The sequence below is a fragment of the Hordeum vulgare genome, chromosome 4H (genome assembly GCF_904849725.1).
Source record: "Hordeum vulgare subsp. vulgare chromosome 4H, MorexV3_pseudomolecules_assembly, whole genome shotgun sequence".
Classification (NCBI taxonomy): Eukaryota; Viridiplantae; Streptophyta; class Magnoliopsida; order Poales; family Poaceae; genus Hordeum; species Hordeum vulgare.
In genome coordinates, this window is record NC_058521.1 from 316,291,166 (window position 1) to 316,363,254 (window position 72,089).

Sequence of the window (72,089 nt, forward strand, 5' to 3'; positions counted from 1 at the left end):
GTACTCAATAACAACTATTAAGGTTGAAAACTAATCCCGACGGTAGATGTAGAGGTAGCGTGCCGACGGCGATCACATCGACCTTGGAGCCATTCCCGACGCGCATCGTCATCTCGTCCTTGGCCAGTCTCCGCTTATTCCGTAGTTCCTGCTTTGAGTTGCAAATGTGAGCAACAACACTGGTATCAAATACCCAGGAGCTACTACAAGCGCTGGTAAGGTACACATCAATAACATGTATATCACATATACCTTTAACGTTGCCGGCCTTGTTGTCCGCTAAGTATTTGGGGCAATTCCGCTTCCATTGACCCTTTCCCTTGCAATAGAAGCACTCAATCTCAGGCTTGGGTTCATTCTTTTTCTTCTTCCCAGCGTCTGTCTTACCGGGCGCGACAACGGCTTTTCCGTCTTTCTTGAAGTTCTTCTTAACCTTGCCCTTCTTGAAACTAGTGGTCTTGTTGACCATCAACACTTGATTCTCTATCTTGATTTCTACTTCTGCATCCTTGAGCATCGAGTACAACTCGGGAATGGTCTTCTCCATCCTTTGCATATTGTAGTTCAGCACAAAACATTTGTAGCTTGGTGGGAGAGACTGGAGGATTCTGTCAATTATAGCATCATCCGGATGTTCGACTCCAAGTGAAGTCAGACGACCGTGTAACCCAGACATTTTGAGTATGTGCTTACTGACAGAACTGTTCACCTCCATCTTACAGCTAAAGAACTTGTCAGAGACTTCATATCTCTCGACACGGGCATGATCTTGAAAAACTAGCTTCAGCTCTTGGAACATCTCATATGCACCGTGTTTCTCAAAACGCCTTTGGAGCCTCGTTTCTAAACTATATAACATGCCCCACCTAACCAGAGAGTAGTCATCACTCCGCGTTTGCCAGACGTTCAGAATGTCCTGGGCTGCTACGGGATTAGGAGGATCACCTAGAGGCGCATCAAGGATGTAAGCCTTTTTACCTGTTTCAAGGATGAGCTTCAAGTTGCGAACCCAGTCCGCATAGTTGCTACCATCATCTTTCAGCTTGTTTTTCTCTAGGACTGCGTTGAAGTTGAGGTTGACGTTGGCCATCTACATATTTATAAAGACAACTTTTAGACTAAGTTCATGACAATTAAGTTCATTTAATCAAATTAAGTATGAACTCCCACTTAAATCGACATCCCTCTAGTCATCTAAGTTATACATGATCCATGTTGACTAACCCGTGTCCGATCATCACGTGAGACGGACTAGTCACCATGGTGAGCAACTTCATGCTGATCGTATTCAACCATATGACTCATGTTCGACCTTTCGGTCTCTTGTATTCGAGGTCATGTCTGTGCATGCTAAGCTCGTCTAGTCAACCTAGGTGTTTCGCGTGTGTAAATCTAGCTTACACCCGTTGTATGCGAAAGTTAGAATCTATCACACCCGATCATCACGTGGTGCTTCGAGACAACGATCCTTCGCAATGGTGCACACTTAGGGGAATATGTTCTCGAAATTTTAGGAGGGATCATCTTATTATGCTACCGTCGTTCTAAGCAATAAGATGAAAAACATGATAAACAACACAATGCAATCATATAGTGACATGATATGGCCATTATCATCTTTGCTCTTTCGATCTCCATCTTCAGGCATCGCATAATCATCATTGTCACCAACGTGACACCATGATCTCCATCATCATGATCTCCATCATCGTGTCTCCGTGAAGTCATCACGCCAGCTACTACTATCACTACTACTATAGCTAACCGTTAGCATTTAAGTAAAAGTAGTAAGCACATAGCGTTGCATATCATACAATAAATTAAGACAACTCCTATGGCTCCTGCCGGTTGTCATACTCATCGACATACAAGTCATGAAACCTATTACAATAACATGATCATCTCATACATCATTCATGCAACATCACAACTTTGGCCATATCACATCACATGTCAAACCCAGCAAAAACAAGTTAGACGTCCTCTAATTGTTGTTGCAAGTTTTACGTGGCTGATTTGGGTTTCTAGCAAGAACGCTTTCTTACCTACATGATAGCCACAACGATGATATGCGAAAGCTATTTACCCTTCATAAGGACCCTCTTAATAAAATCCAATCCGACTAGAGTGGGAGAGTCAGACACCCGCTAGCCACCTTTATGCACGGTGTGCATGTCTGTCGGTGGAACCTTTCTCGCGCAAGCGTACGTGTAATGTCGGTCCGGGTCGCTTCATCCCACAATACCACCGGAAAAGAATAAGACTAGTAGCGGCAAGCAATTGACAAATCATCGCCCACAACCTTTTGTGTTCTACTCGTGCATAGAATCTACGCATAGAAAACCTTGCTCGGATGCCACTGTTGGGAAACGTAGCATAAATTCAAAAAATTTCCTACGCATATTCAGATCTTCCTATGGAGAGACCAGCAACGAGAGAGAGGTGAGTGCATCTTCATACCTTTGAAGATAGCTAAGTGGAAGCGTTGCTAGAACGCGGTTCATGGAGTCGTACTCGCGGCGATTCAGATCGCGGTGTGATTCCGATCTAGTGCCGAACCACGGCACCTCCGCGTTCAACACTCGTGCAGCCCGGTGACGTCTCCTGCACCTTGATCCAGCAAGGAGGAGGGAGAGGTTGGGGAAGATCTTCGGTAGCACAAAGGCGTGGTGTGGATGGAGAGATGAGGTCTCCCGGCAGGGCTTCGCCAAGCACCGGTAGAGAGGAGGAGAAAGAAGAGCAGGGCTCCACCGAGGGAGAGGGAAAACTGTGTCCAAAACAGCCACGAAACCCCCACTATATATAGGAGGAAGGGAGGGGGGTTGCCACCCCTACGGTTCCCATCCTAGGTGGTGCAGAAGCCCCCCCCCCGAGATGGGAGGTGCGGCGGCCAGGGCAGGGGGAGTGGGTGGCGCACCCCTAGGTGGGCCTTAGGCCCACCAGCGCCTAGGGTTTCCCCCCTCTCCACCTCCTGCGCCTTGGGCCTCCTTGTGGGAGGCGCACCAGCCCACTTTGGGCTGATTGCCCTCCCTCTTTTGGCCCATGCTGCCTCTTGGGGCTGGTGGCCCCTCCCGGTGGACCCCCATGACCACTTCCGGTGGTCCCGGTGGTCCCGATACACTACCGGTGACGTCCGGAACATTTCCGGTGTCCAAAACCATCCATCCTTTATATCAATATTTACCTCCGGACCATTCTGGAGCTCCTCTTGACGTCCGGGATCTCATCCGGGACTCCGAAAAACTTTCGTTAACCTTGTATAACAATTCCCTATAACCCAAGCATCATCGAACCTTAAGTGTGTAGACCCTACGGGTTCGGGAGATAGGCACACATGACCGAGACACCTCTCCGGCCAATAATCATCAGCGGGATCCGGCCATGGTGGCTTTCACTTGCTCCACGATGATCTCATCGGATGAACCAAAATGTCAAGTATTCAATCAATCCCGTATACAATTCCCTTTGTCTGTCGGTATAGAACTTGCCCGAGATTCGATCGTCGGTATACATATACCTTGTTCAATCTCGTTACCGGTAAGTCACTTTACTCGTTCCGTAGCACGTCATCGTGTGACTAACTCCTTAGTCACATTGAGCTCATGATGATGTTCTACCGAGTGGGCCCAGAGATACCTCTCCGTCACGCGGAGTGACAAATCCCAATCTCGATTCGTACCAACCAACAGACACTTTCAAAGATACCCGTAGTGCACCTTTATAGTCACCCAGTTACCTTGTGACGTTTGATACACCCAAAACACTCATACAGTATCCGGGAGTTGCACAATCTCACGGTCGAAGGAAAGGACACTTGACATTAGAAAAGCTTTAGCATACGAACAATACGCTCTAGTGCTATGCTTAGGATCGGGGCTTGTCCATCACATCATTCTCCCAATGATGTGATCCCGTTATCAATGACATCTAATGCCCATGATCAGGAAACCATGATCATCCATTGACTAACGAGCTAGCCAACTAGAGGCTTGCTAGGGACATATTGTGATCTATTTATTCACACATGTATTACTATTTCCGGTTAATACAATTATAGCATGAACAATAGACGATTATCATGAACAAGGAAATATGATAATAACCATTTTATTATTGCCTCTAGGGCATATTTCCAACATATATAACATCCGCATAACTTGTAGTTTTAGAAACAATAGAGCCTCTCATCAAGGGAAACGATCCCCCAGAAGTGACGAAATCTTGAATCACACTTTTCCCAATAATATTACCACTAACTATGTGGAGTTGGCATAATATGTTCTCCTTTAGTTGGATCATCATCCGCAAGATTATCAAATTTTTCCTTAGCAACTTCATCAAAATTTGTCTTAGCATTCTCATCACAAGGTGAAGTTGGATATTCAAGGGCTACCGCAAAAGAGGGAGAAGCATCACTAATTTCAAACTAAGACATGATAACAACTTTCAAACAAGAAAAGAAGTAAACAAGGCACCAGCAAAGATAAATATTTTTGATTTTTGATTTTTATGGATAAGAAAAATATAAAAACGAATAAAAAGAAGAACAAGTGAATGATGACTTTTGTGAAGTAACTTAATAGTAGGTTGATTATACTCCCCAGCAATAGCGCTAGAAAACCTGCCTGATACTTTTGATCTATCTTGGCTTTTCCGAGAATAGGAATGGATGATGCAACACTATATATGTAAGTATTTACCTTTGTAGAGAACCAAGGTTTATCGAACCAATAATAGTAACAACCAACCCCCATCTTCAGCGACTGCACCCAACACGGGAGTGAGGGTTGTCAATTCTCTTGTCTCGTTATTTTCAAGAAAGTAAGTACTATGGTTGGAAGTTTCTAAAAAAGTAAATAAAACATAAATAAGGGCAGCAGGGAAATTGTTCCGTTTGTGAACTTATAAGTGAGTAGACCTGGGGGCCATAGATTTCCCTAGTGGCATCTCTCATGAAAGCAAGCATATGGTGGGTAGACAAATTATTGTTGGGAAATTTATAGAAAAGTGCATAGTTATGTGATATTCATGGCACTCATCATGTCTATAGAGGCATCATGTCCATAAGAAAACAGGCCGACTCTTGCATATACCTATTACTATTACTCCACCCATCGACCGCTATTCAGCATGCATCTAGAGTATTAAGTAAGACAGAGTAATGCTTGGAGAACATTTACATGATGTACACAAAGAGAATTCAATTAATAGTCCCTCCGTCCCAAATTTCTTGTCTTAAATTTGTCTAGATATGAATGTATCTAGTCATGTTTTAGTATTTAGATACATCCATTTCTAGACAAACCTACGACAAGAATTTTGGGACAGAGGGAGTATGTATTAACCCCAACGTTTTATCCTTACTGGCAACAGTACAAAGACGTACCTTGTCCCATACTATGTCACATGGGTACAGAAATCCGTCAGATTCAACCCATTACAACACACCCTTGTCACTGAAGAAAGATCAATCTACTTGCACAAAGCAAATCAATAGATCAAAGAGTGTTATGATGCTACGATGATCATGCACCTGTGCAGACATGGCCTCGGAACACATGAGACCGAAAGGTCGAGCATGAATCGTATAGTTGATATGATTAGCATAGAGATGCTTACCACTGAAACTATTTTCAACTCACGTGATGATCGAACTTGAGTTAGTGAATTTGGATCATGTACCACTCCAATGACTAGAGAGATGTACTTTTTGAGTGGGAGTTTATTACTAATTTGATTAATTAAACTCTAATTATCTTAAACATAGTCTCAGTCCACTTTGCAATATTTCTGTTGTAGATCAATGGCTCACGCAATAGTCACCCTGAATTTTAATACAGTCCTAGAGAAAGCTAAGTTGAAAGATGATGGAAGCAACTTTGTAGACTGGGCTCGTCATCTTAAATTGCTCCTGCAAGCTAGGAAGAAGGATTATGTCCTTAGTGTTGCGCTAGGAGATGAACCACCCGCTACGACTGACCAAGATGTCAAGAACGCTTGGTTAACATGTAAGGAGGACTACTCAGTAGTTCAATGCGCAGTCTTGTATGGCTTTGAGCCGGGACTTCAATGTCGCTCTAAGCGTCATGGATCATATCAGATGTCCCAGTAGTTGAAGTTTAGGTTTCAGATGAACGCCCGAATCAAGAGGTATGAGACCTCCGACAAATTCTATGCTTGCAACATGGAGGAGAATTCGTTTGTCACTGAACACGTGCTCAAAATGTCTGGGGTACTCAAACCGTCTAGCTGAGGTGGGGATTGAACTCCCGCAAGAGGCTATCACTGCCACAAAATTCTTCAATCACTGCCACAAAGCTACCAGAGCTTTGTGTTGAACTATAACATGCAAGGGATGAACAAGTCACCCGGCGAATTATTCGCGATGCTGAAAGTCGCAGAGTCAGAACTCCGGAAAGAGCATCAAGTGTTGATGGTCAATAAGACCACTAGTTTCAAGAGAAACGGCAAAGGCAAGAAGGGTAACTCGAAGAAGAGCGGAATGCCTGTTTCCAATCTGACGAAGAAACGGAAGGCTGGACCTAAGCCTGAAACAGAGTTTTATTATTTCGAGGGACCGGGTCACTGGAAGCGCAGGTGCCCCAAGTATTTGGCTGATAAGAAGGCGGCCAAGGAAAAATCAGGTATATTCGTTATACATGTTATTGATGTGTACTTAACCAACTCTCGTAGTAGTGCCTAGGTATTCGATACTGGTTATGTTGCTGATATTTGCAACTCATAACAGGAACTACGGAATAAACGAAGGCTGGCGAAGGATGAAGTGACGATGTGCGTGGGAAATGGTTCCAAGGTTGATGCAATCGCCGTCGGCACAGTTTCACTTCAGTTACGATAAGGATTAGTTATGAACTTAAATAATTGTTATTTAGTGTCTGTGTTAAGCATCAACATTATATCTGGATCTTGTTTATTGCGAGACGGTTACTCGTTTAACTCAGAGAAGAATGGTTGTTCTATTTCTATGAGTAATATCTTTTATGGTCATGCACCCAATATGATAGGATTGTTCATATTGAATCTTGGTAGCGATGATACACATATACATAACATTTGGACCAAAAGAATTAGAGTTAACAATGATAGCGCCATGTTTTTGTGGCACTGCCGCTTAGGTCATATTGGTGTAAAGAGCATTAAGAAACTCCATTCTGATGGACTTTTGGAGTCACTTGACTTTGATTCACTTAACACGTGCGAACCATGCCTCATGGGCAAGATGATTAAGACTCTGTTCTCCGAAACAATGGAGCTTGGAAGTGACTTGTTGGAAATCATACATACCGATGTGTGCGGTCCGATGAGTGTGGAGGCGCGCGGCGGATATCGTTATTTTCTGACCTTCACTAACGATTTGAGTAGGTATGGATATATCTAGATGAAGCACAAGTCTGAAACGTTTGAGAAGTTCAAGCAATTTTAGAGTGAGGTTGAAAATCATCATAACAAGAAGATCAAGTTCATACGGTCTGATCGTGGGGGTGAATATCTAAGTTTCGAGTTTGGTACTCACTTAAGACAATGTGGAATTGTTTCACAATTAACACCGCCTGGAACAGCACAACGTAATGGTGTGTCCCAATGTCGTAATCATACTTTATTAGAAATGGTGCGATCTATGATGTCTCTTACCGATTTGCCGCTATCGTTTTGGGGTTATGCATTAGAGGCACCTGCATTCACTTTAAATAGGGCATCATCAAAATCCGTTGAGACGACACCATACAAACTGTGGTATGGTAAAAGACCGAAGTTGTCGTTTCTTAAAGTGTGGGATGTGATGGTTATGTGAAAAAGCTTCAGCCTGAAAAGCTGGAACCCAAAGCGGAAAAGTGCGTCTTCATAAGTTACCCAAAGGAAATAGTTTGGTACACCTTCTATGTCAAATCCGAGGGCAAAGTGTTTGTTGCTAAAACGGAGCTTTTCTTGAGAAGGAGTTTCTCTCGAAAGAATTGAGTGGGAGGAAGATAGAACTTGATGAGGTTGTCGAACCTCTAGTCCCTCTAGATGGTGGCCTAGGGAAAGGGGAAACTCCTTTCATTGCGAAATCGGTTGAGTAGAAAGTTGATGATGATGATCATGAAACTTCGGATCAAGTTCCTATCGGACCTCGTAGGTCGACAAGATCACGTACTACTCCTGAGTGGTACCGTAATCCTGTCCTATCAATTATGTTGTTAGACAACAATGAACCTGCGAATTATGAAGAAGCAATGGTGGGCCGGATTCCAACAAATGGCTGGGGGCCATGAAGTTCGAGATAGGATCTATGTACAAGAACAAAGTGTGGACCTTGGAAGTACTACCTGAAGGCCGCAAGGCTATTCAGAACAAATGGATATTTAAGAAGAACACGGACACAGATGGTAATATGATCGTTTATAAAGCTCGACTTGTGGCAAAGGGTTTTTCACAAGTTCAAGGAGTTGACTACGATGAGATGTTCTCACCAGTAGCGATGCATAAGTCCGTCCGAATCATGTTAGCAATAGCTGCATTTTTCGATTATGAAATCTGGCAGATGGATGTCAAAACGGCGTTCCTTAATGGTTTTCTTAAGGAAGAGTTGTATATGATGCAACCTGAAGGTTTTGTCGATCCAAAGAATGCTAACAAAGTAAGCAAGCTCCAGCGATACATTTATGGACTGGTGCAAGCATCTCGGAGTTGGAATAAGCGCTTTGATGAGGTCATCAAAGCATGTGGGTTTATACAAGTGGTTGGAGAATCTTGTATTTACAAGGAAGTGAGTGGGAGCTCTATGACGTTTCTAATATTATATGTTTCTCATATTACAAGAAAGTGAGTGGGAGCTCTGTGAGTTTTTGGAGAGCGTAAAGGATTACTTGAATAAAAGCTTCTCTATGAAGGACCTAGGAGAAGCTGCTTACATTCTAGGCATTAAGATCTATAGGGATAGATCAAACGCCTAATAGGACTTCCACAAAGCAGATAGCTTGAAAAAGTTTTGAAGAAGTTCAAAATGGAACAGTCCAAGAAAGGGTTCTTTCTAGTGTTACAAGGTATAAAATTGAGTACGCCTTAGTACCCAACAACTCCGGAAGATAGAGAACAAATGAGTTCCGTCCCCTATACTTCAGCCATAGGTTCTATCATGTTTGCAATGATGTGCACTAGACCAAACATCAGCTTGGCCATAAGTATGGCGGGCAGGTTTCAGAATATCCAGGAGTGGATCACTGGACGACGGTCAAGAATATTGTAATGTACCTGAAAAGGACTAAGGAAATGTTTCTCGTTTATGGAGGTGACGAAGAGCTCGTCGTAGAGGTTTACGTCCACACAAGCTTAGAAACCGATCCGAATGACTCTAAGTCACAAACCGGATACGTATTTATTCTTAATGGGGGTGCGGTAAGCTGTTGCAGTTCCAAGCAAAGCATCGTAGCAGATTCTACATGTGAAGCGGAGTACATGGCTGCCTCGTAGGCAACAAAGGAGGGTGTCCGGATGAAGCAGTTCATGACGGATCTTGGAGTTGTGCCGAGCGCACTAAATCCAATAACTCTGTTATGTGAAAACACTGGTGCCATTGCTTTAGCAAAGAAACCAAGATTTCACAAGAAGACCAGGCACATCGAACGACGCTTCAACCTCATACGCGACTACGTCGAAGGAGAGGACGTGAATATTTGGAAAGTGCACAGGGATCTGAATGTAGCAGACCCGCTGACTAAACCACTTCCACGGGCAAAACATGATCAACACCAGAACTGTATGGGTGTTAGATTTATTACAATGTAAATCGCATGGCAATGTGAGGACTAGATTATTGACTCTAGTGCAAGTGGGAGACTGTTGGAAATATGCCCTAGAGGCAATGATAAATAGTTATTATTATATATCCTGTTACAAAGATAATCATTTATTATCAATGCTATAATTGTATTGAATGAAAACATAGATACATGTGTGGATACATAGACAAAACAATGTACCTAGCTAGCCTCTAGTTGGCTAGCCAGATGATCAAGGATAGTCAAGGTCTTCTGACTATGTGCAAGTGTTTTCCCTTGATAACTAGATCACATCATTAGGAAAATCATGTGATGGACTAGACCCAAACTATGAACGTAGCATATTGATCGTGTCATTTTATTGCTATTGTTTTCTGCGTGTCAAGTATTTATTCCTATGACCATGAGATCATATAACTCACTAGCACCGGAGGAATACCTTGTGTGCATCAAACGTCGCAACGTAACTGGGTCCCTATAAAGGTGCTCTACAGGTATCTCCGAAGGTTTCCTTGAGTTAGTATGGATCAAGATTGGGATTTGTCGCTCCGTGTGATGGAGAGGTATCTCGGGGCCCACTCGGTAATACAACATCACACACAAGCCTTACAAGCAATGTGACTAAGTGTAAGTCGTGTGATCTTGTATTACGGAACGAGTAAAGAGACTTGCCGGTAACGAGATTGAAATAGGTATGCGGATACCGACGATCGAATCTCGGGCAAGTAACATACCGAAGAACAAAGGGAATGACATACAGGATTATATGAATCCTTGATACTGAGGTTCAACCGATAAGATCTTCGGAGAATATGTAAGATCCAATATGGGCATCTAGGTCCCGCTATTAGATATTGACCGATGAGTTCCTCGAGTCATGTCTACATAGTTCTCGAACCTGCAGGGTCTGCACATTTATGGTTCGATGATGTTTTAATATAGTTGAGTTATATGTGTGGTTACCGAAGGTTGTTAGGAGTCCCGGATGAGATCACAGACGTCGCGAGGGTTTCCGGAATGGTCATGAAGCGAAGATTGATATATAGGATGGATTCATTTGGTCACCGGGAAGTTTCACGCAATTCGGGCAGTGTACCGGGAGTAACGAATGGGTTCCGTGTGTTTACCGGGAGGGGCCCACCCACCCGGGAGTGAGCCCAAGGCCCTTGGGTGGCACCACAAGTCCTTATTGGGCTGGTGGAGTCAGCCCAAGAGAGCTATGGCGCAACATAAGAAAATACCAAAAGAAAAGAAAAAGAAAAGGAAAGAGGGAGGTGGGAAGGAAGAGCAGGACTCCTCCTTCCCAAACCGAATTGGAGAAGGAGTCCTCCTCCTCCTGGCGGCCGGTGCACCTTGAGGGCCTTGTCTCTCAAGGCTAGCCCCTCCTCCTCCCTCCTATATATAGTGGTGGTTTAGGGCTTTTTGAAACACAACTTTGCCACATGCAACTCTAGCCTATTCCACATAGTTTTAACTCTAGATCGGATCTCTGTCGAGCTCGGGCGGAGCCCTGCAGGAGTAGATCATCACCACCATCGGAGCACCGTCACGCTGCCGGAGAACTCATCTACTTCTCCGTCTTTCTTGCTGGATCAAGAAGGCCGATATCGGAACGGGTCATGGGACGGATCATGGGACGGTTCATGGGACGTGAAGACGTTCCACTAAATCAACCGCGTTTCTTAACGCTTCCCGCTGCGATCTACAAGGGTACGTAGATCTAATATCCACTCATAGAAGGACATCACCATGATAGGTCTTCGTGTGCGTAGGAAATTTTTTCTTTCCCATGCAACGTTCCCCATGACGACCATGTTCACATGCCATTTGGCCTCGAGAACTCTGGTGCTACCTTCCAAATGTTGGTGTGGCTTGCAATGGCGGCTCCCGTGGCGTTGGAACCTCGCGAAACCACATCGCTGCGGGAAGAAGCCAACCCCTAAGGTGCCGGTCTTCGCGACGCGCTTCGTCAAGCAACCCGGAGCTCCCATGATAACACAATCGCCAGGTGAATTTTTGTTTTGTTCGAGATCGAGGGCACTCTTCGGGCTGCATTATCCTCAGACGATAGCGCCCTCCCTCATGGAATTCTCCCTTTTTGGCTATGTGGTAAACCGTGTAATTCCTTTGAAAGCTTATGTCGTTCACATGAAATTCATCACTGTTTCTTTGGCGCTTCGTTGCCTCGCGCGCCATGGAGTGGGTGATTTTAGCATGATCATTCCATGAAGGAACCTGACACGACGTCTCTGCTCGGATTCGTCCCTGAAGTGTCGCTAAACCCGGGTGGGTGAGCTCTGTATGAAGGTCTTATCCCCGTACATGTCACCTCCTGGGTTCCTCGGTGCCAAACCCCTTCGTGAAGTGGCCTCGCGGTGATCACCTAGCGCGTGTCGCACCTATGTCGCAGGTTCCGTAAGTGCGCTGATACGCAAAGAAGAAGGCGAAACCCGCCTGAAGACTGAGACCAGGAGCTAATGAGCCTTGTGCGTTGGGTTTCTGACACCTCTGTAATCGCCACCCATGACACTCTCACATAATATTGAGTTTGGGGTTGTACACGGCCCGGAGCCTCCTAAGTGGAAGACCATGACGAGTCGTGTCGTGGCCTCGATGGAGGGCTCCCACCCATGCCCAAGTGATAGTCCCCATGCTCCACGCTAGAGGAATTATAGTTGAACCGCAACTATGCCCACACCCAAGTGGAAGTCCCATGCGTCGCACTGGGAAGGATTGTTAGAGCTCCATGCTCACTAGCTTCCCCTTGTACCTCACACGAGCGGGGGCTAGACATGGTGCCTATGCTCAGGTTAGTCCCTGCAGCGCTGAAAACTCCAAGTGATTGAGCTTTGTCTTGCGGGCTTACCTCTGGGGTCCTTGGTGTCTAGTCTCCTCGCAAGACACCCAAGTGTAAGAAGGCATGTGTAGAGTGCTCCAACAAATTCATCCGTGTGAAAGCTCCTTGCACGTCAAGGGGGGGTTCTTAAGCATCACGTGTCATGAACCTTCACTAGTCCTGTAGCCCCCCACCCCTGGAGGGCTAGGCCCTGCCGACACAGAGTACAAAGGCTCTCATCACAGAATGCAAGCTGAGATATGCGTAGGGCTAGGTGTCGGATGTCGGGCTCCGCAAAACCCTAAGGATTCGAACTCAAGGGCATGTGTGAAGATCTCTCGCGGCCTAACCTCGCCCAGATCTCTACTCGATGGGAACAGTGACGAACTCACTCGATGGTGAGGGAAACATAGAACACAACAGTTCACCCAGGTTTGGGCCGCTGCGAATCGTAAAACCCTACTCCTGCTTTGGTGGATTGCCTATCGTGGAGGTTGGTGGATGAACTAGTACAGCGCTTGGGCGCCTCTAGAGGCTGGATGATCTTGCGGAGTGCTAGTGAGTGAATAGGTGGTTTGGGAATCCGTGGGCCTTTTACGAAGCAACCTATCCTCTATTTATAGTGGCGGCCCCGGTACTCTTCCCTTATCGCTTCGGTGGGAAGGGATCCCACAATGGACAATTTTGAAGGGGAATAAGGGAACACGCTCCCCTGTCCAAAGGTGGTCTTCGCCTGCAAACTAGCTACGAGTGTTGCTGGGGCTGGCCCAGGGATGACGACCGTCTTGCCAACGGGCGGCCAGGGTCTTGTTGCACCAGAATGGAAACCTTTAAGAGATGCTTTGGGAACCTGCGTTCGTCCTCGTCCCCTTTGCAAGAAAGGGGAAACTGCTCCGCTCTGCTATCTACTACTGACTTGTCCTTCCGTTGCGTCACCCTTGATTCCTGAGGCCGGGACTCGCCTCAAAATATCTGCCGCTCCGGAGGGGTCCTAAGGAGGTCCCTGCGGGTTTTGATGACGCTCCTCCTCGAGAGGCTTGGACCCTCGCGATGGCCTTGTCCTGAGAAATGCCGGGGCCATTGGCTTTAGGTCAATGAAGTGGGCCAGCCCAGGCCCGCAGGCGGGCAGGTCTAGGTACCCCCATTCCCAGAACGCCGACAGTAGCCCCGGTCTCAAGGTCCGCCGTAGTTGGCTTCTTGGAAAAGCCTGGAGTGCGGCTGGAAGAGTCGCGGACCATAGTTGTCTACGTGACAGGCGGCACACGCGCCCAGCAGCCATGTGACAACGCTCTCGCTCCTCAAGGTGTTTCGCGTGCGCCGGGCCACGACGGCACAATCTCCTATAACCGTGCAGGCCATCATTTCTCCCATTGAATGGCATAAGTGCGGCCTGACAACTCCCGACGGCCCTCGCGGGCGTGACCGCTCGGTGGACAGGTGAGGCATTGTGGGCGGCAGCGCTCCCGTTGGCCCACCTCGCGACCCTCGTGAGGCGCGTGACGCTCGAGCTTCCAAGACGTTTGCTGGCCTCGACTCGCTTATAAATCTGCACTGCCCCCACAAGGGTGGAGGCACTGCAATCTCGAGCTTCTTCTCTGCTTCCTCTGCTCTCCGCTAGAAAACCTCCTCTCCCCTTTGTTCCTTATCTACATGGCGTCCCCCGGTGACGGTCTTGGCCGGGGGAAGTGCGCGGCGCTTCCGATGCCTCCGTCTACTCCCGGAGGCAGTGGCGGTGGGCCCCCGGAGCCTCAGCGTGCGCGTCATCACTGGGCTCTGGCCGGCGAGTAAGCCCCTTGTTTGGATTTCCTTTACTTGTCGCCTCTTCTGCAACTTGGTGGCTGATTTCCTCTCTTCTCCAACACGCCCTCCTCCAAGAAGCCCAAGCTTGGCGAGCTTCAAGAGGAGGTCGAGGGGTTGCGGGCCCACCTCGACAGCGTCGAGGCCGCCCTCCATGTCGCCCGCCATGGCGAGGCAGAGCCCAAGACGGAGCTGGCATCAGTGCAGCAACAGGTCAAGGAGGAGCTCGACGTTGTTCAAGCCACCCAAGACGAGGCATTCTATGCCCGACTGATGGCATCACAGCGCGCCAAACAGTTCGCAGACATCGTCGGCTGAGCGGTTGCCACAACGCGTCTATTCGCGGTAGAGGCTCTTGCGCTGCCCAATGTGAGGAGCGACGGGGGTTACCTCACCTTCTTCGAGAAGATGGTGCACGCGCTGGAGGCCGGTGTCTCCCGAGTGGAGGAGGAGAGCGCGTGCGAGCTTCTAGGCCTTGCCTTGACGCTCGTCTTCCCCAATTTGCACCGCCTCGTCCCGCAGCTCGATCTGCAACGCGTGGCTGAACCCGTGCCCGCCGTGTCCCCGCGTCTTCTCTGGGACAAAGTCCGCCCACATGTGGATGCCTTGGTGGAGCGGTATGTCCAGGTGCCCGCATCGAGCGAGGAGGAGGGCCCCGACGCCGAGCCTGCTGTTGCCGTGGGTGATGTCGGTAGCGCCTCCCCTTAGGCGTCCTTAGCTTTCGTCTCCTTCCCCTGTAATAGTTGATCAAGAACCTTGCCCTGTCGGGCGTTTAAGGTTTTGTTCGTTACCTTCGTCGTTTTCCTTTGTCCTTTCACTCCTGAATTGATGACTTGCTCATCGGTGGTCGTCGCGGCTTGGCTTCAAGGTTTAGGGTCCGTCACTGCCCCAGCCACTTCTTGGGACTGATGGGGTCTAGGGCCCTGAGGAGGTCCAGTCCTCCCGAGGAACTGCTCGTGCCACCACACGCTCAGTCGATGGCCTCCTTCCTTGCCGCCGCTGGATTTTTAGGCTCTGCATTCCTTTGTTAGCACGCATGTTCCTAGTTCATTGTGAGTTTGATGTGGAACGAGAAGGTTCCAGCCCGGGCCTGCACGGTACTTAGCTTGTGGGTTTGTGTCGGTCCCTTGCGTAGTCCCTCTTGTGTAGCTCCCGTTCGTAGGTGGGACGGGGTGAAGACCCTTTCGGCACTCTATGTCTGCGGTTCCCGGTCCCGTGCATTTGCCTGCCTCCGTAGGGCGCAACCCGTTACCAAGGTTGTCCCCCACAGGGAAAGGCCCTGACCTGAAGGCCAGGTGGCCTTGTGACCGGTAAGGCTCGTGAGGCGTGCTTCTCAGGAGCCCCCCTTGACATGCAAGCCGCTCTGCGTCGTTAGGCCCTAGCCCCGCACATTTCCCCACTGTCGTTAGGCCCGTGCTTCATAGGGCGGGGCCCCGCCATTTCTGACATTGGCCGGAGCTCCCAGATGGTGCCAATAGTGGCGAGTAGCATTATGGATGGTAAGGCTCCTGAGGCGTGCCCAGGAGAACCCTTTCTGGCGCTCAAGCGATTCCACACTCCATTCTTTTGTTCATCGCCCCAGGGGGGCCTGAGGCCTCCTCAGAATTATTGTGGTGGTATCAAGTTTCGGTCCGGACCCTCGAGCGGGGCTTGACTACTGAAAATTGTTTGCCCCTGGGGTGCCAAGTCCTTGCTTTCATGCACCTTGACTCCTAGTGGCGGTGCGGAGCATTCATCTCCAAACACGTCCTCCAGACGGGAGGTTTTAAAGCATGTGGAATAAGAAAGCACAAGAGAATCTCACCCCCTTTTTTAGATTATCAAATGTCAGGAACTGAGAATCAGAAAACAACTTTTGGAACCGACAAGTTTAAGTTCAGTGAAAAATGGTTCGAAATCCAAGAAAAGCAATCAAACGCCGTTTCCGGCAATCTAGATGGCATAGTCATTGGTGGACTATATGGGTTTCCTTGCCAGCTGCGATTATAGTCATTAGTGGACTGTGTTGATTGTCTTCGTCTTCTCCCCAGCGCGGAGCGTAGGGCTGCCACTAGGCGTGGTATGGACCCCTCCGCGTCCTTGGGGGGGGGGCATGTCGGGGGCCCTGGGCATATATAGCCTCGGCTCCTTATTACGTGAGAGTGTCACGATGGGGTGTATATGGGACATCCGAGGATGCTTTGGCCTCGCGAGTGTCCCTACCCCCAAGGCATAGGCGCCTGATTCCGGAAGTCATTGGTTGATCGTGTTGATTTACTCAGTCTGTACCCCGCACGGAACATAGGTCTTCCACTAGGTTTGGGGTGGACCCCTTCCACGTCCTCGTTGGGGCCTGTGTGTATACATCCTCGGCTCGTTATTACGTGAGAGTGTCACGAGATGAAGTAGGTTCCGGAAGGATTGAAGGATGATGCAGAGGTGCGATGGTTTGATGCAGGTCTTCTGTGTTCCTTCCCCGGAGGCCAGTTAAGGGCTTTTCTATGGCTGTACGTCGATAGGTCCCAGTCGCACACATTTCCCAACCGCCGTCGCGTGTGATCGAGTGAACGGATGTATCTACGGGGTCCGGCCCTGCCACCCCGACAACGACGAGATAACCGAGAACGATGTCAAGGGTGACAGGTGGCCTTGTGACCAGTAAGGTCCCTAAGGCACGATGCTTAGGAGCCCCCTTTTGATGTTCGAATGACTTTACGTCGCTAGGATCCAGTCCCGCACATTTCCCAACCGCCGTCGCGTGTGACCGAGTGAACAAATGTAGCTACGGGGTCAGGCCCTGCCTCCCCTGATAACGATCGGATAACCGAGGACGTTGCGAAGGGCGGCAAGTGGCCTTGTCCCCAGTAAGGTCCCTGAGGTGCGATGCTCAAGAGCCCTCTTTTGACGTGCAAGCGACTCTGCGTCGCCAGAACCCGATCCAGCTGATTTTCCGACAGTCGTTGCTTGCGACCGAATGAACAATCTCAGCTATGGGGTCAAGCCCTGCCATCCCTGATTACGACCGGATAACCGAGGACGATATCAAGGGCGGCAGGTGGCCTTGTGACCGGTAAGGCCCCTGAGGCGTGATGCTCACGAGCCCCCCTTAAGACTCAAGTGACTCTCATTTTATCTTGTTGATTGTGGTCCTCGGGAGCCGTGGGGCTTCCCCAGTCCCCGCGTCGGGGCGACGCGCACCGGCTGGTTCCGCCGAGCGAGGTGGGTAGATCGCCCAAAGATGCAAGCACGGGAGTGTGCTAGGTCGCCAAATGGATGCAGAAGAAATTGTAAAAGATTGCGCAAATGATACGACAGGCAGAAGCGTGCTGTGAATATTTGAAGTCCCTGCGGTCAGTAGCCACTTCCTAAGGCAGTAAATCCAAAATATTACCTCGAATAGCTCCCTTGTGCCTGAGGAGCTCCTCGCGAGGGCTCGCCCTCGGCGGACACGCCTGCATCGTGGTTGTCGTGGGTGACCCGTGCCGCTTGCATCTCGTCGCTGCACTTGACTCGTCCTCCTGAGGCCCAAGGGTTTGGCCTTACGTAGATCCCCTTGGGGAAGGCGGTTGGCACCATGCCCCGCAGCGTGAGGGTTCCTCCCTGCCCACGCCTCTCGGGCCCGGCTCAAGGAAGGGCCCCAAAGCGTCCCTCACTTCTGAGGGGGATAGGCGCCCGGAGGGACGCCTGAAGCTCTTCCTCATCAGGGGAGTGAGTTGACGCCGCATACTCCGGCACGTACGGCTCCATGTAGGCGTTCGATCATCCCCCATGGCCGCACAGCAGTGCAACGGTGGCGGTCCCTCTCGGTGGTGGAGGAGGATCCTCCCGGCCGTACTGCTTAGAGCTCTTCCTGCGATAAGCCTCCACGTGAAGTTGCTTGTTCCTGTTGTCTGGTCTAGGTGCCACCAGTTCTGATTCCTCCTTGGTGCCCTGGCATGTTTACGTTGTCATAGTTCACCCGCGCCGATGCCTACACCCTTAGTTGGCTGCGCCGGAGGGAGTGCTCATGTCTGGCCGCCCAGGCTGTCGGAGGCCGACCTGGTCGTGGCGATGCACACCGGGGTGCGCATCGGTCGTACTGCCGTTCTCTTCGCAGCCCTAGTGGTTGTCAGCATGATGCACGTCAGGGTCGGCCGCTGGAACCTGGAGGAGGAAGAGGGCTGCAAGGGGCGCGTCTTTCTTGGCCCCGCGCATCATAGGAGGGGCCCCGTTGCTCGCAGCCCCGGGGGCCGTCATGAGGTGCGAGCCGCCGGTGCCCGACGTTGGCGGCCTTGAAGAAGAGCGGGGTTGGACGGCCTTCTGGGCGATGGCGATGAGCTCTATGATGTGGTCTGCACAGGCGTCAAATCACCCCTGCATCGGTCGTTGACTGAGCATCTCGCTCGACATCTACAACGCATCGTGTGCTCGGTCCCCCAACTTGATGCGACGCGTCATGGGTGTCGGGGCACCACCCAGCCGCCAGGTGCCTCGTTGGCGTGGGTAGTTGCAATGGTGGAGACGACATTGACGATCTGGTACGAGCCGCCTGATACCATAATGTCGGCGTGTGCGCTTCCAGCCGCCGTGACGTATTGGTTGGTGGCCAACTCGATGAGGCTCGAAGAAGCCGGTTGGGCACCGGCCATCGGAGCAGCGGGCCTGGGGGAAGTGAAGCTCGGTGGGAGCAATGGATCCCACAATCACCAAATTTGAACGTGAACAGGGGAACATGCTCCCCTGCCCAAAGGTGGTCTTTGCCTGCAAAGTAGCTTCGAGCATTGCACGGGCTAGCCCAGGGATGACGTTTGTCCTACCGGCGGGCGGCCAGGGTCTTTTTGCATGAGAATGGAAACCTTTAGGAGATGCTTTGGGAAACTGCGTTCGGCGGAAACTCCTCCGCTCTACTATCTGCTGATTGCCTGTCCTTCCCTTGCGTCACCCTTGACTCCTGGGGCTGGGCCTCGCCTCGGAATATCCGCTGCTCCGGACGTGTCCTGAGGAGGCCCTGCAGGTCTTGGTGGTGCTCCTCCTCGCGAGGCTTGGCCCCTCGCGAGGCCCTTGTCTTGAGTGATGTCGGGACCATTGGCTTTAGGTTGATGAAGTAGGCCAGCCGTGGGCCGTAGGTAGGCAGGTCTGGGTACCCCCATTCCCAGAACACCGACACTAGGCCCTGCCGACACAAAGTACAAAAGCTATCATCACAGAATGTGAGCTGCTTGTGCGTCAATGGGCGGGGGGGGGGGGGGTCTTGAGTATTGCATCTTAGGAACCCTTGACTATTCCTATAGCATCTCACCCCTTGGCGTTCCAGTGGTGGCTGAGATACGCGCAGGGCTGGGCCCTGCCGACACAGAGCGCAAAGCCTCCCAATGGTGAACGCAAAGGCCCTCAAGCGAGCCGCTTGAGCGTCAAAGGGAGGTTTTTGATCATTGCATTTGAGGAGCCTGCACTAGACCTGTAGCCCCTTACCCATTGGCATTCCACTCGCGGCTGAGGTATGCGCAGGACTGGGCCCTGTCAATGCGGAGCACAAAGGCAAGAAAGAGAGAAACCAAGCGTGGAAAAAAGATATTACGGATCAGAAATAGTTATTACAAAATTCAAATTGTACCATGCGATAAAATTTCCATGTGATGCCTCCTTGAGGAAAGAGCAATCTCTTTTAGAACAATGATAGGGGGATCCTCACTGGGCTCCTCGCCATTGCCACATAAAGACTTCCCCAGGAATGTGTTCACATGGCCCTCCACGGCTGCCGACAAGTCGCCGGGGGATTCCATAGGCACGCGGCCCACCACCTCATCAAAGTTGTAGCAGGGATCACGAGAAGGAGATGGCTGAAGACGTGGGTTGGTGCCACAAAGATGTAGCAACATTCCTCCTACTGGATGTTGCGCACCCTCTTAGTCACGCCCTCGAGCTTCTTCATGAGCTCAGAGAAAATGTTAGTGTAGCCGGCGCCCTCAGGAATGAGGGGAGACTCGAGCTCCAGCCTACATACAGAGCTCAGGGCCTGGCAGGCCCCGAGTTCCACATAGGAGAGTGCCACATGGTCCGCTGCCACCTTCGCATTGGCAGCAGTATGAATATCCTCCTCCCGACAACCAGCTTGACGTTGGCATCAGAGACTAGCCTGGCGTGTGCATCCTGGGCCTCGGCCACCTTGTGCCGTAGCACCTCCAAGCGCGTGATAACCCACAAGTATAGGGGATCAATTGTATCCTTTCGCGATAAGTAAGAGTGTCGAACCCAACGAGGAGCTAAAGGTAGGACAAATATTCCCTCAAGTTCTATCGACCACGGATACAACTCTACATACACTTTACGTTAGCTTTACCTAGAACAAGTATGAAACTAGAAGTACTTTGTAGGAGCGATAGGATAGGCTTGCAAGAAAGTAAAGAACACGTAAATAAAACTAGGGGCTGGTTAGAAAAAGAAACAAGTACGACTGTCTAATGAGTGTGGAAAAGTGGTGGTAGGAGTTGCGGAATTGTCCCTAAGCAATTGACTACGTTACTAGATCGATAGCAAGTATTATGTGGGAGAGGACTCTGCTAGCATGTCATCGCTTACTTGGAATTCTTTGCAGTTTTGATTGGAACTATTAGCAAGCGTCCGCAACTACTAACATTCATTAAGGTAAAACCCAACCATAGCAATAAGATATATTGGTCCGCCTTCAATCCCATATGCATCAATTTCTATGCTAGGTTTGAAGCTTCTGTCACTCTAGCCTGCCAATACATAGTCCTATCAACATACAACTAACCCTATGGTGGGATCCACGCATGCGATCATATGATGGACACCAAAGGACAGCAACATAACCACAAGTAAATTAAACCAATCATAGCAATTCATCAATAACCAATAGGACAACGATAATCTACTCATACATCATAGGATAGAAACACATCATTGGATAATAATATGTAGCATAAAGCACCATGTTCAAGTAGATTGTACAGCGGGTTGCGGGAGAGTGAACCGCTGAATATAGATGGGGGAAGATGATGGAGATGTTGGTGAAGATGACGGAGGTGTTGGTGTAGATCGCCGTCACACGATGATGTCACGGGCGGCGTTCCGGCGCCGCCGGGAAGGAGGGGGAGAGAGCCCCCCTCCTTCTTCTTCTTCCTTGACCTCCTCCCTAGATGGGAGAATGGTTTCCCCTCTGGTCCATGGTCTCCATGGCGGAGGAGGGGCGAGAGCCCCTCCGATATTGGATCTCTCTCTCTTTGTGTCCTTCTGTTTCTGCGCTCCCAGATTCTGCGTTTCACCGTTTCTTAAATTTCAGGACATCCGTAACTCCGATTGGCTGAAATTTTAACATGATTTTCTTCCGGATATTATCTTTCTTGCAGCGAAAGAAGGGCTCCAACCGCCTTAAGGAGTGGCCACAAGCCTGCCTGCCGCGGGCCCACCCTCTCGCCGCGGTGATAGGGCTTGTGGGCACTCCGTGCATCGCCTCGCGTTGATTCTTCTTCCCAAAAATCATAAATATTCCAAAAAAATCCCCGTAAGTTTTTGTTACGTTTGGACTTCGTTAGGTATGGATATTCTGCGAAACAAAAAACAAGCAACAAACAGGAACTGTCACTGGGCACTGGATCAATATGTTAGTCCCAAAAGTAGTATAAAAAGTTGCCAAAAGTATATGAAAGTTGTATAATATTGGCATGAAACAATCAAAAATTATAGATACGACAGAGACGTATCAGCATTCCCAAGCTTAATTCCTGCTCGTCCTCGACTAGGTAAATGATAAAAAAGATAATTTTTGATGTGGAATGCTACCTAGCATAATCTTGATCATATAATCTAATCATGGCATCAATACTAAAACACGAGTGATTCGAAGCAATAGTCTATCATTTGACATAAAGACAATAATATTTCAAGTATACTAATAAAGCAATCATATAGTCTAACTATGCTCCAAAGAAAGTTATCCCTACAAAATCATGGCCAAAGAAAGTTATCCCTACAAAATCATATAGTCTGACTATGCTCCATCTTCCCCACACAACGTATTCAAATCATGCACAATGCCGGTTTTAGCCAAGCAATTGTTTCATACTTTAGTGTTCTCAAACCTTTTCAACTTTCACGCAATACATGAGCGTGAGCCATGGACATAACACTATTAGTGGAACAGAATATGGTGGTCGTGGAGAAGACAAAAAAGGAGGAGATAGTCTGATATCAACTAGGCGTATCAACGGGCTATGGAGTTACCCATCAATAGATATCAATGTGAGTGAGTAGGGATTGCCACGCAACGAATATACTAGAGCTTATAAGTGTATGAAAGCTCAGAAAAGAAACTACTGGGTGTGCACCCAACTTGCTTTCTCACGAAGACCTAGGGCAATTTTGAGGAAGTCCATCATTGGAATATACAAGCCAAGTTATATAATGAAAATCTCCCACTAGTATATGGAAGTGACAACATAGGAGACTCTCTCTCATGAAGATCATAGTGCTATTTGAAGCACAAGTGTGGAAAGAGGATAGTAACAATTGTCCCTTCTCTCTTTTCTCTCATTTTTTTGTGGGCTCTTTGGCCTCTTTTTTTTGGGGGGCATCTTTGGCCTCTTTTTTGTAAATGAGCTTCGTTGGCCTCTTTTATTTCCTCACATGGGACAATGCTCTATTAATAATGAACATCACACTTGCAACTCAATACTTAGAGCAATGATGACTCTATATGAAATGCCTTCGGTAGTGTACCGTGACAATGATCTAGCATAGCAATGACATCAAAAAATGGACAAGCCATGGATACATCATGCTAGCTATCTTACGATCATGCAATGGCAATATGGAAGTGGTGGCACATATCATGAGACGGAACGGTGGTAGTTGCATGGCAATATATCTCGGAATGGCTATGAAAATGCCATAATAGGTTGGTATGGTGGCTGTTTTGAGGAAGGCTATATGGTGGGTGTAATGCACCGGCGAAAGTTGCGCCGTACTAGAGAGGCTAGCAATGGTGGAAGGGTGAGAGTGCGTATAATCCATGGACTCAACATTAGTCATAAACAACTCACATACTTATTGCAAATGTCTATTAGTCATCGAATCAAGGTACTACACGCATGCTGCTAGGGGAAAGGTTGGTAGGAGTTAATCATCGCGCGATCCCGACCTCCACACAAAGGATGACACTCAATAAATAAATCATGCTCCGACATCATCACATAACGGTTCACCATACGTACATGCTACGAGAATCACATTCCTTAACACAAGTATTTCTACGAATACACAATTACTCACTAGCATGACTCTAATATCACACATTCATGTCGCAAAACTATTGCAAGGAATCAAACATGTCATATTCAGTGATCTGCAAGTTTTATGTTGGATTTTATGACTAAGCATGTGAATGGCCAACTCCTGTTGACTCTCTAAATAGGTATAAGTGAAGCATGAGAGTTTAATTCTTTCTACAAAAGATATGCCCCGCTGTAACAAATATAAGTGAAGCAAAAGAGCATTCTACAAATGGCGGTTTTCTGTGTGTAGGGAAACAAGCAATCCAAACTTCAAAAGATATAAGTGAAGCACAAGAAGCATTCTATAAAGCCAACCAAGGACTATCTCGTACCAACATGGTGCATAAAAGAAAAAGGAAAAATAAACACAAAATATGCTCCAAGCATTTGCACATATCATGTGACGAATTAAAATATAGCTCCGAGTAAGATTAGCGATAGATTGTAGACGAAAGAGGGGATGCCTTCCGGGGCATCCCCAAGCTTAGACGATTGAGTCTTCCTTGAATATTACCTTGGGGTGCCTCGGGCATCCCCAAGCTTAGGCTCTTGCCTCTCCTTATTGCTTCATCCATCGTGCTCTCACCCAAAACATGAAAACTTCAATCACACAAAACTCAACAAATCTTCGTGAGATCCGTTAGTATAATAAAATAAATCACCACTTCAAGTACTGTTGTGAACTCATTCTAAATTAATATTAACATTATATCTACTGTAACCCAACTTCACCATGGTTCATACCCACCGATACTACCCATAGATTCATCAAAATAAGAGAATAATGCATAGAAAACAGAATCTGCCAAAACAGAACAGTCTGTAGAAATCAGTATATTCAGTATACTTGTGATATCTCAAAAAATCTGAAACATTACGAACATCTGGAAAATTTGCATATCAATCAGCAGCAAAAAGAAACAACTCAAAATCTCTTCCATAATAACAATGAAAATTAATTTCGTGAGAAGAAAGTTTCTGTCTTTTCTCAGCGTGATCAAACAACCATCACCCAAACTAATAGTAAAGGCTTTACTTGGCACATTATTTTTAAAAACACAAAGGAATTGTAAAAGGGGGTAATTATTTTTGTGAGAAACTTCCAAGAAAAATTCTACATTGATTCCATGAGCATGAACACAAGTGTTCAAGGTCGACCCTCACTTCCACAATGCATCACCTTTCAATCGCCGTCACACGATGATGGGGGAAGATGATGGAGATGTTGGTGAAGATGACAAAGGTGTTGGTGTAGATCGTCGTCACACGATGATGTCCCGGGCGGCGTTCCGGCGCCGCCGGGAGAGAGGGGGAGAGAGCCCCCCTCCTTCTTCTTCTTCCTTGACCTCCTCCCTAGATGGGAGAAGGGTTTTCCCTCTGGTCCATGGTCTCCCTAGATTGGATCTCTCTCTCTGTGTCCTTCTGTTTCTGCGCTCGCAGATCTGCGTTTCACCGTTTCTTAAATTTCCGGAGATCCGTAAATCCGATTGGGCTGAAATTTTAACACGATTTTATTCCGGATATTATCTTTCTTGCGGCGAAAGAAGGGCTTCAACCTCATTACGGAGTGGCCACAAGAATGCCTGCCGCGGGCCCACCCCATGGCCGCGGCAACAGGGCTTGTGGGCACTCCATGCATCGCCTCGCGTTGATTCTTCTTCCCAGAAATCATAAATATTCCAAAAAAAATCCTCTTAAGTTTTTATTACGTTTGGACTTCATTTATTATGGATATTTTGCGAAACAAAAACATGCAACAAACAGGAACTCGCACTGGGCACTGGATCAATATGTTAGTCCCAAAAATAGTATAAAAAGTTGCCAAAAGAATATGAAAGTTGTAGAATACTGGCATGAAACAATAAAAAATTATAGATACGACGGAGACATATCAGCGCCCGCGCTCTATAGCATCTTCAGTCGCCACTTTTGTCAGCTCGGAGCCGCGGTCTGCACGATTCGCCTCGCAGGCCCTAACGCCCTCCTCCCACAGCTGGAGCTGCTCCGTATCCTCAACCTGCTCCTGAAGCGCCTTCAAGCTTGCCTCTCTTTCTTCACAGTGCTTGGCGAGAGCCTCCTTCTCGGCAAGAGCACTTGCACGAGCGGCCCTCGCCTCATTGACCACCCTCTGGCCCTCCACACGGACAACCTTGGCCTTGCCATGGGCCTCTTTTGTGAAGGCGTCAAGTTGCCGCTACCCCATGGCTAACCTCGCGCGCTCTTGGGCCAAACACGCCTGATGTCCTAAAAATCCACCTCGAGCTGGGCGGGCATGTCTCGGGCGTCGGTCAGGACCCCACACGTGAGGAAGGCATCCTGTCCCACCAAGACAAGTACCTCTTGAGGCTACGTCGTCCCTGTGTTGCCCGTTGCTGTAACCAGAGCGGCCCTGATGCCCCCCGCTTGAGGCACTAGGGGCTTTGGGTTCTCCCCCATGTCTAGCATCCGCGGCGCACTTGCAGAGGCTGTCACACCAACCTTTCAGGCCCCGAGGGCGGTTGCGGCCTACAGAGATAGTCCGGGGGCTGGACCGTTGCGGCCTCCACACATGGCGATGGTGGCTGGACCGTCGTGGCCTCGACAGATGGCGCCGGGGGCTGGATTGTCCTGGCCTGGCAGGTGGCGCCAAGGCCTGGGCCGCCGCGACCTCGACGCTCATGTTCCCTCCCAGCAAAGAGGGGACACTTGGAGCTCCAGCAGTCCGTACGCCCAAGCACGGCTACCGGCGAGCGAAAGTCGCCCCCTCACCCGCCAAGACCCTGACCAAGGGATGAGGGCGCCCTCGAGACATGCATCACCTTTGCCCCAAAGGTGGCCCTCTTCTTCTCCTCCTCGCCGCCACCAGGGCGCATGCGCCGAAGAAGGGTTGGTCTGAGTAAACCAATCACGGATGAACAACATGATGATGGACTAAGGTACTTACTCATCCCCATTGGCCCACTTCCTCTTCTTCTCGACGGTGGGCGGCGCGCCCTAGCCGCCTTCACGCGCCGCCTCGCCCCCAACAGAGGGGCGCTCGATGTGGTCCACGACAAGTTCACCCTCACCTTCCTCTTCTCCTGGGGCCCTCTATCGCCACAGCAAGCACTTCACCATCGTTAAAGGCTCTCGCCGCCGATGCGTTGGCTACCATGGGGCCAGATCCTTCTCCTTCTCACGAGGCCATGTACCCAGGGGGAATCGCCTAGTGTTGCTCATCTGCGTAAACGTCGTCCCCTTCCATCGCCTTCGAGTCCTAGTCGCTGTCGTCCTCGCCTGAGGAGGAAACCGCGATGGAGGAACCACTGTTCAACCCGACGAGCCCCCACTCATCAAAGACGGGCATCTCTGCGACCAGTTCCTTCACGTCGTCATAGGAATACATCGGTCATGTGGCATGCGGAAGCTGGTTGGCGTCGGAGCCAAGCAGAGCCCCCAAGGCTCCATCTAGCTTGTTGCATGTCAGGCCGCCGATGTGTAGGCACATCGGGTCCCTTTCGCTGGCGAACTCCCACAGGGGTGTGAGTGCGCGTGAAGTAGCGCGATGCGATGCCCCTAGAACTCCTAGATGATCATCACCCCCATGAGCCGGGCCTCCGCAAGAGTTGCGATTCGTTCCAAGATTGGCCCCGCCCTCAGGTCGGTGATATTCTTGTGGCTCCACTCGGAGGTTTGCTCGAGCGGACCCGTGGGGGTTGACAGGAGCGGACTATCCCAGCGCGCATCCTTAAAGACAGAGTGGTGCCGGTAGACTTCCACCTTCTTCCCGGCCATGAGGTGAGTGCCCGTGCCCATGACATCAATGAAGGAGACCCAAAGCAGAGCACTGGCCCCAGGCGGTGAACTACAAGCTGAAGAAATGATGAAAGAGCACCACCGAGGGCCTCACACCGACGAAAGCCTCGTAGTAAAAGGCAAAGATAGCCAGGAGGAAGACAGAGTTGGGCTGAAGGTGCATGGCCTGAATCTGGTAATGGGAAAGGATGGCATAGAACAAATTGGAGAATGGCGGGACTAGTCTGGTGTAGATGCTGTGGAGGAACGAGGGGTAAGAGGTCTTCACCAGGCTACTCAGCGCTGCCGGTCTCGGCCAGATATTAGTTGCTCGCCCCTTGTTTGTGACGCATGCCACCAGCGGGAGCACGACCCCAAGTCCTCTTCCTCAGAGGAATGGGAGGGCATGAGAGTAGGCCCGACGGCGGCAGAGCTCGTGACATCGGCCGTGTCCTTCCCTTTCTTGCTGGCGGGCACCATCCCTGGGCCGGAGCTGCAAGAGGAGCAAGGAGGTGAATTTCTCGGATATTGGATCTGGCGAAGCCTTGCACGGAGGAACAAGATACGGAAAGATGAGTGTGGAGAGAAGGTGAGCAATGACAGATCCACCCCGCGTGCCCACTTTATGTCAACCGGGGCAAATGCCAAAGTGCTATGGAAAGGCGGGGGCTTGCGCCCCGTCCCGCACCACGCATTCGGCCTGGTCCCATAGGTGGTGAGAGCCCACACTATTTTCCCTTTATGTGGTCGTGTCGTGCACGTCGTAGGCTCGAGGTCTACTATCAGGGTCCTCGTACAGGGGGTACCCAGGCCCACCTTCCAACGGCTCATGGCACGGTGCCCGTCGTGGGCCCGGGAGTGCTTCCCGTCAAGGCCGAAGAATCCGACCCTTGCGAGGCCCCCTCCTTGCGAGGTACATGTCATCGAAGGTTGCGAGGGACCGACAGAGTTCTCCTCGAGGCCATTCCCTACGAGGTACACATTGTGATGTCGCCTCCTGACGCCATCCCCGGGGCCTGTACGTTGCGGACTAACTAAGGACAACTCGTCGGGGTCGCACGGCCCCACCTCCTCACGTTGGTGATGTGAACCATGCATGACGGCGACAAGGTCGGTGCAAGCAAGCATGGAGTGGGAGGCTTTCCCCTTTGGTGTAAAGGAAGGAGAGCCAGCCCGCGGGTTCCCAAAGCAACCCCTAGAGGTTTCCTACTTGGTGCAAGAGCCCCACGGCTGGGGGCTCGATGGGATGAAGGTCACCCTCGAGCCCACCAGCGTGTCATGGTGAAGAGCTTTAGCAAGCGAAGACCACCTTTGTTAGGATAGACTGCAGTCCTGTCCCCTTTCAAAATAGCCGTTGTGGCAACCCTTCCTGCCAAGTGTGAGTTTTTTGGGGGGGGGGAAGAGGACCAAGGCCTGTATCAGATGGAGGTCTGGCCTCCGTAGCAGGGGATCTGCCAACTCCATCAGGGTAAGACCCTCCTTTGTACTCGTCTTCCACCTCAAGCAATCTAGACAAGCAGGAGTAGGATTTAACTCTGCAACGAGGCCCGAACCTGGGTAAACTGCATGTGTGTTCTTGTTCATCTTCCTTATAACAAGCCATCGGAGAGTCCCTGTGAGGTTGGGAGGCAAAACAGGGTAGGAGAACGAGCGCACCCCATTGTCTGAACCTTTCTAGGTCTGCAAAGCCCCGATTTTGACAATAGCGATCTAGGTACTAACTACGGACCTATATGTCTCTTGTGAACTACTCACACATCATAATGGTAGCATCAAGGATGATGTAGTGGCCCTCCATGATTGATGCCCTCTCCGGCAGGGCACCGGAACAAGGCTCCAGATGGGGAAATGGCATAATAGAGACTTGTGGCGGTGGAAAAGTGTTTCAGGAGGCTCTCTAGGATTTTTGGTATATATGTGAATTTATAGGACGAAGTGGTACGCCAAGAGGCAACCGAGGGGAGCACGATGCAACAGGGCGTGCCTTCCCCTGGTCATGCCCTCTTGTGTGGTGCTCCTGTTGTGAGGCTTCTGGCTTCCTCCGAAAGCGTCTAGGTCTTCTTTTGATCCCAAAAGAATCGCCAAAAAGTTTCTTTGCAATTGGTATTCATTTGGTACAATAAACCTGATAAGCCAAAACACACAGAAAACCAGATCTGGCAATGTCACTAGGTCAATAGGTTAGTGCTCAAAAGTAATAATAGTTGGTGTATAAACTTCCAAAAAGAATCCTAGAATGATAATATAATACCATGGACCAATAAAAAAATATACGTTGGAGACGTATCATGGACATGTTCATTTACTCCTATTTCTCAATCCTATTAAATCTCATGGCAAGGAGAATCATTTATCTAGCTCAAGTCATAACCAAACACCTTCTGTAAGGAAACCAAAGTTGCTATGTTCGCCACTTTTACTATTCTCCTTGACCCCAAATTTTTATGAAAGCTATAAGTAAGTTACTTGTGCCTCCATTACAACTCCCCTACCCATAGTTCTATTATCGAAGGGTTAAACCCCTAACTTACTCCCCTGCCCATTTCTTTTTACTACAAAGTTTTCCTTAGCTCTCAAGTTCCATAGAGCATCCCAGTACCACCTAGGAGCTAGAGGACATGCTTGGCCATGTGCAAGACAATAGTGGCATACCCTGGCATGCCAACTGGCCAATCTGGAGTGAGATATATTGCACTATAGCATTGTAGCTGAAAACAGTAAGTGGAGGTGGCCCTTTCTCTCTCTTATGTCTTTTTCATTTCTATATTGCAAAAAAAAATAGAGACTACAAGGCCGTCACAACATAAATAGTGGAGGTCTCGCTCTTGGGCCGTCACAACTCTCATCCACTTACAAGAGATGTCGAACGCAGATCTAGGAATGAGATGAAGAAGAGGAAAAGAGAAAGAGAAAAAGGTAAAACTTAGTTGCTTCTTTCACAAACGAGTGGAACCAAGGAATCTTGGAAGTTCCAAGGAGATGAAGAATGTCCTCTGGAAGAGATAAGAATTCGCAACCACTCCGATTAAATGGACAATCAAGGAAAGAACATGCTCTTGATAAAACGAGATTATGATTCAAAGAGAGCGACGTCACAATGTCTTTGGAAAAACAAATATAAGTTAGATCTTTGGAAATGAAAGATTGGAGAATAAAATGACAACTTCTACCACAATTGAATTTGAAAAGCATCCTTACGAATAAGGATTGGACGGAGTTGTTGAAAAATCAACAACGAAAACAATATGATTGGTGTGGGGTGATGGAAAACATCTCAAAATTACGAGGTGACTACTCGACGCTAACGAAAACAATGATTGCCTGGGAGTATCAAGAGATGCAAAACTCCTTTCACCAGGAGGATACATTGAGAACTTGGATCATTAATGGGAACCATGATAGCTACAATCTTTAGGAAATGATTTAGTTGAAATACAATCCAACATAACTCCAAGGGAAAAATGATGGGTTTAATTATGTCATTCTTGACAAATATCCTAAGAGATTCTCATATATTAAGAATCCTACTGCACCATCTCAAAGGACAGTGGAGAAAAAATTGCACGATGAAATGCAACACAAAGAATACTTGAGATCCTCCCACAATGATATTTAAGAACACTTCGAGAAAGAATTACATCCTTGACGAACCACCGTGAGGAACCATCATATACAAAAGAACGATCAAAAGAAATGAAGGTTGAAAAGAATAATATTATGAAATCTTACATATTTATATGGAACTTTCCAAAGATATACTTGAGAAAACTTGGAAGTCGGGAAAAGAAAAGTTGAAAAACTTAGAATGAAGAATTTCATATCATGAGCCACTACGGAAGAAAGATTGAAAACCCCTCAAGGAAATAAGAATAAGAATTATTTTATACTTATCCTTCATCAAGTTCAATTGATGACAAGCAATGGATTTGGCATACCATTTATTCCTCTTAAAAAGTTTGAAGAAAGATAACATGAACTTGAGAAGTCTTGGAAGAAACACCGGTAATAATTCATAAACGAAACGGTATACCACGAATGAATGGAATTCCTAAGAACAAAGAGACCATGGTCCAACAAGCTAGAAACTTTAACATGACACCAGAATAATTGAGATATGAACGAAGAGAAAATAATTGAGAAGAATTTAGAATGAAAGCTGACAGCTGAGAACGAAGAATTCTTCTGAAATGATGGCCTTCGAAGGATCAAGAAACAAAAACAATTTTGAAATTCTTTGGATAGACAAAAAAGAATGTGTGAGGGTTAGAAATAGTTTAACAGGATAAAAACAAGATGAGATGACGAATATTCAAGAAAGGAGAAATATATAAGAGAAACTCTCCTTTGGTCTTGTACGTAGAGAATGATCACAAGGGACAACATCAATAATTACTAGGACACTCCGAAACCAAGAATAGGAAGACTGACAAACGATGAAAACAAATTGAAAGCAATCTTGGAGGCGAACTATCACTGGTGAGATTCATTCTTACATCAGATTTGAAAAGAACTTGATGTCTCCGAAAAAGATTAGTAGAGCCATGTAAGATCCTGGGAAAGCGTGTGGGTTATGGGCCCACTCATAAGAAAACATCGTTGAAGCAATTACTTATAAAGAGAGATTGCACTGGTACAAAATTGAAAACTTGTTAAGGTGCGAACCCCAAAATAATTTAAGAGTCTATGAATGGAAACACAAATCTTTTAAGATAGATTCAATACTCGGGATAGAATAGAGATTGGTGAATAAACAAGAGAGCCTTGGATGATAATTTTCAACATGGAAAAGTATTTAGTGAATGGAAAGGATGTGATGAACACTGAGAGGTTGAAAAAAATCTATCGGGGAAGAAAACGAGAACAAAGAATGACGAACTTAACATGTGAGCATCTTCACAATGAGTCACATGATATATTATGGAGGAAAAGATAGCGGAAGAATTAATAAGAAGAAACTCACTTGGATGATAATTTAACCGTTGAAGGAAAAGGGTGGGGTGGTGGGGAAAACAAAGGAAACTTTAGATGGAGGAGACAAACTCCGAAAGGAAATATTAGGATTGATCTTGCAAATATTGGAGAGTCTTGAATTAGCATGATGAGACGCACTCTAGATGGAAAATAATTGATATGACAACTCCGGTTGATGAAAAGGATTAGCACTCTCATAGAAATAAGATAACACCTCTTAACAAATATATGAAATGAACACTTAACATCGAAGAACTCGAATTACCATACTCCATAAAAAACAAAGGATGAGGCTTGAAAATTAAACTAGAAACAAATACATAACCCATTATGCATTTGTTGGAAGGATAATCCTAGCTAACTACATGAATTCCCACCTAAGAACTCTAGAAATTTTTTGGTTATATAATCCGGTCCAATGGATACAAGGAGCAGAACCTCACACAACTCCCAACATGATAATACACTCAATGTATCACATCCGTCAACATATAACAAGAGGTCTCAGAAACTCATCTACCTCAGACCCTCGTAATCACAATGGTACTAATTATGGCAGTACATCAGGACGCTCTCCCCAGTACTGGGTGATGCCAAACTCCTCTCGCCACAAATAGTATTGAAGCATCCTCATCGTGAGATACTAAGGAAGCTGAATGATAGCGATGTGTCAAGAACCCCTTGGAGCTCTACTGCCCCAAAATAGGAGTCACCAAGTACATAATTACATCACATCGAGATCATAGAGGTTCCAAATTAGCCGCGTGATCCAAACAAAATTGAGTGAGAAGAGGGATAGATATAAAAGTCCTATGCTAGGATTCCTCACAAGAGCATAGAAGAGGACTAAAAAGAATCCAACTCTCCAATATATAACTAGACACAAAATAAGTTTTCACTAGACTGAATGCAGAAAATTTTGATCAATTAAGAGGTCTCCTAGGTCGATACTACTCTGATACCAAATTGTAACGCCCAAGATGTAGTCCTATCCTCATTCTGGCTCTCGGTCCTCGATAGGGATAGAAGCACATCTCGTTGTTTTGCAAGAATGGATATCATTACAAGTGCATGTAAAGAGGAGATGAGTATATGGAATTGGCTTACAATCTAAATCATGATCATCTCAATACAATCATCAATATCATACATAAAAGTAGGGTCCAACTACGAACTAAATCAAATGATAAAAGCGACATCCATCCTTGCTAATCCCAGGCTGCCATCATGGAACCCATCCTAGATCGATGATGATGAAGAAGAAGAACTCCAAATCAGACAAGCATCGCTCTAACGTCAAAGCATCACTTTACCGGTACCTGGCACTATTGTTGTAGTAATCTGTGAGCCAAAGGGACTCGGCAATATCATTTCCAAGGGTATAAATACTATCAAAGCTTAAAGTGTGAGGCATGGTTAAGCGGTGAGGCTGCGACAAGCACTAAGCATTTATTTGAGTGGCTAACTTACGAGTACAAAAATAAGAAGAGTATTCTATGCATAAACGGACATGAACTGGAAATGAGCAAGAAGTGATCCTGAACACCTACTTACGAGTCAAACATAACCCCACAGTGTTCTCTTCTTGGTTCAAACCTCACAAGAAGAGATGGTCACGGTTACACACATATTTGGTGTATTTTGTTTGAGCTTACTTTAAGTTTTCTATAACTGGGTGCAAATTTCCACGTTACCACATAACCGCGGGCATGGCTTTCAGAAATATTTAACCCTGCAAAGGTGCTCTAACTCATCCATCACAAACTAGCGACAAGTTGTGTTGGAAAAGCTCAACCTCGAGATAGCCCAAGGTATCCTCAAAATCCCAGTACACAAGATGTTTGAGATGGGTAAAACAAATATAACAAGACCGCCTGGCAGGACAGATCCCAATAGGAGTCGTGTGTACTTATTTCTCAGGGCAATACCACTTGAGCATGACGTACGATATCCTCATAGAAATCTCCTGAGCTGCCCTGGGGTGTCCCCGCAAGTCGCTCTGGTTAGACCAACACTCATGAGGAGCATTGGCCCGAGGGTTGATTAAGTTTCCACAGGGTGATCATGCCCTAAGCTAGTTTTAGTTGTTATTAAGAAAATAGTAAAAATGTTTGGCCTTGCCAAAAGAATTTTATCCCAAAATGAAGATCAAGGGTCTCCCCATAACAACCCCAAGCATGTTAGGAGCGCTCATTATGGAACATAACACCGGTACACAAGTAACTAGGACGGCAAAGGTGGAACAAAACACAGAGAAAAAGGAAAAGCCTTACACCTTTTATGAAGTATATATGTGCATTAAATTAAAAAATAATAATATTTTGATATCCCAAGATATCCATATTATCACATGTAACAACCTTCACCTGCAACTAGCAACACTATAAGAATGGTTGAGCAAGCGATAACTTAGCCGAACAATGTTTTGCTAGGACGTGGAGGGGTTAGAGTTTTTTCGTGCCAATGTTGATAGGCTTGACTTCCAAGTGGTAGGTATCAAGACATAACGATAGAAGCAAGACAACTAGCATAGCAATGATAGTAGTGGTATCCAGGGAAATGGTCATTTTGCGTGAGATCACGCAGAAGAATGAATCTGTGAAGAAGACGAATGGGCGAATTCAAATGATTCCTCACACTACGAAGCGGTTTCGGAACTATATCAGGAGAAAACAATATGGGATAGAAGCGCATCTCGTCGTTTTGCAAGAATGGATATCATTACAAGTACATGTACAAAATAGATGAGTATATGGAATTGGATTACACTCGCATGAAGCTACCTTAGGGTCACAATAATATAACAACATATTCAAGCATCATACATAAGAGCAGGGTCCGACTACGGACGAAACCAAACGATAGAATTGCATCCATCCTTGCTATCCCACGCTGCCGGCTTGGAAGTCATTCTAGATCAAAGAAGCAGAAGAATAAAAAGAAGAAACTCCAAATAGAATGATCATCGCTCTCACGTCAATGTATCGCTTTACCTGTATCTGCAAATGTTGTTGTAGTAATATGTGAGCCATAGGGGACTCAACAATCTCATTTCCAATGGTATCGACTAAGCATTTCATTTGAGGAGGCTAACTTACGAGTACAAGAATAAGAGGGGGTGATCTATGCATAAGCGAACGTGACTAATGATGATCAAATGAATGATCCTAAACACCTATTTATGTCATACATAACCCCACCGTGTCCTCAATCGAAGAAGGGGATCACGAAAGTGACAGTCATGGTTACGTAGAGAGTTTGAACATTTTTACTAGGCTTAGTTAAAGTTATCTAGAGTCGGATGTTAAACAAAGTTTCCAAGTTTGCCACATAACCGCGGGCACGGTTTTCCGAAAGACCTAACCCTGCATGTGTGCTCCAACTAGTCCATAAAAAAATACCACAAAGTGCATTAAAATCCTCGATCACGAAACTAGTGATCTCCTCGGATTTCTTAGTGGAAAACATCAACTTTGAGATATCCCAAAGAATCACTAGAATCCCGATGCACAAGATATTTCGTAAAAGGTAAAACAAGTCCAGTAAGGCCACACGACGAGTCGACGAACCCAATAGGAGACGTGTATCTTGTTCTCAAGACATGATCGGATGTGACTAGCTACAAATAAAACCAGTCCTCGAGTTTCCTCGCGGTGGCCCTGCAGGCAACCCATTTTGGACCAACACGCAGGAGGAGCACTAGCCCGGCTTGTTGATTAATTATCCACGTGGTCCGGAAAGTCCCTATGCAATTTTATTAGTTGTCAGGCAAATGTAGTACCAAAGTTGGGCCTTTCGAGACAAGTTTTAACTAAGACGAATTATTAAGGGGGTACCCATAACAACCCCAAGCATGTTAGGAGCGCTCAGTTATGGAATATAACACCGGTAACCGAAAGTAAGGCGACAAAGATGGAAGAAAACACCAGGCTAGAAATCCAAGCCTTCCACCTGTTACAAAGTATATAGGTGCATTAAAGTAAATAGCAATAATATGGTGATATAACAAGGAACCCATGTTCTCACATGGAAGCAACTGCACCTGCAACTAGCAACGCTATCAAAAGGCTGAGCAAGTAGTAACATAGCCAAACAGTGGTTTGCTAGGTTGTAGAAAGGTTAAAGGTTTTCATGGCAATGTTGAGAGGCTGACATTTAAGTGGTAGGCAGCGAGACATAGTGAAAGAAACAAGATAGCTAGCATGGCAATGATAGTAATGGTATCTAGGGAAATGTTCATTTTGCGTGTGATCCCGCTTGGAAGAACAACGACTTCATGAAGCAGACAAACCAACATAGTCAAATGGATCCTCACACTCTGAAGTGGTTCGGAACTCTATCAATAAGAAACAATCCAGATGCACAACACATATGATGGATGTCCGGTTTAATAATGCATGGCACGCCATGATGAACAATAATACCCAAACACTACACATTAAGTGAAGCTGAATATGGAACGAGCTGCATATTGACGAAACTTCACATTCAAATATTTAGTTCACTCTCGTTTCGGTACATGACAATATTAAATGTTGTTTAAACATGGCAAGACGTGAAGCATGTGATTATACATGTCATCTTAGTCGGCTTTCGCATGTAGCTCATCTCCAACGGGGTTACGACCTACAAGATAAGAGCAACACAAGATATTCTGACATGAATGCAACATACATGTAATTGAGAGCCACAACAACGTTCCGGTTCCGATAGTTCGATGAGGTACCGGTGCAAACGAATTGTGAGCGTGGCATGCCAAAGAATGATGGGGTGATCCCGCTTACCTGTGCCAGAGGCATGAATATGGGGTATGTGCAACTAAAAAAATACTAAGAAGTGCGAAAGAAAAGAAAAAAAACATAGAGAAAATAATTCGGTCTCCATGGGATTTGACCCCAGGACCTCTCAGTTGAAAACAAGGTTGCTAGCCACTGCACTAATATCTTTTACTTGCATGGGAAGGATTTAAAATGTACATAAACTAGCCATGACTGGGTGCAGGTGTGTGCAACAATAAAAGGGAACAACAACAAAAACTAGGGTTACTAGGTTTCAAACCTAGCACCTCCTAATAAGATGCATGTGCGGTAACCAGTGGGCTACAGTGTCACTCCGATGCAAGATGGATAATTACCGAAGATACAACATACCAAGGCTGTGAACTGACGAAACTGACACACAAGCAGCTTGAAAGAAATGAGACAAAACAAAACAGGCGAGGCTGGGATTCAAACCGAGGACCTCCAAGTCATGGTCGTGGGGGAATTTGCTGCGCTAGACAATTCAGATATCAACGGACTCGTGGTTAAAATAGTACCAAAGACAAATAACCTAAACATGCCAGGATTGATCTAGGGGGAAATACAAAGTTTTTGGCCATTGTTGAACCAGCTCACCACCACGCAATCGGAGAGGACGGTGACCAACGTGATGAAAGAGGCGAGGTGGAGGTCCGTCGTGGCCGTCATGGTACATTCCGACTAGAATAGGGTGGAGGTGACCAACGATGGTGGTGGAGAATGCTTGAGGTTGGCCATGGCGAAGCTTAAGCGAATGAGCTTGGACGCATCTCCAGCAAGGTAGAGAAGCTCCCCGGTAGTGGGATCCGAACACGGGAGGCGGCGGGGTCCCATTACTTGTAGGATCGGAGAGGAGGCCGCCGGCGAGCTCATGGAAGCTCCCCGGCGGGGCGGCACTCGAGATGCAGGGCGGCGGCTAGGCAAGAGGCGGCAATGAGGTGCGGCTCGCCATGGAGGCGCCGGAGGGAGCTCGACTCTGTGGTCGCCCAGACGTGTCCGGTTTGACCGCAGACATGACCGGTAGGTGGGGATTTCGTCGATTCTGGGCCATTGGATGGGGATCCAATGGTGTAGATTTTGACCTTGGATGGGATTCGGGGGAGACACGTGGTGGAGCTAGCAAGTGGGATTTTTGAGGGGGTGGCTGCAATTTTGGCTAGGGGAAAACCCTAGTGGACTGAGAGAGCTCTCTCCATGGGGTGCGTTTATATAGGGAATGGTCTATGGTGGGTTGGACGTCGTCCGTCCGGTCGTGAGCCGACGACCATGAATGGAGAGAGAGGCCAGGTGGTTGGGCTGTGTAGTTGGGCTATGTGGGGATGATAGGGAAAATGGGCAACCCAATGATAGAGTTTAAAATACCGAAACGTCCCACAATTGACCAGCTATAGTGCCACTATAGGTTTAACGGTTCGGGTATGAAACAAACTCCGATTGTGACGAAATTTGCCATGCAGCCTACCTACACTATATTAAGACCGCACGCAAACTCTCAACCCAATCCGAGAAAGTTTTGCACACACTTTTAAAAACAAATATTTTAACGATGCCACGGGCGCTTGGGCATGTGGTTAGTCTCGAAATGGTCAACGACAAAAACGGAGAGAACCGGCAACTAATACTGGACGCAAGTTTTGAAAACTAACGACGACGGAGTGCTAAGGCAATGCGGATTATGCGAATAATACGATGATGAATGTGACAGCTAAAACAATCACACGAAGACAATGGAATAAAAGGGGAATGTTCTAGAGCGTCGGTTCTGGGCTGTTACAATTCTGCTACGCTAATAACAGATCTCGCCACGAGATCTAATAATGAAAAGGGGAAGAGGAAGAGAAAGAGAAAAAGGTAAACCTTAGTTGCTTCTTGACAAAGGAGTGAAACCAATGATCCTTTAAGGTTGCAAAGAGTTGAAGAATGACATGAAGAACAAGCAAGAACTCAAAAAAAAATCGGCAACACTTTGGTAGGAAAGAGGGCAAAATTTGATATGATGGAATGAAATTGAAAAGGTTCACAACAATACAACTAAATTTATTGGCAAGGAAAGAACATGATGATGAAAATACTAGACAACAAATCAAAGAGGGCAACACCACCACAACTCCGGAACAAGAGAATAGAAACTACATCATTGGAAAGAAAAAATTGAGAAGAAAATGACAGTTTCTATCACAATTGAATTTGAACACCACCCTCACCAAAGAATTGAACGGAGTTGTTGGAAAAACCAACAAAAAATAAGATTCTTGTATATTACTTATGAAAAACATTCACAATTATGCGGTGACAACCGGCCACTAACAGAAATAGAGAATCTTGGGAGCCACAAGATATGCAAAACTTCTTACGCCAAGAGGATACATTGAGAACTAGGCTCAACGATAATTACCGAAATAGAAGCAATCCTTAGGAAAAGCTTTAGGTGAAGTCCAATCCAATATAACTAAATGAAGAAACAATTGGTTGACAATATCTCATGACCAAAGAATTTGGGGGTTTAAATATCTCATTCTTGAAACAAATTCCTTCGAGACTCCTTATGAATCAAGAATTCTATAACACCACCTAAAAGGAAAAAAAGATGAAGAACTACACTTGGAAATGCAAGATGAAGAATACTTAAGGTACTACCACAAGAATGTTGAAGAAACCATTGAGAAAGAAATAAATCCTTCGAGAACCACCATGATGCACCTCCGTATACAAAAGAATGATGAAAATAATGAAGGTTGAAAAGAATAAGATTATGACCTTTGAAGATATAGATGAAGCTTCACGAAGAGATACTTGAGAAAACTTGGCACTCCGGAAAAGAAAAGATAAGAATACTTGTGATACAAAATTTGGTATCATGAACAACTCTGGAAGAAAATTTGAAATTATTTGATGAAACAAGAATAAGAATTATGTTATGCTTATCCTTCACCAAGTAAAATTGATGAAAAGCAACGGATTTTTGCATACCACTTATTCTTCTTGAAAAGATTGGAGAGACACATATAGAGCACAAACTTGACGAAGTTTTGGAAGAAATACCAATAAGAATTTGGAATGAAAGAGGATAATACAAATTAACTGGGCTACATGAGGACAAAGAGAGCATGATTCAATTAAAGAATTCTTGAACAAGCCACCGGTAAGAATTCATAAATGAATGACGATACCAAGAATGAACGGAGATACATGAGAACGAAGAGACTATGATCCGCATAACAGAAAACTTCAGCAAGGCACAGGTGCTAATTGAGATACGAATGAAGAGACAACAATTGAGAAGAATTTGAGAATGAAAGATGAAAGCTGAGAATATAGAAGAAATCTCTGATGATTGGAAACAATTGAGAAGATGGCACGAAGCTGAGATGACAATCTTCAAAAAATTGGAGAAGATTTAGAGAAACACTCCTTCGGTCTTTCAAGCTGAGCATGAAGACGAGAACCCCACCATGAATTACTACGACACTTTAGCAACATGAATAAGGAAAGGTTGAGCCAATGATGAAAATAATTCAAATTGATCTTGAAGAATAAATATGACTGATGGAATCCAAACTTATGTTACGCTTGAAAAGATTAAGAGATCTCCGGAAAAGACTAGAAGAACCAGATAAGATCCTGGGAAAAGCCTGCGGGTTATGGGCCCACTCAAATAAAACTCCATTCAAATGATTGCTAGAAAAAAAGATGTTGCACCGATACAGATGAAAACTTGACGAGGTCAAAACCTCGTAATAATTGAAAGGATTGAATGAAAACATGAAACATCTAAGATATGCTCTGCACTCCGGATAGAATAGAGAGGGCAAAAAGAGAGGTTTGAATGAGAATTTCCAACACAAGCATCATTTAAATGATGAAAAGGATATGATGAACCCCGAAATCTTGAATTGAATCCATAGGAGAAGAAAACAAGAATGAAGAATGATGAACTCGACTCCTAAGAATCTTCACAATGAATCACCGAATACAACAAAAAAGAGAAGATAGCGGAAGCAATAATGAAGTGAAAGACACTTGGATGATAATTAAATCATTTAATAAATGGGCGGGAGGGCACAAAAAAACTAAGACAACCTGAGACGGATGAGATAAACTTCGGAAAAAGAAATGAGAGATAGATCTTGGCAATATTGGAGATGATTGAATAAAATTGAAGAGAAGCATACTTGGTGGAAAATAAATCACATGAAAACTCCGGTTGAAAGGAATGGATAAGACAACTTGATTGAGAAAAACAATTAGCACTCTCATAGAAATATGAGAACACCACTAAGAAATGATATGAAATCACCACGTGAAATTGAAGCAACTCGAATTACCATACTACAATAATACAAAGGATGAGGCTTGAAAAATTAAGCCAGGAGAAATTCATGATAGACATTTTGCTCGATATTTTCATGGTAAGGTTCGCATGGGCTCTATCCTACATTAGCCATCAAGTACAAGGTAGTGCACATGACATACGAAGCGTCCCCGAGTTGTAGCAAGCTACAAGGACTCTTTAAGACACAACGAGAACCGTTGTGAAGACCGTGAACAAACGAATCCACTAGATGTCGAACCCAAACCTCACATCATGCATGTGTTGGAAGATAATCCTATAGGTAACTACTTGAATTCCCACCTAAGATATCCTAAAATTTATGGTCATGGAATCGGGACCACGGATACAAGCAGTAAAATCCATCACTCAACTCCTAGCAGTGACACTACCCGTCTAGTGTATCGCATCCGTCAACACACAACCAAAGATCTCAGAAACTCTTCTATTTCAGACCCTCGTAATCGCAATGATACCAATTATCGCAGTACATCCAAACTCTCTCCACCAGTATTGGGGATGCCAGACTCCTCTCGCCAGTACTAGTATTGAAGCAATTTCGAAGATCCTCCGTCCTGAGATACTGACAAATCTGAATGATAACGATGTGCTCGAGAATCCCCTAGAGCTCAACTTCCTGGAAGAAATCAAGTCCGACCGGAGGCACCAAGTCTGAACTCCGTCACCTCGACATCATATAGATTCCAAAAATATCAGCGCGATCCTAAAAAAATTTGAGTGAGAAGAGATGTAGAATTAAAATTCTTACGTCAGGATTACTCACTAGAGCATAGAAGAGGAGTAAAGAGAATCCTACCCTCCGATATATAACTAGACTCAAAGAAGTTTTTCACTAGACTCAACTCAGCCAAGTTCGATCAATCAAGGGGGATCTTAGGTCGGTACTCCTCTCATACCAACTTGTAACACCCGAGATGCGTTTCTATCCTTATTTTGGTTCGAGGGCCTCGACAGGGATAGAAGCGCATATTGTTGTTTTGCAAGAATGGATATCATTACAAGTAGATGCACAGAACAAATGACTATGTGGAACGGGCTTACACTCGCCACAAAGTACATCAAGATCACAACAATATAATAACATATTCAAGCATCATACATAAGAGCATGGTCCTACTATAGACGAAACCAAACGATAAAAGGACATCCATCCTTGCTATCACAGGCTGCTGGTCTGGAACCCATCCTAGATCGATGATGAAGAAGAAGAAACTCCAAATAGAAAAATCATCGCACTCACGTCAAAGTATAGCTTTACCTGTACCTGCAACTGTTGTTGTAATCTGTGAGCCACAGGCAAAGTTGTGAGACTTGTGACTCTGAATCGGATCGGAGCTGCGTTGCTAGGATCGTGAATCGTAGAATCGAAGCTATCATGATCGTAGAAACTTAGATTCTACGAGGAAAATCATAGTATCGTAGTGGGTTGTTTGGATCGTAAGATCATAAGATTATAAGACTTGAGTCATGATTCTGACAACTTTGGCCACAGGGGACTCACCAATCTCATTTCCAACGGTATCAAGACTAGCAAAGCTTTTTGGGTGAGGTATGGTTAAGTGGTGAGGCTGCAGCAAGCGACTAAGCATTAAATTTGAGGTGGATAACTTACAAGTACAAGAATAAGAGGGGGATGATCTATGGACACATGGACGTGACAAATGATGATCAAATGAATGATCCTGAACACCTACTTACGTCAGACATAACCCCACCATGTCCTCAATGAGAGAATGGGCTCACGAAAGAGATAGTCACGGTTACGCACACAGTTGGCATATTTTAATTAAGCTTAATTCAAGCTACCAAGAACAGGATGTTAAACAAAGTTTCCAAGTTTGCCACATAACCGCGTGCACCGCTTTCTGAAAGATCTAACCCAGCAGGGGTGCTCCAACTAGTCCATCATAAATTACCACAAGCTGCATAGAAAGCCTCGATCACGAAACGAGTGATCTCCTCGAATTCCTTAGTGGAAAACCTCAACTCTGAGATATCCCAAAGCATCACCGGAATCCCGATGCACAAGATATTTCGTAAAAGGGAAAACAAGTCCACAAGGCCACACGATGTGTCGACGAACCCGATAGGAGCCGCATATCTCGTTCTCATGACACAACCAGATGGCCCTACAGGAATCAACCGCATATCACAGACGGCAAAGACTAAATCCCGGACGGCAAAGACAAAACAACAAACGGCAAAGAATCTCACGGCCCGCAAAATTTCTGCGTCAGCCTATGACGGCCTAGGACCTTCTTTACCGCCTGTCCCCCCAAAGCGGACGACAAAGATCTTTGCCGTCAGCTTTCCTTAGGAGCAGTCGGCAAAGTGCTCGAGACGGCAGCTGACAGGCGTTGCCTTCGTTAGGGGTTAACAGAGGCTTTGTCGTCTGCCTCCCCCTTATTCTTTGCCATCTGCCTCCCCCTTATTCTTTGCCGTCTGCTCCCCCTTACTCTTTGCCGTCTGCCTCCTCCTCCTCCCCCCCTCCACTCTTTGTCGTCTGCCTCCTCCTTCCCCCTCCTCTGTGCCCTCTTCTTTGCCGTCTGCCCACCCTGGAGGCAGACGGCAAAGAGCCTATATAGACACCCAGGATGCACAGTTGGGTGCCATGTGGCACCTTTGCCATCTGCCATCTGATGGCACAGGTCTTTGCCATCAGCTGGCAGACGGCAAAGAGCCCATATAGTACCAGTTTTCTTTGTTTCATATTATTTCACAACACATATATATATATTTGACATCACATTTATATAATTCACCACACATATATGATATATAGTTCACCACACATATACTTGCCAACACATATATATAATTCACCACACATATATGATATACATATAAATCAATGTACATCCCCATATATCGAAATAATCAACATACAAAGTATTGCACTGTTTATCCATATATACATATACATATAGTTCGACATTGTTCCTAACCTCAAATGAAAACTAGATGATATACATATAAAGTTGATCCATCGACATTGTTCAACTCCATGAATGCCAGCTTCCATGCATGTAGTATATCCAATCTGCAAAAATGTGAATAAGAAAGTCAGAAGAAAAACAAAATATGATGTTTTTCAGCTAATTATGTAATTTTTAGCGGAAAACAAGCTAAGAATATAATATTCATCACCTAACCAAGGTTCTTATGCCATTTTTAGCTTATTATGGCATTTTTGAGCTAAATGGGTTAATTAAAGCAAGGATAATATGAAAAGAGGAGTAGAAAGAGGAGGAGGAAGAGAAGAAGAAGAAATCAAGAAGAAGGAGGAGAAGGACTAGAAGGTCCTTGGCCTTCTCCTCCTCCTCCTCCTCCTTCTCCTTCTCCTTCTTCTCTTCTTCTTCTTCTTTATTTTCATTTTGCCTATTTCTTCTCCTCTTCTCCTCTTGTTGGAGCTAAATTACCTAATTATGTCTTTTTGGAGCTAAATGGGTTAATTATCCCATTTTAGAGGAAAACAAGCTAAGTATATAATATTCATGAGCTAACCAAGTTTCTTATGCCATTTTGAGCTTATTATGGTATTTTGGAGCTAAATGGGCTAATTATGTCATTGTTGGGGAAATTAAAGCAATGATAATATGAAAGAGGAGAACAAAGAGGAGGAGGAGAAGAATAAGAAATCAAGAAGTAGGAAATCAAGAAGGAGGAGAAGGAGGAGAAGGACTAGAAGGTCCTTGGCCTTCTCCTCCTCCTCCTCCTCCTCCTTCTCCTTCTTCTCTTCTTCTTCTTCTTCATCTTTCTTTTCATTTTGCCTATTTCTTCTCCTCTTATCCTCTTGTTGGAGCTAAATTACCTAATTATGTCTTTTTGGAGCTAAATGGGCTAATTATCCCATTTTAGAGGACAACAAGCTAAGTATATAATATTCATGAGCTAACCAAGGTTCTTATGCCATTTTGAGCTTGTTACCGTATTTTGGAGCTAAATGGGCTAATTATGTAATTGTTGGGGAAATTAAAGCAAGGATAATAAGAAAGAGGAGAAGAAAGATGAGGAGGAGGAGAAGAAGAAGAAATCAAGAAGAAGGAAATCAAGAAGGAGGAGAAGGAATAGAAGGTCCTTGGCCTTCTCCTTCTCCTCCTCCTCCTCCTCGTTCTCCTTCTTCTCTTCCTCTTCTTCTTCTTCTTATTCTTTCTTTTCATTTTTCCTATTTCTTCTCCTCTTCTCCTCTTGTTGGAGCTAAATTACCTAATTATGTCTTTTTGGAGATAAATGGGCTAATTATCCCATTTTAGAGGAAAACAAGCTAAGTATATAATATTCATGAGCTAACCAAGGTTCTTATGCCAGTTTGAGGTTATTATGGTATTTTGGAAATGAGCTAATTATGTCGTTGTTGGGGAAATTAAAGCAAGGATAATACGAAAGAGGAGAAGAAAGAGGAGGAGGAGGAGAAGAAGAAGAAATCAAGAAGAAGGAGGAGAAGGAGGAGGAGGAGAAGGACTAGAAGGTCCTTGGCCGTCTCCTTCTCCTCCTCCTCCTCATCCTTCTCCTTCTTGTCTTCTTCTTCTTCTTCTTCTTCTTTCTTTTCATTTTCCCTATTTCAGCTCCTCTTCTCCTCTTGTTGGAGATAAGTTACCTAATTCTGTGTTTTTGGAGCTAAATGGGCTAATTATACCATTTTAGAGGAAAACAAGCTAAGTATATAATATTAATGAGCTAACCAAGGTTCTTATGCCGAAACCTCAGTAAAACATATAACTAATTAAAAAAAACTATTAAAAAAGAAGAAAGAAAACTAACCGGGGGGAGGAGGGCCGTAGGGGGAGGAGAGGCCACACGGGGAGGAGGGCAGCACGGGGAGGAGGGGCACGGTGAGGGGCGCGAGGAGGGCAGAGGCGGTGGGGTGGGTCGCTGGGGTGGGGGGTGGCGGCGGCGGCGGCGGCTGTGGGGCAGGGAGGCCGGAGGAGGGCGCGGCGGCGGTGGTGGTGTCGGGGGTGAGAGAGAGGGGTGTCGGGGTGGAGGAGGGGGCGCAGGGTTGCGGTGGAGGATGGTGCAGGGGGGGCGGGGAGAAGGAGGGGGCGCAGGGCGGCGGTGGAGGAGGGTGCAGGGCGGCCGGGGTGGAGGAGGGGGCGCAGGGCGGCGGTGGAGAGGGTGCAGGGCGGTCGGGGAGGAGGAGGCTGTAGGGCGACGCAGGGAGGCCGGAGGAGGGGGAGGCGGTTGTGGTGGTGTCGGGGGTGAGAGAGAGGGCAGTCGGGGTGGCCGTTAGGGGGAGAGAGAGGCATGTGGGGGTGGGGCTAACGGCCGTTAGGGGGCACCCTCTTTGCCGTCCGCCTCCCGACGGCAAAGAGCATGCAGGAAAACGGCAAAGAAAGTGGCCGTTAGGGGGAGAGAGGGGCTGCGGGGTGGGCCGCCCATGCTCTTTGCCGTCTGCATGCATGCTCTTTGCCGTGAGCAGGCAGACGGCAAAGAGCTGGCTGATAGCAAATAGTACCTTTGGCATCAGCCTGCTCTTTGCTGTCTGGTTTCTGGTAGCTGATGGCCAAGAGGGTCTTTGCCATCAGCCAGCAGACGGCAAAGAAGCAGTAGATGCAAATAACTATTTTCGAGTAGTGTGGGACTAGCTACGACTAAAACTAGTCCTCGAGTTTCCTCGTGGTGGCCCCGCACACAGCCTATTTTGGACCAACACTCATGAGGAGCATTGTCCTGGGTTGTTGATTAATTAACCATGGGGTCTCGAAAGTCCCTATGCAATTTTATTAGTTATTAGTCAAATGTAGTACCAAAGTTAGGCCTTGCCAGACAAATTTCAATTAAGAGAATTATCAAGGGGGTCCCCATAACAACCCCGAGCGTGTTAGGAGTGCTCAATTATGGAATATAACACGGTAGCCGAAAGTAAGGTGGCAAAGATGGAACAAAACACTAGGCTAAAAAGCTAAACCTTCCACCTTTTACTATGTATATAGGTGCACTAAATTAAATATCAATAGTATGCTGATAAACAAGGAACCCTTGTTTTCACATGGAAGAAACTGCACCTGCAACTAGCAACGCTATCAAAAGGCCGAGAAAGCAGTAACATAGCCAAATAGTGGTTTGTTAGGTTGTAGAAAGGTTAAAGATTTTCAATGCAACATTGAGAGGCTGACATTTAAGTGGTAGGTAGCGAGACATAGTGAAAGAAACTAGACATATAGCATAGCAATGATAGTAATGGTATCTAGGGAAATGGTCATCTTGCCTGTGATCCCGCTTGGAAGAGGAACGACTCCGTGAAGCAGACGAACCAAGATAGTATAAAGGATCCTCACACTCCAAAGCGTTTTGGAACTTTGTCGAGAAGAAACAATCCAGAGCAACAATCAACACAAAAATAACACCACAATATATGCAAGTCATGATGAACAACACATATGATGCATGTCCGGTTTAATTATGCAAGGCACGACATAATGAATCACAACACGCAAACACTACACATTAAGTGAAGCTCAATATGAAATGATATGCATATTGACGAAACTGCACATTCAAATATTTAGTTCACTCTCGTTTTGGTACACGACCATATTAAATGTTGTTTAAACATGGCAAGAGGTGAAGCATGTGACTCTACATGGCATCCTAGTCGGTTTCCGCATATAGCTCATTTCCAAAAGAGTTACGTCCTACAAGATATGAGCAACTCAAGATATTATGTCATGAATGCAACATGCATGGAATTGACATGCACAACAACGTTCCGGTTCCGCTAGCTTGATGAGATACCGGTGCCAACGAATTGTGAGCGTGTCATGCCAAAGGATGATGGGCTGATCTCGATTACCGGGTTCCCATGTGACGGAGGCATGAATATGGGGTATGTGCAACTAACAAAATACTACTAGGTGCAAAAGAAAAGAAAAGAATAAAAACAACAGAGACAAAATAATTCAATCTCTATGGGTTTTGACCCTAGGACCGCTTGGTTGAAAACAAGGTTGCGAGCCACTGCACTAATCTTTGTTACTTGCAGGGGAAGGATTTCCAGTATACATCAACTAGCCATGACGGGGTGCAGGTGTGTGCAACAATAAAAGGGAACAACGCCAAAAATTGGGGTGACTAGGTTGCGAACATAGCACCTCCTAGGGAGATGCATGTGCGGTAACCAGTGGGCTACGGTGTGACTTCGATGCAAGATGGATACTTACAGAAGATATAACACTGCAAGGCTTGTAAGACGTACATCATGTGGGTCGGGTACCAATCGAGTGGAACTCTTTGTCTAGTTCCGTCAAGGGAAAGGCAATGATTGGGTACTTATCTCTAGTATGTTATATACCGCGAGTCATGGATGACACGAAAGTTTCCCGAATCTCGGTGGTACAACATAAAGCCTCTGCAGAGTCTAAAACTATTCAAATAGCCGTGTCCACGGTCAAGGACAGTTGGGTAAACCTGCTTAAACTACGTCCAATCGTTTCGGCATAAACCAAGTGTGTGTGTGTGTGTTCAAGGATCTAAGTGAAAGAGTTGATATGACCAAGTTTGGTGACTTGGCATATCGGGTGAACCCGAAGTGTTCAGCCCTCAATAGATATGTTGATATCTGTAACCTGTTATTTGAATATCATCTAGCTTATGATGCATATCCATAACCGCCTATGACCATGTTTATTTACATTCAAAGCTTGCTTTCCACCAATGCTGCATAATGCTTATTATCATACCAACTGCATTATCCATATCATGGGTTGTTTGCGAGTACATTCAAAGTACTCATTGGCTTGCCATTGGTTATGTTATTGACCAGACATGGAAGAACCGGAGTTTGGACAAGAATTCGTCATCGGAGACGGGCACGTGAACTAGGACGCTTCCCAGTCAGAATGCCTGTTGGTGAAGGCTGATGGAATGGGCTCCCGTTTATTCCCGAGGTTTCCGCTATTAGCTGTATCGGTGCGATTGACCTTCTAGGCCCTACCTATGTGAGACTTGACCATGATGCTCATGTGTTGTATTAAATGGTATGTCATATGTAAGACTCTTAATATTCAGTATCTGTGTGTTCGGTGAGCGTTGATCACTGGGATCACTGAGCACATTCCTGGCCCACATGATATGATGAAGTATACCTTGTGACGTTCGTGCAAGCTAGGACGCTTCCTAGTCAGAATGTGTGTAGGGTGAATGCAGATGGCATGGGTTCATGCTATCGATGAAGATTTTCCACTGCAAATATATGAAAACTTGGACATAAAGGACATATTCGAGAAAAATGATAGGTAAAGGATGGAAAGACTCTTGTTATTGAGTTTTGTGTGTTGAGTGAGCATTGATCTCTGGGATCACTGTGCATGTACATTCGGTGATCATGACTTATGAGTCCGGGTCCCCACAACAAGCTTTTTATTTTCTTTGTTGATGGTCCAAAATCTCCGTCCAATCATTCTTCATAAATGATGCTTTTCGAATTTGGTAGAAGTTTCCATTTTCCTCTCTGTTCTTTTATTTACAACTATCTAGCTTCTATTATTTTGTTCTGGAGGCATGGTGATATTGCTCTCGTTGTACAATCATCTCGTTTTATAAAGATCATGTTCTTTCCTTGTTTTCTATTTAGCTGAAGTGGTGTGTCCTCTATTCAAGTTATTTCAACCTTATCAAGTTTTGCCTCTCTTTTCTACCGGAGTGATGCCCAAATTCATTCTTTTACATTCCTTGTCTATTATGTTACAACCGAAGTGGCTTCAAATTCTTATTTGTTCCTCGTGCCATTCTTCATCTTGTTGCAACCTTCAAAGTTGTGTGCTTTCACTCATTTGTTAGAGAAGCAACTAACTTTTACCTCTTCCTCTTCCTCTTCTTATTCCAATATCTCGAGTTGAGATCTATTATTAGTGGCGGAGAGTTATAACAGCTTGAGACTGACGCTCTAGATGCCTTCTAGATATTTTGAGTTTTGCTGCGTGATATACTTGTTTTTCGCATTCATCATCACATCATTCGCATTGCACCAGCACTTCGATCCTGTCATTTGTCCAAAACTTGCATCCGCTCGTAGTTGAGGTTCTCTCCATTCTCGTCATTGACCTTTTTGAGATCAAACACACTCGCACGCGCCCGCGACATCATGGAAATATTATTTTTAAAGTGAGATAGAAATATTCTCTTAATGGGTCATAAGTTGGTGTTTAGTCTTATTATATTCGACGTAGACCACGTGCAAAATTTCTTTCCGTTCGAAGGTCGTTTGATACCCGAACCGCAAAACCTATATGGACACTATAGCTGGTTTTTTAGTTGGACGTTTTTGGTTTTAAAAAACCATGTGTCGGGCCGGAAAGCTACCATCTCAATCCCACCAAGGCCATCTATACAGCCACCCAAATCCATCTAATGCATAGCCATCGCTGGAACCGTCCGATCGCGATCCTTCGATTAAAAATGAACTAAAAACCCTCAACCTAGCCTCTTCCTATTCATAGACAACTTCATGTCCAAAATAGGAAACCCTGCCCTTAGCTTCCTCCATTTCCGAGCACCCCAATCACCAGCCGCGTCCTTCTCCGTTCTTGTTTCCCACCTCCCAAGAGGGCCTCCGAGCCTAGATCTGGCCCGCTTGGCCCAAACCAGCAACCACCGCCGCCCTAAGCGTCCAAATCGGCAGGAACCCCGATCCAGAGCCTCACCGTTGTTGTCGCCCCGCCTCCCATCGGCTCCTTGCGGGAGGCTACCGATGCAACCTCGCCGGAGTAGCTCCCTTCGCCCCTTGTCCCATTCTTTCCTCGCCAGTTCCCCACTTTCTCTCTCTCTCTCTCCCGTAACTGCTGTCTCTCTTGCATGTGCAGGAGCTCCGTCATGGCTGCCCAAGCTCAAGCCCCTTCCCCACTCTCTCTCTCTCCCGTAACTGCGGTCTCTCTTGCATGTGCAGGAGCTCGGTCATGGCTGCCCAAGCTCAATCCCCCACCATTAGGAGAGCCGTTGCGACCGGATCCTGCTTCCCGTGGTGTAGATCTTCCCGCCCTGGGCCGGATCCTCCTTGTCGGAGTCATCAGCCCCGCCTTTGACTTGCACCAGCGCTGTCGCGGCGCCCTGCCCCGTCGTCGCGGTCGCGCCCCAATAGAACGACGATGCCACTCGATCGGCCAGGCGCTCGCGTTGATGGAGAGTGGGCCACGACATTGCCTTTACCGGTCCCACTACAACCTCAGCCCAGATCCCATTGCCTCGTGGCGCAGGCCTAGCCCAGGACACAACTTGCCTTTGCCCTCTGCCTCCAAGGCCCAACTGCCCCCGCAAGCCGCTCTACTAAGTACTGACCGGACTTATGGGCGGTAGGCGTACAAACGCTATCCTGTGCCCCGGGTGCATTTTGTTATGTTGTTCCTACTGTGAAGTGTTGGACCAATCCAGATTCAACCTGATGGTGTCTTTTCTTTGTTTGCGAATTTAGCTATTTCCAAGGAATTATGTGATTTACACAAAACACTAAGTCTTCATGAATATAAAAATTAATTAACCGTGCATCGGGTTGAAATGATTTATATATGTAAAGTGCTTAGAAATTTGTGTAGATTAATGATAGAAATGTTTAAATTTCTACTGGAATTAAATGTCCTAATCACTTACTAAAATGGTTTATGACATAACTAAATAACCTTAGCTCCTATGCATGTGGTACGTTCATATGATTTTGTCTATGTGATGTGCTCTATCATGCCATGGCAGTAATTTCCATGTAAAACTTTTGTAGCATGCCCATTTGATGCACAAAAGAGGCCTTCGTGTTAACACTGTTTTTCTATTAATGAAAGGTATCGTTTTGCAAAAATCATATTAAACAAACCATGCATCCTACGAAATTGTGTCAATGGAGTAATTTATAGTATGTCATGTCTTTGTGTCAATGGAGTAATTTAAAGTATTTCATGAAATGATAAGTTATGTATTATCTTTAAGTCTTGCCATGAATATGCCTTCATGTTACATCTGTTTGGGAGAATTTGTGATTTTCTCTAAGTCCTAATGTGCTATATTTTCTAGACATGTTGTGAGCTTCCTAGCAACTAATCCATGAATCTTTTCACCGGGATTCGTTTGGATGAAATGAAGTGCATATAACATACTAATACACCACAAGTATATGGGATCGCGATAATCTTTGCGGATAGTATTTCACCCTAATTTATTGATTCGACACAAGGGGAGCCAAACAATATTCATCAACCTTGACAATTGAGTTGTCAATTCAACCGCACATGGGATATTTCTCTACATGAAATACTTAGTAGCGCGTCAAATAATAGTACTAGCATTAACAATGCTAGCATCAACTTTGTGGCAGTAGTGTTAGTGACAGCACCAATAGTAACAGTAGTCACAATGACATCAGTAATAGTGGCTTAGCAAGATTAGGTATATGTAAAGTGTTTGCCATGGTGAAGAAATGGAAATATATGGATGACATCAATCATGCAATAGTTACACTCTAGAGCGACACAAAACTAGTTCCAATTCATCAATATAATATAGGCATGTATGCCGTATATAGTCATACGTGCTTCCGATATGAACTTGCATAACATCTTCTCTCCTACCAAAATGTGGCAGCGGGGTCCTATGGCAAACAATGGGATATTATGGACTTGTTTTAATAGAGAACCGGAACAAAGAATTAACACATGGTGAATACATGAACTCCTAATACAACGGCAATCGCTGGAAAGAATCCCAATTATTGTCACCTTCGGGTACACGGATCAAGACAAGTAATAGTTGCATACAACTTACAAGATAGGATCTAAACACTTTTCATATTCAGAGAGAACATAATAAGTTTAGGTCTGAAATCATAGCAATTGGGCCCTAGTGAGAAGCATTAAGCATATCAAAGTCATAGCAACATAAACTTGAGGACATAATGGATACTACGAATCAATCCCTATTAACTTAACTAGATTACTTGATCAATATCATACACGCACATCACCGACCAGCAAGCCTACAAAGGAATTACTTACTCCCGGTGGTGAGCATAATATAATAGTTAACAGAGAAGGGTTCGTGATGATGGTAGCAACGAATCCCCCTCTGCGGAGCCCAAAACAGACTCCAGATCGGCCCTTAGTAGGAAGAGCGGGAGGTGGCGGAGGCTCCATCTTGTAGATCATGATGAAAACTTTTGTCTCATTTATGTCTTTGAATATGTGAATTTATAGGACATAAAATAGGGTCAGAGGAGCCTCGTGGGCCCCACCACACAATAGGGCGCGACCTAGTGGGTGGCCGCGCCCTATTGCCTTGTGGGACATATGTAGTCCCCCTATGGTGAATCTTTGATTCATAAATTCCATATAATTCACAGAAACAATTCACAAAAAGTTTCGTCCAATTCCAAAAACTTTTATTTCTGCACAAAAATAACACCAAGGTAGTTCAACTGAAAACGGCGTGAGTCCGTGTTAGTTTCATTCAAATCATGCAAATTATAGTCCAAAAGAAGTGCAAAAGTGTTTGGAAATGTATATACATTGGAGACGTATCACATACTACTGTCCTTGTCTTATTTGTACCATTTAGGTTCATGTACCTTGTTGTTTTGATAATTGCAAATTGCTATGTAGCTGTTTTGGATAGACTATACCTGTAACTTGAGTTGATTGCAATGGTTGAACCGTTGCTCCGTTTTGAACTTGTTGTCCATGTAACTTCCCTAGAATTTTATTTAGTTTCATAATATCATGTTGCATCCATGATTTAAATGTTTGATGTTCATGTTTAAATGCATTTTGCATTCATGACATATTTATCTTGTGTGTGTCATATCTTTTAGGGCGTAGCTTCATTTCAAATCATCTATATATGTAAATCGGCTAGTATGACAAGTAGAATCACATTATGCATTTTGTTTTTCCTATTTATTAATTGTAAAATATGTTTCCTTCATATATAGACCAATTTCGAAAATTACACATGGGGTCATTTCAGAAATACTATATGTTGTTTCCGGCCTCATTTAAAATGCCTAAATAGTGTATTTTAATTATGCTTCACCTCTTGCCATACTTAACAACAATTAACCTTGTGTGAATAAACAAGAGTGAATGAAATAATTCGAATGTGTTGTTTCTTACATATGTAACTCATTTCATACTAAACTTCACTTAATGTATAGAACTTGTTTGTTGCACTTTGCTATGCCATGCATAAATAAATTCAAAAAAATTTGTGGTGTTTACCGTGTCATTTGTTTGTTTCCGGATATGATTCTCCTCGCTAGAGTTCCGAAAGCATTAGTAATCGTTTGACTATGTCCTGTTCGTCTACTTCATGGATTCGTTCTTCTCCAAAGTGGGATCTCAAGAAAGATGATCATTTACCTCGGTACCACTACTATCATTGATATGCTAGTTGTCCCGTTTCTATCGCTATGTCTCACTTCCTACCACTTGTATGTCAAGTGCCCAAAATTCCATGATAAGCCTCTAACTACCACCTTCCAACCAAACCATTGTTTGGCTATGTTACCACTTGCTCGGATCTTCTTATAGCATTGCTAGTTGAAGTTGCAGGTGGCTCCATGTGATAATATGGATATCTTTTGGATATCACAATACTCTTGTTATTTGATTTATTGGACCTATTTACTTGGTACACCATGGAAGGCTTGGCCTTTTGCTAAGAATTTAGTTCCACTTTTGTCGCCCTAGTTTCCTTTTACCGGTATTATGTTCCATATTGATCGCTCCTAACATGCTCAGGTTGTTATGGGGACCCCATTGAATATTTGTTTTGGATAAAAATCTTCTGGCAAGCCCAACATTATTACTAAAATTGGCCCAACAAAATAACATCGAACACCTTCTTTAAGTGCCTAGGGCATCATGAACCCGCGGATTTTAATTCGACAAAGTACAACATGGGCCAGTGCTAATGTTGCTGGTCTAAAAATAGATCCACTTCCAAGGCCAGCCCACGGTAACTCAGGTGATTTTTATCAGGCCATCGTTCATTGTGTTCATCTGGTAGTGCCCTGAGAAAGAAATATGTGCGATTCCTATTGAGATCTGGCCTGCTGGGTGGTATTGCTAGATTTGTTTTACCTTTAATGAATGTCTTGTGCACCAGGATTCGGAGGATGCTTTGGGCTATCTTGAGGTTGAGGTTTTCCACCACAACTTGTTGTTAGTTTCTGATGGATTAGTTGGAGCACCCTTGCTAGGTTAATTCTTTAAGAAAGCCATGCACGCAGTTATGTGGCAACCCAAAAATCACTTAACACCCGGTTATATTAAACTTGAAGTAATCTCCATTGAAATAAACCAACCATGTGCGTACCTGTGACTGTCTCTTCTTGTGAGGTTTGAACCAACAAGGGAACACGATGGGGTTATGTTTGACTCATAAGTAGGTGTGCAAGATCACCTCTTGATCATTACAAGTTCACGTCTGTTTCTGCATAGATCACTCTTCTTATTATTGTACATGTAATTTATCCAAATAAAAATGCTTAGTTCTTGCTGCAGTCTCACTACATAGCCATTCCGCACCCATTAAGCTTTGCTAGTCTTGATACCCTTGGTAATGAGATTGATGAGTACCCTGGCTCATAGATTAATACAACAACAATTGCAAGTACATCTAATGTGATGCCTTGACATGAGAGCAATGCTCGTTTGATTTGGAGTTTGTCTTCTTCTTCTTCAACGATCATAGGATAGGTTCCAGGTCGGCACCCTGGGATAGCAAGATGGATGTCGCTTTTATCATTTGATTTCGTCCATAGTCAGACCCTACTTTTTTGTATGATGATTTCTTTGGATGATTGTATTTGAGATGATCATGATTCATTTTTTTTGCAAGTGTAAGCCAATTCGATATACTCATCTCCTCTTTACATTAACTAGTAACGATATCCATTCTTGCAAAACGATGAGATGCGCTTCTACCCCTATCGAGGCCCTCGATCCAGGATGAGGATAGTGCCGCATCTTGGCCGTTAAAATAGCAAGCCGAGTGGTGCTTACAAAGAAACAAGTGATACTCCCGCAATGTCAAGTGACAATCTTGTTACCAATGAAGGGATAAGCCTCATGGTCAAGATATTCAACAAGTTCTTCAAGAATAGAGGCAAGGAAAGAAACTCCAACTAAAGATATGATGAGAACCGTTCTTCAAATTGTGACCAAAATTCTTTCAATTGTGTAAGAGTCGGACACTTCTCAAATGAGTGCACGTCTCCTCCAAAACGGTAGATCAATCACCAAGGATAAGAAGTACAATAGATGATTCGCCTAGAAGAGAGAGAAGGAGTAGAGAAGATCAACATGAACAAAGACCTTCCCGAAGAGGCAAGGACTTGGAGAGAAATGACAGGTACGCCAAGATCTAGACAAGAAGAAGACATCAAGATCATGTTGGCGAATGGGTCTCCGGCTCCGACTCCGATAACCAATCCGGGAGAAGTTAACAGTCCAACTACCACTATAGTTAAGATGAAGGTGTTGCCAAAACAGCCCTCGTATCCTCCAACTCCTATGATTTATTTGATTCACCAAATGAACGGATTCGAAGCCGCTTCATGGCTAAAGGCCCCAAGGTATCACACCCTAAATACATTGAGTTTAATAGTGATGAGGAAATCTTTCTAGGTCATGGTGATTTACTCTTTGATAAAACTATTGATATTAGTCAAATTGAATTTGTTAATAATCATCCTAGCCAAGATAAATCGTTTGATGATGCTAAAAAGGATATTCAGCGATAAACTACAGAACTAAACACTCTTAAGTTAGGTCATGAATCTACTCAATATGATAATCGAGAGCTTCTAAGAACTCATGAGAAGCTACGCTTCGAGAAGCTAAATTTAGAGAAAGAGCATGAGTTTATCAAACTTATCAATGATGATCTTCCAAAGAAGATCTTATCTTGGCAAACGATTACTCTTTTGTATTTTGCCTTAAGTTAAACCTAAGAAAACTAGTAACAAAGTAAAGAAAAGTTACACTCGAGCAAACAAAGATATATTGAAAGGAATTGTAGAGAAAGTTGTCAAGAAGAGCCTTGTCGGTAGTAAACAATTATAGTAAATTCTGCACGAGCAAGGATGGTAGCGGAAGAACCAAGGTATTGGTTTTGAACGAAAATTCAATGCCAAAGGAGTTCAATGAGAAGAAGATCAATAACACAAGACGAAGGTTGTTCCTTGCTACGGCAACAAAAGTCCTTCCCCGGCAACGGAGCCAAAAAATTCTTCTTGCTACTTCTCAAACAACAGCGCCAGAAATTGACACATTGACGAAGACTTGCTTGCGTTGTTTTTCCCTTGAAGAGGAAAGGGTGATGCAGCAAAGGGGCAGTAAGTATTTCCCTCAGTTTGAGAACCAAGGTATCGATCCTGTAGGAGGGTCTCGTCAAGTCCAGAGTACATGCGCAAACACAAACGAGCTTGCACCCAACGCTTCAAAGCGGTTGTCAATCCCTTCAAGATTGTTTGCAAAGTGAGATCTGAAGGCGGAAAGTGCAATGAAGTAAAAAGGTGTAAGGCCGAAAATATGGTGTGGAGTAGACCCGGGGGCCATAGTGTTCACTAGAGGCATCTTTGAAAATAGAAAATATCACGATGGGTGAATAAATTACTGTCGAGCAATTGATAGAACCGCGCAAAGTCATGACGATATCTAAGGCAATGATCATACATATAGGCATCACATCCGAGACAAGTAGACTGATACTTTCTTCATCTACTACTATTACTCCACACATCGACCGCTATCCAACATGCATCTAGTGTATTGAGTTCATGACAAAAAGAGTAACGCCTTAAGCAAGATGACATTATGTACAGGGATAATCTCAAACCAATGATGAAAACCCCATCTTTTTACCCTTGATGGCAACAACGTGATGTGTGCCTCGCTACCCCTTCTGTCACTGGGTGAGGTCACCGCACGGTATGAACCCAAAACCAAGCACTTCTCCCATTGCAAGAATCATAGATCTAGTTGGCCAGACAAAACCCACAACTCGAAGAGAATTACAAGGATATGAAATCATGCATAAGAGAGATCAGAAGAAACTCAAATAAGATTGATAGATAATCTGATCAGAAATCCACAATTCATCGGATCTCGAGAAACACACTGTAAAAGATGATTACATCTGATAGATCTCCATGAAGATCATGGATAACTTTGTATTGAAGATCCAAGAGAGAGAAGAAGCCATCTAGTTACTAGCTATGGACCCGTAGGTCTATGGTGAACTACTCACGAATCATCGGAGATGTCATGGTGTTGATGAACAAGCCCTCCGTATCCGAATCCCCCCTCCGGTAGGGTACCAGAACGTGCCCCAGATGGGATCTTGCAAAGACAGAAGCTTGCGGCGGCGGAGAAGTACTTTCAATGATCTCTTGATTTTTTGTGGAATTTTTGGGGATATATAGGCGCAAAACCTAGGGCAAAGGGGCCTCAAGCAGCCCACAAGCCAGGGGGCCATGGCCTCCCCCCTGGTCGTGCCATGAGGGCTTGTGGGGTCCCTGATGGGCCCCTACCCTGATTCTCCGGCTCTCCGATCTTTTTCTGTTCCAGAAAAAATCTTTTTGGCAGTTTCATTCCGTTTGGACTCCGTTCAAAATCCTCCTCTGAAAGTTGTCAAAAACATGGAAAAAGCAGGAACTGGCTCTTGGAACTGAGTTAATAAGTTAGTCCCAAAAAATATATAAAAGGCATGCAAAACATCCAAAGTTTGACAATATAATAGTATGAAACCTTCAAAAATTATAGATACGTTGGAGACGTATCAAGCATCCCCAAGCTTAACTCCTGGTCGTCCTCGAATAGGGAAGTGATAAAGAATGAATTTTTGATGTGGAATGCTACCTAGCATAGTTGTCCTTTGTAACCTCTTTTCCGTAAGATTCGAAACAATAGTTTGCTATTGACCTGAAAACAATAATACTTCAAGCAAACTAGCAAGGTAATCATGAACTTTCAAAATGACAAGGCCAAGGAAAGTTATCCGTACAAAATCATATAGTCTGGCTATGCACCATCATCCTCACACAACTAATGTAAATCATGCACAACCCTGGTATTGGCCAAGTAATTGTTTTCACACTCTTACTTTCTCAAACATTTTATAACTATCACGCAATACATGAGCCTGAGCCATGGATATAGCACTATAAGTGGAATAGAGTGTGGTGGTGGTTGTGAGACAAAAAGGAGGAGATGGTCACATTGACTCGGCATATCAAAGGGCTATGGAAATCAATGTGAAGGAGTAGGGATACAAGAGATGCACTAGAGCTATAAGTATGTGAAAGCTCAAAAAGAAGAACTAGTGGGTGTGCATCCAACTTGCTTAATCACGAAGACCTAGGGCAATTTTGAGGAAGCCCATCATTGGAATATACAAGCCAAGTTATATAATGAAGATTCCCACTAGCATATGGCAGTGACAAAGCAAGAAGCTGTCAATCATGAAGAACATGGTGCTATTATGAAGCACAAGTGTGGAAAAAGATAGTAGCATTGTCCCTTCTGTCTTTTTCTCTTGTTTTCATTTGGGCTCTTAGGCCTCTTTTTTTAATCTTCTTTTTATTTTTTTATTTTTTTGGGCTCTTTGGCCTTTTTTTATTTCCTCACGTGGGACAATGCTCTAATAATGATGATCATCACACTTTTATTTACTCACAGCTCAAAGCTCAAAATGATGATGACTCTATAGGAAATGCCTCCGGTAGTGTACCGTGATGTGCAACGATCTAGCATGGCGTATGACGTTGAAACATCTCGCTAGCTATCTTACGATCATGCAATGGCAATATGAGAGTGACGGCACAAGTCATGAGACGGAATGGTGGGAGTTGCATGGCAATATATCTCGGAATTGCTATGAAAATGCCATAGTAGGTGGGTATGGTGGCTGTTTTGAGGAAGGCATATGGTGGGTTTGTGAACCGGCGAGAATTGCGCGGCACTAGAGAGGCTAGCAATGGTGGAAGGTGAAAGTGCATCTATACCATGGACTCACATTAGTCATGAAGAACTCACATACTTGTTGCGAACATTTTTATAAGTAATCAAAACAATGTGCTCAACGCATACTCCTAGGGGAAGGGTTGGTAGGTGTTTAACCATCGCGCGATCCCGACCTCAACACAAAGGTTGACAATCAATAGATCAATTATTCTCCGACTTCCTAACATAGCGGTTCACCATACGTGCATGCTACGGGAATCACTAACTTCAACACAAGTATTTCTAGATTCACAACACCCTACTAACATAGCTCTTAATATTACCAAATCGACGTCTCAAAACTAATTGAGAGGAATCAAGACTTCTCTTTCTACTCAATGCACATGAAGATGGAGGTTTTGGCATCCTCTTTGGGTACCTATCACCTTTGGGACTACTTTCATAGCATAAGCCAACTACCAAGTCACGCACCGCTGTGCTCTAAAAGATTTAAGTGAAGCACATAGAGCAAAAGTATCTAGCTCAAAAGATATAAGTGAAGCACTATGAGCATTCTAGCAAAATCACGATGAGTGCATGTCTCTCTCTCTCAAAAAGGTGTGCAGCAAGGATGATTGTGAAACAAAAAAAGAAAAGACTCCTAAGATACAAGACGGTCCAAGCAAAACACATATCATGTGGTGAATAAAAATATAGCTCCAAGTAATGTTACCGATGGATTGAAGATGAAAGAGGGGATGCCTTCCCACGGCATCCCCAAGCTTAGGATTTTTGGTGTCCTTGAATTTGGCTTGGGATGCATTGGGAATCCCCAAGCTTGAGATCTTTTCACTCCTTATCTCTTTGTCCATGAGAACATCACCCAAAACTTGAAAACTTCACAACACAAAACTTCAACTGAAACTCGTGATAACATTAGCACAAGAAAACAAACTACCACTTCTTTTGGTACTGTAGCAAACTTGAATTCTATCTATATTGGTGTTGGGCTACTGTATTCTCACTTTTACATTGCTAGTACCCCCCCCCCCCCCGATACTAACCATAGTTTCATCAAAACAAGCAACCAACTGAACAAAAACAGAATCTGTCAAAAACAGACCTGTCTGTAGCAATCTATATACTTCGTCTACTTATGGTACCTCAAAAAATCTGAAAAATTACCATTGCCTGGGCAAAAGGCATATCAACCAGCAGCAAAAAGAATAAACTCAAAAGCTATTTCTGAATAAAAATTAAAAATCATCTCGTGAGCGAAAAGTTTCTGTCTTTTTCCAGCAGGATCAAACATCCATTACCAAGACTAGTCATAAAGGTTTTGCTTTGCTCAAACACAAAAAGAAACACAAAAAACACAATCACAACAGAGTTAAGATGGAGTGGACGCAACAAAACAGAAAGAAAAAGATAAATTCATTGGGTTGCCTCCCAACAAGCGCTATTGTTTAACGCCCTTAGCTAGGAATTGATAATTCAATGATGCTCACACAAAAGACAAGAATTGAAGCACAACGAGAGCATCATAAAGCATGTGAAAATCACATATAAGTCTAACATACTTCCTATACATAGGGATTTTATAGGAAAACAGATTGTCAAGAAAACCAATAGTTACCATATGCAAGGAAGAAGAAAGCAACAATAGCAATCTCAACATAACGAGAGGTGATTTAGTGATATGAATGTTTCTACCAACATATTTTCCTCTCTCATAATAATTACATGTGCGATCATATTCCAATTCAACAATGTAACTATCACATAGGATATTATTTTCATGATCCACATGCATGCAAAGTTGACGCTCTTAAAATATAGTGGGATTATCATCAAATAAAGTCATGACTTCTCCAATCCCGCTTTCAATATTGTTGCAAATATCATATTCATCGTGAGCCTTAAACAAATTTTCAAGATCATAAGATAAATCATCACCCCAACCATGATCATTGCAACCAGTAGAGGACAGAGCAAAACTAGCATCCCCAAGCTTAGGGTTTTGCATATTTTTAGCATGATTGTCACTAATAGAATTTATAGTGAAACCATTGCAATCATGCTTTTAATCCAAGGAGCCTTCGTGAATCACTTCATAAATTTCTTCCTCACAATTTTCAGGTTCACGCATCTCAAGCAAAACTCCATAAAGATAGTCAAGTGCACTCAACTCACTTGCAATTGGATCAACATAATTGGATCTCTTAAAGAGATTAGCAAGTGGATGAGGATCCATATCACTAGATTTTCAGCAAGCATATTGAAGGCACATAGCACACAAGCAAACAGAAAGCAAGCGAAATAAAAGGTGAACGAAAAAAGGAAAATTGGTGAAGTGGGGGAGAGGAAAACGAGAGGCAACTCGCAAACAAAGTAAATACAAGAGATGAGTTTGCGACACTTACTTGGATGAGTTCTTGACTTGATCCTCCCCGGCAACGGTGCCAGAAATTCTTATGCTACGGCAACAAAAGTCCTTCCCCGGCAATGGCGCCAGAAATTCTTCTTTATACTTCTCAAGCAATAGCGCCAGAAATTCACACGTTGAAGGAGAGTTGCTTGCATTGGTTTTTCCCTTGAAGAGGAAAGCGTGATGCAGCAAAGGAGCAGTAGGTATTTCCCTCAGTTTGAGAACCAAGGTATCGATCCAGTAGGAAGGTCTCGTTAATTCCAGAGTACCTGCGCAAACACAAACGAGCTTGCACCCAACGCTTCAAAGGGGTTGTCAATCCCTTCAAGATTGTTTGCAAAGTGAGATCTGAAGGCGAAAAGTGCCACGAAGTGAAAAGGTGTAAGGATGAAAATATGGTGTGGAGTAGACCCGGGGGCGATAGTGTTCACTAGAGGATTCTCTCAAAATAACAAATATCACGATGGTTGAACAAATTACTGTCGAGCAATTGATAGAACCGCGCAGAGTCGTGACGACATCTAAGGCAATGATCATACTTATAGGTATCACGTCCGAGACAATTAGACCGATACTTTCTGCATCTACTACTATTTCTCCACACATCGACCGCTATCCAGCATGGATCTTGTGTATTGAGTTCATGACGAACAGAGTAACACCTTAAGCAAGATGACATGATGTAGAGGGATAATCTCAAACCAATGATGAAAACCCCATCTTTTACCCTTGATGGCAACAACACGATGCATGCCTCGCTACCCCTTCTGTCACTCGGTGAGGTGATCGCACGGTGTGAACCCAAAACCAAGCACTTCTCCCATTGCAAGAATCATAGATCTAGTTGGCCAGACAAAACCCACAACTCGAAGACAATTACAAGGATATGAAATCATGCATAAGAGAGATCAGAAGAAACTCAAATAAGATTCATAGATATTCTAATCATAAATCCACAATTCATCGCATCTCGACAAACACACTGCAAAAGAAGATTACATCGGATAGATCTCCATGAAGATCATGGAGAACTTTGTATTGAAGATCCAAGAGAGAGAAGAAGCCATCTAGTTACTAGCTATGGACCCGTAGGTCTATGGTGAAATACTCACGCATCATCGGAGAGGTCAAGATGTTGATGAAGAGGCCCTCCGTATCCGAATCGCCCCTCCGGCAGGGCACCAGAACGTGCCGCCGATGGGATCTTCCGGAGACAGAAGCTTGCGGCTGCGGAAAAGTACTTTCGATGATCTCTAGATTTTTTGTGGAATTTTGGGGATATATAGGCGCAAAACGGCAAAGGGGCCTCAGGGAGCCCACAAGCTAGGGGGCCACGGCCTCCCCTCCTAGCCGCGCAATGAGGGCTTGTGAGGTCCCTCGTGGGCCCCTGCCCTGATTCTCCGGCTCTCCGATCTTTTTCTGTTCCGGAGAAAATCTTTTTGGTAGTTCCATTCCGTTTGGACTCCATTCAAAATCCTCCTCTGAAAGGGGTCAAAAACATGGAAAAAAAAAGGAACTTGCTCTTGGCACTGAGTTAATAAGTTAGTCCCAAAAAATATATAAAAGGCATGCAAAACATCCAAAGTTTGACAAGATAATAGCATGAAACCATCAAAAGTTATAGATACGTTGGAGACGTATCATTCCTCAACAAGAGAAGTATGATCCTACTCTGTTCAAGGGAGCACAAGTTCAACATGATATTTCACAACAAGGCCACAACCTAAAAGTGAAGGGGGTCTAAAACCGACTGATCTCGGGTAGGGGTCCTGAGATGTGGATCTTAGATCAATGGGGAACAGGAGACACACGAATAGTATTTACCCAGGTTTAGGCCCTCTCGAGGAGGTACAACTGTATGCCCTGCCTGATTATATTGATGTTTGTAGGACAATTATTGTCGGTGTACTAAGACGTGGGGTCCTTAGCACCCCAGACTTAGGCACATGCAACCTCAGCCCTCACGCTGGAAACTCCTTGCCGAGAACACACCAACTCCTAATGCAAACCAAGACAAAGAACGAAGCGAGGCGCTAAGACTCTCAAAAGTGTGTAAAGCCGCCACCAAGCATCACCCGAGAAGATTCCATCCCGCCAAGCCACTATTCCACCTCACTAGGGGGCTGATTGTCTACATCAGCTGAGAAGTGGAGCAGGCGCGGAAGGCAGGGGCACGTGGCCATATCGGAGGACGCGTTGTAGCTTTAAAGACACTCGTCCCGCGGGGTGGCAAAAGAATAGGAGGTAGGTGGGCGAACGACACAGAAGGAGAGGCAGTCCTTGCTGGTGAACGTTGCTAGCACGGCACCTCACGACGCATTCAATGTGCATGTCCTAGTCTATCAAAGTTACCTATCCTGACAAGCAGTCCCTGTGTCTACAGTACACACTTTACACCCAGTGACAGACCATTATATCCATTGTGTTGACCCATTGATCTATAAAAGGAGGCCCGAGACTACCTTTGAGGGGTTCGACTCCCTGTTCAATGGCACGCGTAGCTAAACCTCTCGAGGATCCATGCCGGATTGTTGCGCTCCTGTACTTGAACTCACATAATCAAGCAAACACAGACATGACGTGGGGTCCTATGCTCCCGAGCGGCCCAAACCTATATAAATCCCCACACTCAAACCCCCTGCAGAACCGTAATGGGACCCCGCAGGTCCCATAGATCATCAGTCCCCCGACATATTTGGCGCGACATGTAGGGGGTCTTCCAATGTGTGAAACTTCACCAACATTTTTTGCATGCCCTCATCGACGCCCATGGCACCCAAGAGGGACAAAGGTGGCCTGGTGGTTGCCCCTGTGACTATGAAGCTGCACATGTCGGTCGCAATGGACGATAGAGGCAAGGGCGGACACCATGCACGTCACATCAGCGAGCGCAACCACAACACCACGTGGAGCTCCGTGAGCCACGACCCATACCCCGCCATAGTGCTAGCGCAATATGTGACGGCGGCGGCCGGTGGCAACACCGAGGCGGCGGTGGCGGCTGCGATCGGACTTCCACCAGGAACTTGACAAGACAACCGCGACCATGCCGATGAGATTATGACCCAGGGTGGCGCGCGGACAAGACCCATGCACAAGGAGCGCAAGGACATGCTCACCCCCCCCCTTGTGAGGGCAGGCGGCGGGCGATGGCACCGGAAAGCACTCCTTCTATGATTGCCTGGAGTAAAAGCACTACCCATGCCTCATCCCAACCGATCCCTAGGACAACGAGGGAAGGTTTTGGCACATGCACTAATGGGGATATATACCTAGGGTAGGGTCTTAGGCCTGACCTACATGCCCTATCTAAGGACACTACATTGGAGGACTTAAAGACTACAAGGAAGACTCCGACTGGAATCACCACGGCACATGAGTCACTCAAAAGAACATCCACTCACAAGTTTCTCCCTCCATTAGACAGTTGCCCTTTACTCGGTAGAACCGGAAGTCAGTCAACCGCAGAAGATCAGAAGCCACTCCAGGGAGGCCATTGGGCAGGCATTCGACTGGTTGCCATAGAAATCATTTCGTACATACGTTATCAGTAACATTCACCTTTATTACCATGATCTAACCCTTGGTTGCTGGGGATTGAGGAGGGGCATCGCACTCTATATAAGACACCCCTCCCCTCTGGCACAAGGGTTCACACCCCTTGTAACCTACACATTCCACATGACTAAAGCTCCTGAGCACTGAGACGTAGGGTTGTTACCTCCATGAGAGGGGCCTGAACTCATACATTCGTGTGTACAATATCACCTAGCTAGGACTCTGCCCTCTTCTTACGGACCCCTAACTTCTACTGTCAGCCTTGTTCCCATGAAAGTTGGCGCCCAACATGGGGCGGACGTCTAAGCGACTTCCGGTGAGTATGCAATTTTCTCCTTCGTCATGTCTTCCGACGGTGGTTTGTTCCTTGGCCACGAGATCCGTTTAGGTGGGCTCACCTTCATCGTCGATAACTCGACAAGGCTTCAGGAAGCGCCTCTTGATCTTTAGGCGCTCCCGATCCGTGGGGCGACGCACTCTCGTGCAAGCTCCTGCGGTGTTCTCCTTCAGCAGCCGATGACTCCAGTGTCATTTGCTCTCCCCGTTGTTCGTCACCGCAAGCGTTCAGGTTGCTCGCGGCTCTAGCGCTTGGTGAGTCATGCGGCAGCTCGCCAAGCGTCATCTCCGCAGGTTGCAGCTATCGAGCCTGCCGAATCACTTCATGACGTATTCGACTCGGCATCAGATCAGTTTGTCGTTCCTTCTGAGTGCGAGAGCTGCGATCCTGCAACTAAGTTTTTCATGGCGGGTTCACATCAATGACCACCTGGTTTTGGCCACGGTGTGCATGAGGCTGGAGAACCATCTAACGTGTAGCAGCACAGAAATGAGGATATTCTCAACGAGCGCAGCCACCAGCGTCTACTAGTTTCTAGTCGACGTCAATGATAGTTATTTCCTAGTGGATCTCAAAACAATGTCCACGTATTCTGTACTCTAGTTCTGAATGTTGCGGCTGCTGCTAGGATTGCAGGTTCCATTCAACCGTCAGGTTCAGAGGCTCACAGAGATTTGGAGCAGATCCGAGAATTGCTTCAGGCAGCACAACAGGAGAATTCAGTTGTTTCTCAATCGCACAATATTTTACACAACGATTCACCCAGGGCAGACACAGTTCAGTTGACTCACAGCCCGGGGTCACCTTTGCATTGCAGGGGAGGAGGTTACCGTGAAGATCAATATAAATATCAGGGGCGAGATAAGTTTGCTCTTTGTTGTCACTGCGATGACCGTCCTCGAGCACTTTCTCCCCCGTGAACTGGTTAACATGTGCCCCAACATGATGACGATAGGCACTCGTTTGGTGTTGAGAGGAATCTTAGGTTTGACTCTAGGAACATCCTCTTGCAGAGGCGGATTGACAGGGGCAGGGCTCATAGGGATGGTTATGATAGAGACCATCCGAGTGGAAGTGGTGTCGTTGTCTCTGCCCCGAGTGGTTCAGCAGAGCGATTTGATTCGCTGAGATTTCCCCCAACTTCAGATTGGCTGCTAGAATAAGCAAGTTCATTGGTGAGTCAAAGCCAGAGACATGGCTACATGATTACCGAGTGGCGGTTCAAATCAGTGGAGGCAATGACAAGGTAGCCATGAAGCGTTTGTCTTTGATGCTGGATGGTTCAACCCGGGCGAGCCTTAATCAGTTGGCCCCTTCTAGCATCTACTGTTAGGAGGACCTTGCCCGAGGTTTCATCAGAACTTTCGAAGGAACGTGCAAACATCCTGCTGTTTTATGTGAGCTACAGGACTGTGTGCAGAAACAGAATGAAACATTGAGAGATTACATACAACGTTGGACCACCCTCCATCACACGGTGGAAAATGTTTCCGAGCACCAAGCCATCTACGCCTTCAAGGCTGGTGTTAGGTACAAAGAGCTTTACCTGAAGTTTGGTTAGACAAGAGATATGTACTTGAGTAAGATGATGGAGATTTCCATCTGATACACCAATGGCGAAGAGGAGGACGGCGTCCGCATCGGCAAAGGAAAAGTAGTCGACAATGATGCTGGCGGCGGCAATTCCAATCGGAAACAAAAGCGCAAAACCGACGGTTCTGCTCAGGAAAAAGCAACCGCTCTGGCGGCACAATGAAAGAATAAGGGGAAGTCCAAAGGACAATTTACCCCCAAGAAATTGACGAATCAGTCGAGAACACACGTTCTGGATATGCCATGTGCAATTCACATGAAGAAGGATGATGAAGGCAATTTGATATTGCCTGAGCACAGCACTCGACAATGGAGATTGTTGATACAGGAGTTCAAGGAAAAGTAGTCGAGTGAGAAAACTTTTGAAAAGGAGGATGATGAAGATAAAGAGGTTTTTCTTGAGGTCAATGCCACTTTGATGATTTTTGCTGATATAGAAAGCAAAAGTCAACTGCAAGTTATTAATAGGGAGGTCAACATGGCCGTTCCTGCCACCCCGAAGTACCTCAAGTGGTCGCAGACCCCAATAAGCTTTGACCATTCAAATCACCCTTCTCATGTCGCTAACCCTGGTCTACAGGCTATGGTGGTAGGTCCTCTTGTGGGAGGCACTCGACTCCGCAAGGTTCCCATGGATAGAGGAAGTGGATTGAATATCTTGTATGCAGATACCCTCAAGGGGATAGGCATTCCGATGTCCCGAATCAGTGAGAGCAACATGCAGTTCCACGGAAGCATCCCTGGGAAGAAGGTCAGGCCACTTGGTAAGATTGCATTGGATGTGGTGTTTGGCACCGACAAGAATTTTCGCAAGGAAAATTTGACGTTTGAAGTTGTAGACTTACAGAGAGCGTATCACGCCATCCTAGGTCGTCCGGCTTACGTCCGTTTGATGGCCCGTCCGTGTTACGCGTACCTAAGCTGAAGATGCCCGGGCCCAAGGGTGTGATCACAGTCACAGGGAATCGACAAAGGGCTGAGGAGTGCCTTCAGCAAGGCTCCAAGATTGCCGACCATCTAATGGCTATGGTCGAGTTGGAAGAATACAAGAAGAATATTGATCTCGTTGATCTGCTGTGTTCCAAGAACGCCGCTTATGAGTGTGCTTTTCAGTCGGGAGGTGTTGGGGATATTACCTGCGGTGTAACTCGCCCAACCGAGCCGGGTCACTAAAGGGGTGGGTGATGTTTGGGTGGATACACGCCTTGGCCCAAGGGGCCCAGGCGCCGGATGGCGGTTTAGGAATTGTAAGGAGGATGCGCTGCCAAGGAGGTTTCTAGTCTTGGAAGGAACGATGGCTTAGAGATTGGGAAAGCTACGATATGTAGCATAGTCAGGACTCTTGTAAATCATAGGGCCTCGACCTATATATAAAGGCGAGTCCCTCGGGAAGATAAGGTCTAGTTAGAAATCATCGAGAGCTAGGTCAGGCGAGTTACACCCTCCAAGTAATCGAAACCATCATCAATCTACACAAAGCAGGACGTAGGCTTTTACCTCCGCATGAGGGGCCGAACCTGGGTAAATTTGAGTCTCGCTTTCGCTCACCCCGTTTGAGTCGCCACTAAGGTGAGATGGCTCCATCCTTAAGTCCTTTCACGAGGACATCTGCCGTGACAAAACCACGACAGTTGGCGCCCACCCTTGGGCTAGCGCACGGTGGAGTTGAGTTCTCAAAGGGAGCCCTACCAGGGTCACAAGGCTATGCGGTCGGCATCATGACGAAGAGCCGCCGCGGATGGTACTACATCGATAACTCGTTGCGGGGGCTAGAAGCCGATTCAGTTGAATCTGGATATAGAGTACCCTTCGGCAGGATCAACATCTTCATCGGCATGATTAGAACACCCGTGCCAGAGCCGGACACCTCCATCGACATCGTCGAGCTGACCAGGTACGTCCTCCCCATCACACGACAGGACAAGAGACTCCATGTTTTTGTCGGTTTTACGCAGGGAGCCAGCGTACAAGACGAACCGGCAATCCAGGAGGTCACTCCTGTCAATTCTGATGGTGAGTCATCCATGGGCGAGATAGATTCAATTCATCCTCTTCACGAAGGGCAACTTGGAGGGTTGTCACTGGCAATGGATCCCGAGATTCTTGAAAGATCCCGTCGACAAATCTCCATCTATATGGCATGGGCGGCACAACCTCAGCAAAACCCGGCCAGCAATAATGAGACCGGCGAGACGTTGAAAACCCCGACTCAAGCCATGGCGGACTTAACAGCGGAGGTCACCAGGCTCATGACAACCGCTGTGACTCCAGAGAATCAGGAATCGATAAACGCCGAGCTGGCGAAGCTGCGGGAGGCGATGGCCAAGGCCCAGCGAGACGTGGAAGCGAAAGCCGCCAGGATGGAGATGCAACATGCCATGATTGCTACGGAGACGGAATGGCTGAACACCGAAGGCTGGCGACTCGAGAGACAACAGCGTGCGTCCGATGCCATTCACCATAGGAGGCATCACGAACGCCTCCCTGCCTACTTACATCCAACTCGCCTCTTCGACACCCCGCGCACTCCTGGGGCGGGACCTGATTGACCTTTGCATTTCGTTCCAGGGGGAGGTCCGTTTCAATCACCTAACCCGCCGCCGCCTCAACCAATGGATGCCGACGCAACTCGCTTCCAGATACCACGAGGCCACTTCTCAAATCCCATGGATAGTGTGCTGGCGGCAACCCGCCACCTGGAGTCCCTCCCCATATGCGGAAACTCCCCGGCCGAGGTAGAAGCAAGAAACGCCATCAAGATGCTGAAGACACTAGTGGTCCAACAAGCGCAATACTCAAACAGCCTTGACCGGTTACACTACACACTCCAGGCGGGTCACACCAGGAGTCGCCACGAGGACCAACCCACAGTGACCAGCGGGCAACAACGTTTTGCTCAGACCAACCCGCTCGGGATGTCCGATACGCAGGCCCAAGACATTGTGGATGCAGCGCGAGCTGCGCGTCAGATGGAGACGGCACCCGCGGCGGGTCAGGGTTATACAACTTATACCCAGACGCCTCCCGCACCGCTTGATGCTGGAGGCAAGCAGATTGGGGTGTCGTGTCTCATGCCCGGTCTACGCAATGAGCGGATGCCTAAGGATTTCAAAAGACCCAGGAAGGTACCCCATTACACACGAGATCTTGAACCAGGGTCTGCTGCGGCAACAGAAGTCCTTCCTTGGCGCTAGGAATTCTTCTTGTTACTTCTCTGGTTTGCGTCGGTTTTTCCCTTGAAGAGCAAGGGGTGATGCCGCACAGGAGCAGTAAGTATTTCCCTCAGTTTGAGAACCAAGGTATCGATCCACAAGGAGGGCCTCGTCAAGTCCATAGTACCTGCGCAAACAGAAACAAGCTTGCACCCAACGCTTCAAAGGAGTTGTCAATCCCTTCCAGATTGTTTGCAAAGTGAGATCTGAAGGAGGAAAGTGCAACGAAGTAAAAGGTATAAGGCTGAAAATATGGTGTGGAGTAGACCCTTGGGGCCTAGTGTTCACTAGAGGCTTCTCTCATAATAGCAAATATCACGGTGGGTGAACAAATTACTGTCGATCAATTGTTAGAACCGCTCAAAGTCATGACGATATCAAAGGCCATGATTTATACATATAGGCATCACGTCCGAGACAAGTAGACCGATACTTTCTCCATCTACTATTATTACTCCACACATCGACCGCTATCCAGCATGCATCTAGTGTATTGAGTTCATGACG